We start from the raw sequence: 72,089 nt of genomic DNA, 5'->3' as shown, positions 1-72,089 counted from the left end.
TTATCAGCCAATCAACGAAGACTACGGAACGTCTTCCGCTCATCCGAACCAAGGTTGTTCATCGGATCGACCTCTCTCCGCTCGTGAATTGGCGGAATTATTGATGCATAGCCAAAAAGGTCACCTTCCTGAATGGAAGTTAGCCCAGTTTGACGGCAACCCGTTAAACTTGCACGAATGGTTTGCTCAGTTTAAGTCCACCGTTAGTTCCGCTGTTCTCACCGATGATACGAAACTGACATACTTAAAAACACTCGTCACAGGCAAAGCAAAAACCGCAATTGCGGAATTTAAATGTAGTGGCGTTATATACTAGTTTGCACTGGCCACCTTGCAACGAAAGTTTGGGCAACCACACGCTATTGTTGGTGCGCATCTTGATAAGCTGAATACATTTTCTCCAGTTAAGATGCACAATTCGGAAAATGTCATTAGTTTTTCCTCTGCCATATCTGGCCTCGTAGCAGTTTTCAAATCATTGTCAATTAAAGATGATCTAAAAAGTGTTAACCAAGTTGTTAGTAAATTTCCGCCTAATCTCAAGGAAGCTTAGTCAAAGCATACCGTTAGGCACAATTGGCAGCGCCCAACATTCTTAGATTTTAATAACTGGTTGGAAGAAAAGGCCGAGGGGCATGAAAGATTACGTGTACTCAATTCTAAGGCAAAAAACGAGGAACCAGTTAAACCAAAAACAACCAAAGTTTTTGCAGCCAAAAGCCAGGTAACTAGTAAGGCTCAGGATAAGTCTAAATCTCCGCCGTGCGTTTTGTGTAAGCGTAGTCACGCATTGTGGAACTGTGCTGCTTTCAAGGAAAAGAATGCTACTGAGCGAGCAAAATACGTAGCCGAACAGAAACTTTGCTTCGCTTGCCTCAATGGCAATCATAGTTTCCGGCAAAGTTCTAGAGCTAAAAAGTACCCAAAGCTAGAGTGTGATAGCACACAATGTCTTGCTCCATGGAGCCGAAAATTTTTTTCCTCGTGAAGAAAATTCAAACGTCTCAAATAGGGCTGGAACAAACAAATCCAAGGAGAATACAAAAATTTCCACCCATGCCGCTGTAAGTGATGTACATGACATTTAATTGTCTAAAAGGCTGTTGCCAATTGCAAAACTTGGTGTATCTTCGGATGTAACCAATCTTGTGACGTTGGTTTTTTGTAATAGTGCATTGATTCACTCTTGGGTGTCTTCATCACTCGTTAACCGTCTCGGCGTAACAGGGGAGCCCGTTAACTTGTCAATTAGTAATTTCAATTCAACCACCGTCGTTGAGTTTCAGAGGGTCAAGTTTACAGTTTCTTCCCAGCCAAATAATAGTGATTTCGTATTTTCTCTGTGTGCATATGTTCAGATTGGTTCCGAGTTAAATCAATTTTGCTGATTTGCAGAATAAATATCCACAATTAGCACCTATTAAACCCTTGTCATTATACACATGAGGATGTTGAAGTTAAAACAGGACAAGACTACTACCACGCCGTTAGACCCATTGAGTTCATCTTGGGAGATGATAAAAACTCACCGTGTTCCGTTTGCCTACCGATACGTTTGGTCATAAGTGGTCCGTTGCTGCCGTCCGTTGTTTCTTCTTCTTCGTGTTTCAAGTGCGCTGTTGAAGGTTGTTCTCTGACCGACCAGATAAAATCCTGGTACAAGCTGGAATTTTATGGTGCTTTCAAACAAGTCGATGCCCGTTCCGCCGCGCATAATTATGCTTTATCCCTCCTAAATTCTGAAACCGTTCACAATGGCGAAAGATACATTGTGCCTATGCTTTGGATTGATAGTAATGTCAGTCTACCAAATAACTATTACTCGTCACTCGCTCAATTTAAAACATTGGAGAGAAGGTTAAGTATAGACCCTGAACTGAGCGAAAGATACGCAGACACAAGTCGAGAGGACACTAGGAAAGGCTATGTCGTTACCGTCGAACCGCATGATCCCCGTAAGCGTACCGATCGCGAGTGGTATATTCCGCACCATCCCGTCGTAAATTCGAAGAATCCGGGTAAGATGCGCCCAGTCCTTATTCGGGCTTCTAAATTTCACGACACATCCTTAAATAAGTCCTTATTGGTGGTTCTGGACCTACTCAAAAAATTAATTTTTGTACTTTTACGATTCCGTCAACACAATTACGCCGTCTCCGCGGATCTAGAGGGTATGTTCCTCCAGGTAGGAGTGCTCGCTCGCAATCAATTTTCACTTCGTTTTTTTGTGGCGGTAGGATACCACTTCCGATGTGGTAGTTAATCAGTACACTCGCCATATGATCGGCGCACGGGATTCGCCCACGTGCGCCAGTTTCGCGTTGCGAAAAACAGCAACTGATGGTATGTCCACATACCTTCAGACCACCTCAGTCGTAAATGAAAAATTTAACATGGACGATTACTTGGATTCGTCAAAAACGTTACCCATGCAATTAAAATTAGCCGCAATTTGGTTTCGTTACTAAAGTTGGGCGGTTTTACTTTGACTAAGTTTGTCAGTAATGCTGATGAAATCACTTCAGTAATGAACCCCGAGGATTGCGAAACCTCCACTAGGAAATATATAATGGTGCCGAACAGTCATCACACGTCTTAGGGCTTAAGTGGGACCATGTGAAAGACACATTGGTTGTTAGCAGAGGCGTGGATCGTCCTCTCAATAAGGCAATAACTCAACGAGCCGTCTTGAGTTTTGTCTCTTCTGTGTTTGACCCTGATGGGTTGCTAGTTCCATACACAGTTAGGGCCCGCCTTTTGCTTAAAGATAATAGGAAAATCAGTGGCCAAAGTTGAGAGGACCAATTGCGGGAAGACATAAGAGATAAGTTTGTCGAGTGGCACTCCGGTCGCTTTCTCTTAGGGCAATTAACTATTCCCCGTTGTTACTTCACAGAGCCTGTGGATCAAATTGAGCTCCACATAATCGGTGACAGCTCGCAGGTTGTTTTCTGTGCGGTTGGGATTTTGCGTGCGCAACTCTCGAGTTCGCACAAAACTCAAATATCCTTCATCTTTGGTAAAGCTCGCAATTGCGCCCATGAAAGCGCTATCTATACTGAAGATACAGCTTCAGAATGCTCTGCTCGCCACACGACTGAAAGATGATATACTGACTGCCCTTACTCTCTCTATTAACCATGTGTTCATGTGGACAGATAGTACTACAGTTTTGTAGTGGCTAAACTCCACTGAAAAACTATCTGTATTCGTTGCTAACCGTGTCGGCGAAATCCTCGAATCGACCACTATTGATGAGTGGCACCATGTTTTGAGCGGCGATAACCCAGCTGATATTGGTATGCGGAGGATTTCTTCGGAAGCCCTCAAGGATAGCAGCTGGGTTATTGGTCCGAGCATTCTTAGACTACTGATTGGCCGTTTATACCCGACGAACGTGTAATCAATAAAATTCGTTTGAAGGGTCTTTCTTGTGATGTTGATAATTGCTTGGAGACATCATCTTCGTTCGTCACCGATGTCACATCCATCAAACATCCCGAACACGGGTTCAATTGGTAAAAGGTTCAGTTCCGTTACGAGATATAAACGAGTAGTCGCTTTTATGTTGAGGATGCTGCCTTCACATAAAATTTTTTGTGGTAAGGACTTACGAATCACCGACCGACTGAACTTGATATTGAGGAACGCAAACTGATTCATCTTGCCCAGATGGAATTATTCCCCGTTGAGTTAAAAACACTCACCGCTGGCAAATACTCGCCATTTATCGGTCCCGCTGGTATCATTCGTTCCATCGGACGGATCGTGCGCCTGAGGAATCCCGAGTTTGATACTAGGGACCCAATACTAATCGACTCCCGGCATACCCTAGTTCGTTTGTTGGCCCGCAGCCTCCACCATAAGCATTTTCAACAAGGATTAGATTAGTTGCGTCGACTACTTCGGTCTATCGAAAATCAATGTGTAACAAGCAATGTCTAATCATACGGGTATGGATTACTTTGGACCGCTTTATGTTCCGGTTCGCAGAAGCACTGAAAAAAAGATAGGGATTTCTTTTTACTTGCCTCACCACCTGGGCTGTACACCTTGAGATTATACCATCTCTGGACACTAGTTCTTGTGTCAGGAGCATTGAACGGTTCATTGCGCGTCGTGGTACACCAAGCACGATCTGGTCGGATAAAATAGTAGCTTTTCTTTCTATTGAAGGCAGTTTGAGAATAAAAAAAACAGTTTTTAGAAAAAACTAAAAACTTAGCTTAGAATGAAAAAAATCCAAATGGGACGAAAAATGAAAAAAAAACCTTGCCGATACATTTTATTTTTATAATTCTTGTTTTTATGAAATTATGACCGGAATTTATGAAACTCTGTACTTGAATCCCAATACGGCATATAATCAGCCGGACTTTTTTGTTGTTAAAATTTGTATATGAATTCCAACTACAAAACCACGAACACTTATATACATTGTGTCTGTGGATTTCAGAAGCGAGCGAGCATATTTTTGTGCTCTGTTATAAAACCAAGTTTGACGCTGTCGTATTTAGGATGAAGTCATTTTCAGAAAACGTACTAGCCGTAGTCTTAAGAGGAAAGATATACGAGACAGTTTTCTCTGAAATTTTAAATGTGAGTTTTCCCCACTTTGCTTTCCAAATTTTTAGTTGTTTTGAAATTTTGAAAGTTAATAACTGATAATTGAGTCTATCGAATTGGTCCAAAATGTTTATAACAAGACCTTACAACCAAAACTATTCAAGAGTCTAAAATTTTTTTGAGCAGCCAGAAAATTTAAGGAATTGCTGATTCAAGAGTACGGTTGTTCTCGGAAAAACGAGTAAAAACCAACGCTGAACGAATTGAGAAAAAGGGGCTATTCAAAACATATAAAAAATAAAGAAGTGAAAAATACGCAAGCAGCGCAAAAAAGTTTGCAGCAACAGGAACTAGAAACAGATATCTTAAGTCTAAATTCTTGAGCTTAACTCACACATGATAAAAATTGACACGACGACAAAAAGGAAAATTCGACAATTCAGAAGGTTACATCAGGCAAAATAGAACATGTATTGATGGGTAGAATGCCAATCATAAACATTGCAAGTAAACAGAAAAAAAAAGAAAAAATTCGGACTTGTTGTTTATCAAATCCCAATTATTGATTTCTATCGAAAAAAATCAGATGGCCTCTATAAATACATAAAAATTAATTGTTGATCATTTTCTGATAAAATGATTCAAATTTGATAGAACTGGATCATTAGATAAAATGTTTACAACGCTGGGAAATCTGAAAAGTAAAAACATTTTTTCGAAATCAAAAAAATCTTGTTATCCGTAAGCTTTACTTCTCAAATGTTCGGTAGTGGAGTGTGTCTTCCTTTGAACAATGACAATCTACTTAGCCTAAGATAATCAAAATTCAAACCTCGAAAAATCAAATTTGAGCTGGAAAATTTTTACGATTTTTCTCGATAAAAACGAATAAAAATATATCATCACGAACTATATAAGTCTGGACTATTTTAAAGAATCCCAATGTTAAAGAAAAAATAATCAGATTGCTCAAGAAATACGTGTTACTGAAACCATTTGTAGAAAAACAATTTTACAACAACTTGAGACACCATGAAAAAATAGCAGATCTTGCATAAGAAAATATTTTTTAATAAAAAAATCATTTTTTTTGGGGGTGGGGGGGGGGGGGAGAGAAATAATTGATTTGATGTGGCAATGATTGTACCTGACTTCTTCGTTTTTGCTTCTCAGTAAAATTTTAATAAAAATAGCAAAAATTTTAGCAACAATGGAAAAATCAAACCGCGAGAACTCAAGTATGTGTGTCCACAATTTTTTAAGAATGTTTTGACACTATTTGAGCAAAATTAACCCAATTTCAGAAAACGGGATTGCTAAGTATTTTTTTATTCTGCTGTGAAATCTCAAATTTTAAACCCCTTCGAAACTAGGAGCTGGTCAAGTTTTTCGTGACCGTTAAGTACTATAAAACCAAACCGCAAAATTTCAAACTTCAGTTTGACAAAACATAGGATTTATTCCTGAAAAAAAGCCAAACAGTCTTCACTACATTCATCGACTCATAAAATTCAAAAATTCAATGAGTATACATAACGGCCAGGTGAACTTGATGCTGCTTAGCCATCTCAAAAACTAACCCTTCAATCCAATCTGGAATTTTTCAGACATGTCCTGAATGAACTTCTTCTGCAGCATGTACTGGTTTCTATCAATACTTGAAGAGTCATCCACTACAAACACGACATCTGACGGCTGACTCTTGCATTGCATGCACATTAGACCGACCGGCTGTTTTTCGTAGTTCTTGGCATACACCGTGTATGTTTGCACGAAAGTGTTTCTGAAACATATCTCACGTATTCAAGCCAAATCATGTGTAAAAATAATAAGGTACCTAATTCGCCCGCCCAGACGTCGCCCGCAAGATAAAACTACTCTCTTTTTCTACTCTATCCTATTATTGGGATCGCTGTCATCAGATATGAAGAGATTTCATTAGCCCGTATAAAGGAAAGTGTCCTGATGTACGTCAAGGATACCTCATCAAATTAAACCAAGGTGATCGTGCGATAATGATTTGTTCTTGTTGCTATGTAATCAAAACATAGCCAACAGATAGTTGGAAAAAGTCAATGAGCGAAGAGAAACAAAAAAAAATCTTTTTTTTTTGAAAAAAAAAACACAGTTTTCAAACTTCGAAGAAAAGAAGAGAAGGAATGAATTTCTAGAACAAGTTATGTCTAGTGCTTTTTCATCAAAAGTAGACAAATTTGAGAGAACTGGATAATTTTGTAAATTTTGAAATGTGAAAAAATGTGAACAACGAAAAGTGAAAAATCGATGCGCATAATTCATTTCATTTCTCTACCAAACTTGAAACCTGTTGTCTGTTGAACAACTCATACGAGTGTATAAACACTACCTACAATCAATATATCAATATGGAACACTGATTTATGGATGCACGTCAAAATCAAGTATAGACACACTGCAGAAAAAAAACTTTTATAATAATTTCATAAACTCAAAAGAAATACGAAAGCATCTTTTAATTGATACACGTATCAGAACATTACAAACACAGTCAATAATGAACAAAACTAGCAAAAAAAAGTAAGCGAGTAACCTTACTTTTCAATAAAACTGTGAAACTTGACTTGCGAAAATGTTTTTTTAGGTAAACACTTGTTTTTCTAAATTTTATTTCAAGACGATTAAATGTTAAAAAATCGTTATGAACAATCCAGTAGTAGATGTTGGAGGTTAAGTGGGGGGGGGGAGGTGGCGGACCCTCATGTATTAAGATAGGGAATAGAGCATCCGGTCCGCCAGCTATGTATTAAGATTGGGTATAGAGTCTACAATGTATTAAGATAGGGAATATTATTCAAGTTTGTCTGGTAGAATTTAAAAAGAAGAAATGCTGAATAAATTGCGTAAAATCCACACAAATTATCAGTTTTTTGTAGCTTTCGAGGAACCATTTGCCGATACTTTTTTGTTAGAAAGGAATAAGTTGTTCTTTTCCGACCCAAAGAATCAGCAAAATAGTAAGTTTTATTCAATCGAGCTATCATGATCCAGTGCTCCCCTCTATCATTGTTTGGAGCTGAGTTAACAATTGCAAAAGAGTATTTTGTTAGTTGAGGTACTTTATCAGAGGGGTAAGATCCCATGTACTTGAACCTGAGTTCAGGAATTCTTTCAATAATTTGCAGAAGTGAAAAATTATCCATTTTCGCAAATGTTAGTTGATTTACATCTAAAACAAAAAAATAGAAAGTATGATATTGTAATTTAGGATGGAGAATCCTAAAGTTATTGAATTACTCGCATTTAGGTACTGAATCAACAAAGTCCCATACACAAAACTTGTGAACTGGACAAAATTTGTTGAACACTGATTTACAGTCTAGGTTGAAGAAATGTCTTGGGTTTTCAATTAAACAGCATTCATTAGCTGCTTTTTCTGGAGATTTAGGTCTGAAGAAAAACGAAATATATAGTACAGAGACAATCACAATGAAAAGTCCCAAAAAAGCTACAATATTTTTATAGGAACCTGAAAACTCAAAAAAACTAAACATTTTTAGCGACTGTTCCGAATTTGTCAATTTGAACATTTGATAGTCTTTCTCCCAAGACTATCACTTCCGTTACTTGCTCCAAGGGAAACTGAAAAAACATTTCTAATCTCAAGCTTTCTCCACTAAGTTCTGGATAGTGCAAGTGTTCAGCGGCATCCTGTAGTGAAGTCAAGTCGAAAACTAGAATATAGTGATTTTGAAAATCTTCCATAGGAAGAGCTGGAAAATCTTCGTTAAACTGCATTGCTTTCATTGTTGTAACATAGGGTCGACAAGGAGAAGTTGTATCTAATGAAATAATTGCTCTTCCACCCCGAATAATTCTAAGCTCTCTCAAATGAAATTGTTGATAATTGAAAGTATTTTCATGAAAAGATCCCGCAACAGCCGAATTTGTATTCATTGCAACAGCTATCCTTCTGATTGGGGCATTATTGAAAACATTTTCCTGAATAAACTGGTTTTGACGAGATGGAATGATAAAGGTTCTTGCTATAGTTTCCATGTATGTGACATTCGACCAGAATGGCCAAAATGCAGTCTCTGCAGAATTCAGGATTTTAGCAGTGAACCTTCCGGATTGGCGATTTAGAACGGATAAGGACGTTATTTGAACGATTAGCCAAACGGTGAAGGCTAGAAGATTCTGGAATTCTAATTTTTAAAAATTCGAATTATGACGTCATATTTCTGAGAAACGTCAGAGACGGCCATTTTGGCTAAAATAGCAGAAAGAAACAGAACAACTTTATCTGCGATTACGAACAGTACGAAAATCGAGACTAAAAAACAACAACGAACTACCGAACAGCAGAGGACGTTCCGAGTTGCAACTATTGTGCTGCTACAATAGTTGCAAGGCCGTTGCCAACAACGGTGAAGGGTGAGAACCAGCCTTCCGGATTAGCAAGAAATCAAGAGTAAGGAGCTTGATTCGGCGGATTCAAGAATCCGGAAGGGTCTCGAGACGGAAACTTTTGTTAACTCACATAAACTTTTAGCATCCTGTCATGTCCTGACTTGAATTTAACTGATATTTTGATTAGTTTTGACAAGGATGAGGTGCTAGGAGTTGGGGGAAAGGGTTGATCCATCTTCGATGGAGATGATGATTTTTATCTACTGAACAAAAACAATAGTAATATAATAAGTAGTAGCCCTGTTTTTAGGAGTGACCTCGTGGTCTGGGGATACAGAGACCCAGCCATGAGCTCACTAACTTTGCATGTAATTCAGTTAATTTGAGCGTTCTGGTCGAAGCCGGAGAACAGTAACGTTTTTGTCAGCCTGATGTAAGAAAGACCACCGAAAAGTACTGGCTTGGTAGAGACGGTGAAAAACATGCAAAGCTCTGTTTAGACGCTAGCCAGTCGTCTTAAGACTTAGTTTTGTTATCCGTCGATATGTATCTTCCGGGCGAATGTTACATGTATGTTTTTATGGCGCTCCTGGGTGTTATTCTTTCATAACATCATGACCGGCGGGACCGTTAACGAGCACTCCGCGCCGAGCGGATGCTCACATTAACGCCCTTAATAGGCCTAAACAGCCGGGGAGGAAGGGTAGTTCGGAACGCGGAAGCCTTCCGGATTACCGTGAATAGTTTTTTAACCTAGTTAAGACCGAAAATTCACGAACCAGGAAGGGTGGGGGGAATCATGAACCCCTCATCCCCTGAGTGGTTTGTGACCAAAAACACTTAAAGATATAAGCAAAACCAAACAAAAAGTAGTATAGTACCCAAGAAAAACAAAAAACATAAAAAATAACCGAAAAAACCAAAAACAGTAAGAAAGTAAAAAATCAGTAGAAATCATCCCCCCAGACAAGATGTGATTCAACCCCCCCGTTTGCTGTTGATAGATATATTGTTGTTACAGGCATTTATATCAGTCAGGATCGTTACGATCAATTTTGTAGCCCGTTTGTGAGGCTTGTACTGTAGGGTTATTTGAGCATTTAAGCACGTTAATGATAAATTGCGCTCAATCCGGAAGGGTCAGCTGATTTGCGATCAATTCGGAAGGGTCTTGGGTGAAGACCGACCCGGCAAGCAGTTCAAGGAGCAACAAGAAGGGGCTCAACGACAACAACAATCGACTGTTGGGTATCGTTAACAAGTTTTGTATCCCTTTTGGTACAAAAAGTAAGATAGTAATCTGTGGGGGGCTCGACAGTGCTGCACTGTAGTGACCCTTCACCGAACTGCGAATATCCGAGTTAAGCACCTTAATTCGGACAATAAACAAACCCGGAGGGGTATAGTATTACTAATATTATTATTTATATAGCCTATATTAATAGTCTTATATCGATTTTCAGTGAAAAACAACGAAAACAGACCGGTTTTTAGGGTCAAAATAGCGATATTTTGATCCCCCCAAAGTCGCGATTTTTGAGATATCGATATTTTTTGAAACGGAAAAAAGCGCTAAGTTAGTGTGTTACATCGTACTGCACTACTGTAATAGGTAGAACCGGTTAACTTTAGTTCGGAAGTGGTTGGAACTAGTTTGGTACCAAAAACCAAATTTTCCCAATTTTTGATAGTAAGGAACACTAAAAATTTAGAAAATTTTTTGAAATTTTTGAGGTAGGACAGTAAAAATAGTTGTTCGGACAACGTCCACTAGTGAATCGACAAGTCTTAAAATCCGCTACCCGAAAGCCTTCCGGGTTGCAGAGAAATCGAACATAACGTGTTTGATTTGGTGGATTCATCAATCCGGAGGGGTCCAGGTAGCATAGTTTTTCGCAAATTTTTTCTACAATAGCGTTTTAGATCGGGTCTTTTGCATTGAACTAGAAGAGTATAGGCCTTCTGAGCTCAGATCAATAGTTTTTAGGTCGAAAGGACCAGATTTGCGGAAAAAGTTAGGCGGAACCTATAAGAGAGAAAATTTTTGAGTTTGGAAGAAAGACGTTTTAGTTAATAACTTTGGAACTACTGAGCATATTGAGTTGATCTTGGTACCAATAGATCAGAAATTAGCTGAACTTACTAGTAGGAAAGAGAATTACTCGAAAAAGCGAGCGAGAAAATTTTTTGAGATTGTTTTTAGCAAATTACACAAATCCGGAGGGGTACACCCTTCACGTTTTATAAATTTTTCTGAAAAACCCTTATACCCCTACCAAAAGTTGATAGCGATTGAACTAAGTAACTTAGGACAGTTCTAGACAAAAAGGGAGGGCGGAAGGCACAAGACAACCATAATAGAGTCGAAATTAGGCAAGTGATAAGACCCTTCACCGTTAGTGTGAATTGTCAAATAAGTGCCTTAACTTCAATCCGGAGGGGTCTTATAGTTGCTAATTCGGAGGGGTCCAAATCCGGAGGGGTCTACTATTAACTAACTCGGAGGGGTCCCAATCCGGAGGGGTCTATATTCTGACAGTCCGGAAGGGTCCTATTTGTCCCAATCCGGAGGGGTCTATATTCTGACAGTCCGGAAGGGTCCTATTTGTGCCAATCCGGAGGGGTATTATTTTATAAAGGACTTAGGTAAACGAAAGAAAGACTAAAAAGCGAGAGGTATTAGGTTATTAATACACAGGCTAGGTATCAGTGACTGCACTGGTAACTTGCCTTTCAGAAAGAACCAGACTAATACAAAACAGGTCCGAACTCGGATATTCGCGACACTAAGTCTAAATTAAAAAGAGCGTGACTCATTGGTGTGGATTGAAACATAATACGTTTTTGGGAAAAGTGACTGCCCTGAGGATTTTAGTAGGTCTAGCTCGGGCAGTCCGAAGGCAGATAGGTAACACAGTACTCGGTGGGTGCAATAGACGCCCACTTGAGAAAATTACTGCCTTCAAAGTTTTGTCTGTTTGGTGCAGCACCAAGCAGGGAAAGCTTTTTCTTTAAAAGACAGGTTCGACTATTGTACTGCGACCGACTAAGAGTACAAGACACATACGTTTTTTTTATATATACATTCATATTGTGTCAATATATAATTTTTGTTTTTGATTTTAAATCAACCTAAACTGTGCTTGATTGGGTAGTGACTACACTATCTTTTAAATTGACTGATAACATCATATTGTGCTAGTTTCCAGATCTTTGGACCGATAATCGGCTAGTGTGAATAAATTTTATACAAACTGTACTCTGACAACATACAGGGATTCGTGGTCACTATTTAATAGAATCTGGTGATATTTATTGTGTTGTGTCATTATTATTGTTAATAAAACTATAAGGTCTCTAGCAATTGAGTCAAGAGTAGGCATAGGAAAGTGACAAATAAAGAATGAGTTTAGACAAGTCAAGGATACCAAAACGAGGTAATAGCTCTAGGAAATTCATACCTGAAAAGCAAAGAAAAACGATGACCGATCTTTTTGTGGATTGGATCAAGCGAACCCGGTCCGATAAAGAGGGGACGGTTTCAGGCAGAATGGTTGAAACGAGAAGTCAAAAGACCTCAGAAGAGCGAAGAGAACTGTTAGAAGTGGAGGTGGGAGACTACGTATGGGTATTTCAGAACGTTATACCACCGAAAGGGACGAAAAAGCTTCTGAAGAAGTGGAGGGGACCCTTCATGATTACAGAGGTGCACCAAGAGGGACGCTTTTATAGACTGAGTACTGGCCGAGCCGCCCACTACGAGAACATCAAGCCACACAATCCATCGACAGAAGACTGGTGTATACCTGCAGACATGGAAGAAGGGGATTATCTAATGATGGATCCTGCTTGTGAGGTCAATGAAAAAGGCACCAGGGAGAAGAACGATGGAAACGAAGTCGTAGAGGAAGGTACGGATACACCATTGGACCTGGATCCAAACGAACAGATCGAAGCGGACGATGAAACCTTGCCCTACGCAGAGGAAGATTGGCAGGATTCCGAACAGACAGAGGTTCCCAAGAACATGGAACCAGATCTTCCGTTCACGATGCAGACTCGTCAGAAAGACGGGACGAGACTAAGAAAGAAATACAATCCTTACGGTGACGACTTTGTAGTGGATAGGATAGATCTAAAGAAAATAGTGGAGGAAGTAGTGGGTTTAGAGGAAATAACAGTGTCACAGGACATTGACATAGTCGATGATCACAACGATGAGTGGGTTGACGACTGGTCGAAACCCGAGGTGGAGTTCGACGATGAGCAACAGCAGTCAAATGAACAAGACCTGACGAACCTGCGTGTCTTAGAGTGGCTGAACGAAATGACATCAGACCCTGAAAAGACCAGCGTTACGATTCAAGACGTAGATCGCGAAAGCGCGAAATACATTAAGACCGAACGAGATGATCCTTCCTGGGCTGCCCAGGAAGGACAACTTCTCATTCCAGCTTCTAATCTTGACTTAATACCCGGTATGCGATCGACGGGGACGCCGATGGATATTTTTGTCCGGGGAGTGGGGGTAGGACTTACCCACACTGAAAACTTGATAATAAAAAAATTGAGAATAGCAAGAGAAACAGGAAACTTAGAAGCAGAAACAGGTGAAAAACCTAAGAAACCTGACATAGGCAGGGTAGTTGAGTCATATTTTAATTTACCAAATGAATATTCTAGTAACATAATACTAACAGACAGTGATTTCATACTCACAAACAGAACATGTGCGGTAGCTATCACCGCAGACATGAGTTTTAGGACGGCGCTAGCGGCAGATTTTAAGAGGGAATATAAAAACGTGGAATTCCTTTGGAAGCAAAGACCAGGGATAGGGGGCGTAGCAGCCTTACCCCCGGCGGTGTCGCAGATAACGGGAAAGTACTTGTGCTTCTTGGTAACGAGGGCGACGGAGAAGCAGCACGTGGACCCAGAAAACCTAGTCTTGTCTTTGACGAGGCTGAGGGACTTCCTTGTGGAAATGGACGTGAAGGAGCTCTCGCTTCCAGTGTACGATCCAAATAGAGGAAGACTGCATCCTCGTGAATTGTACGCGCTTGTACACGTGATATTCTCTGATACGAACATACAAGTATATCTACATAAGAAATATTACTTAAGTATAGGCTGAGTGATGTGCGAGAGGGTGTTAGGCCAAAGACTAAGTTGTGTGTAATATGTGAGAGGTGCGTTATGTTATGTTATGTGTTAGGTTATTAAGATCATGGGTAAGTAGGGGTTAGTGACCATGAACAACTAAATGACGATCTTGGGAATAGATCCAAAGTTTGGACTGTCCAATCTTAGGTCGAATTCCAAAATTTTAGAAACCAATTGATTTTAATAAATTTTAGGATAAATATCTTTTTATCTGAACTGTCTTTAAGCAAATTTTAACGATGTATGTTAAGGTGAAATTGACAAGTGTGACATTCGTGATTTCTTTTCTAGATCCTGATTGATCATTTAATTGCTCACTTGAGTCAAAACTTGAAATCGAAATCAAAGCAAACTTGGAAAGAACAGTATGGACAATTTCAACCTGGATGAATTGATGGACCTGGCAGAGGCATATGTAGGACCGATGGTAGATGCGATCTATCGTCGGCTGATCGAACGAGACTTCGCTCTGGAGGACCCAGAGGTGGTCATGTTGCTGACCGCCCTGATTAACATCTTGGGGCACGACAACCGTGGGGACCGCCCCACGGAAGTCCTGTTGATGGCAGCATATGGAGAAAGAGGAGTACTAGACCGCCCGAACATGAGAGTGATGAGGTGGAGAAACGGGGCTCTCTCAGGGAGTGACTTGGCGAATGAGCCTGGGTTGGGAAGTTCTAGGACTTACCAACCAGGTGAGATGCCAATGCCCTCCAAGCCCAAACCTGGGCTGACGAGAATGCATCGGGAGATGAACAGCGAGGCGACCTCGTCTGGTTCACCACTGAGAGCAGCTGTGCCACCAAAAGGGGCGAAAGTAACACAGAAGGTTCAGACGAACCAAACCATACAAGATCTGGACGAGATGAACGATCAGTTGAGAAGTACGAAGAAGGAGTTAGACGATATGACGAAGACCTTGCTGGCGATGGAGGAAGACCGGGACATGTGGAGAAAGTTGTTTGAAGACTGCAACAAAAAGCAGGGTCAAGAGATCGAACGCTTAAGGCAGGAATACAAAGAGCGATCGGAGCAGGTGGCGTTGACGACGTCCATTGAGAAAGTGATACCTGCAAGGGATATTCCTCGTGGGCAGTCCCCGATGGAGCTCTTGACGCCTCGAGAAATGAGTCAAACAACGGAGACACGGCTTCCAGCAGAGACGAACCGAGTAACAATCCCGGATCCTAGTGACACCTTGGGTGATCCCGTCGTAGAACAGACAGTGAGAAAACTGATAGAGACCGCTGGACGATTGGTCGCTAACAAGAATGCACCAGGTTCCGGGGTGACTGCACCCTATGGAACGATTGACGATACGGGCAGGGTACAACTCTCCCAGACAATAATCAGACAAGGGATAAGTGACGTGACGCCACTCAGGGGGAGTTCGAAGATCACAGAGAGAAAAGTAAGGAAGATGCCAGCGAAGAAAGTGTCTCGTGTAATGGACGTGCCGAAGAATAATCAATTAAAGTATAATTTCACGGGAGTTCCGGAGACAGATCCGAGAGCCTGCTTCAATCGAGCTACCTGGAGCCCGGCTAAGAACCTGCAGCAACCACCACTCGGGACATCTCACCTGATATTGGGAGACAGCTTAGTCAGAGTGCTGTCGAATTTGAGGACCTCGTGGGTCACCACGGTGATGGCCTTTGGAGGCGCGACGATTGCCCAATTATATCGCATGGTGGAGCTGATGAATCCAGGGAAGATACCCAATGTGATGATCTTAGTTGGGACGAATGACATCTCCAGAGGATCAGATGAGCAGGAAGCACTGTGGGAAGCAATGATGGTGTGTTTGTTTACTACTCTCTGGCAGAAGTTCAGTTGCGCGGTACTGACCGTTTGCACGGTGCCAATGAACACAAGAAGCCTGACAGCATCAGGAAGAAGGCACAACGAGGGAGTCATGAGATGGAACAACATCTTGAGAAACCTAGCAAATCGAAACGCCGGAAGAATGATCCTCATGGACATTGAACACGAATTGAGAGCCATGGATCAAGCCAGACTGACCACAGATGGCATCCACTTCGACAGTGTCGAAGGACAAGCTTGGTTGAATCGAGTCTTCCAAGAACGGTTGGATGAGCTGGAAGCAGAACTCTTTGACACAGGAGTGCTGAAGGAAGAGGGAACGGTGAGTGATACGGTGATCACCACCTTTGTGCCTCCTAACCTGGAAACACGCTTGGGTACGGTCCCAGCCGCCATAAATTACCGGCAACAAAGCTCCAGTGAACCAGGTCGAAGAACAGATGTACAGGATCGGTTGGGAGAGGCACCGATGAGGAGAACAATTCATCCTAGGAGAAGGATAGGACCTGTCAACCAACCAATCGAAGAAGTAGCCGGCACATCTAGATCGGACACTAGATCGGAGACGACGAGTACCAGTCGAGAGGAAAGACCGAGCAGAGGCTCATTGATGTGGTCGCGATCCATACCGTCTCCTTGGCATATATACAAAGAAGAACTAATGAAGCTGGACCTACAGAGAGTGAGCTTCATCGAAGATGCAAGGAGGATGCTGAATGGAGCGACGCTATCCGTCAGCAGATTGTACTCGATAACCGGCGTAGACTGGTTGATAGCCGCTAGCATAAATTTCAGCTCCACGACGGCCTTGAGATTTGCCGACTTGGAGGGACTGCCCTCCAACAACACAATAGGACCTGTGAATGCAAGACCGTTGCAAGATGTGAGATTGAACCATGATGAGAGGAATCGTGAAGAAAGGCCAGGAAGATTCCTGACGGCGAGAGCGCCGATTGGACAACACGTAAAGATATTTAGGCAATTGACGACACCACCTGGTCATGTGAAGGAGAGAGTGTACCCAAAACTAGTGAACCAAGATGGTGATGCCCAGAGATATGGCGGATTGACAGCGATAAAGAAAGATGAGACCATCTTCGCCGCCTACGACAAAGCAGAGATGAGAAAGGCCAAAATCATGGTAGTAGCGAACTCAGAGTTCGTGTACACCTCTAAGTCTTTGTTTTGGCCGGACGTCATAATGCTGGCCGCAGTTGACCTAGACCTATTGCAATCAGTGTCATTGGCTATAGGGGTACAAAGGCAGACAGAAATGAACCCGATAACGATTGTGTTTGCTGGCATCAATGACCATCTACACAGTAGAGGTTTTCTGAGCAGGCTCAGAGATCCTGCAACAGCAGAAAACGCAGTATGGCCCGCGATAAAAGACATCCTGGAGTCAATGGGTGAAGTGGTAGACGCGACAAAGGAGGGATCATTCAACAAAGTGACATTGAGAGTAGTATTTGCGTTGTCTCCGGGATATGCATATCTCCCGAATGGACTGAAATTTGTGTATGCAATGGTAGCCTTACTTTCGGAGGGAAAATATGATGTGATCATATCAGCCCCGAATCGCATGATAGAAATGGAGAACCTGAGGCCACTTAAGGCTGAACTGCCTGCAGTATGGTCAGATATCTCAAACGCGATGAGAGGGTTCAAGGACCATGCGCTACACATGTTGGTGTTGGACGAAGTGCTGGGGTTGGAACTGTCCAACTTCAGTCGGCAACTCAAACTGAAACCAGGAATAGATGACGACCATCGAGTGATCACGGCGATGTCCAACGACTTGTGGTTCCGAGCAATGGAAGTGGCGAGTGAAGACACGAGAAGAAAGAATTCACTGGAGACGAGAGCTCATCTGGAAGCGATGGTGCTGAGAACCAAGCCGGAAGCAAACCAGTGGCTACACCTGAATCCGAGAGTAGCGGCATTGGGTGCAGATGCTTTTCAGCAAGGCCCAGTAATGATCACTAAGATATACGCCTACTTGTTGAAGGAGGTGAACCTGGCGGAAAATGCCGGAGAAAAGACAGCTGAGTTCGTGAACAGAATGTGTCAGATTACTCTGGAAACCTTCTGGACCCAGGAAGTGAAAGGACAGGAGGGATTTGAAAGGACAGACAGCATGCTAGAAGGGTTGGGAGCCGGATGGACCGCGTCCTTCTTGGCAAAAGTCTACCCGAAAGTCTCGCACTACTTGATAAAGGAATTCCTCCAAGCGGTAGTGAAAGTATCGATAGTGGAATTAATAGCCCTGTTCGTGACATTTGGAGCGGAGAATTTCGTGAAAGGACCGGTGATACTGCTTACGGATGGAATACAGAACCTGCGACTAGATGGACTTCTGACATTGATCGCAATAACCCACGGAAACTTGGGAGGACTGATGAAACTGGCACGTTGTCCAGAGCAGATGAAAGAGAGAGTGAGGAATCTGGATATGAAGAAATCCACAGACTCGTGGAACAAAATAAGAGACCTGAGACACACTCTTATCCAGTATCTCTTGCAGCAAAATCGCTTTGGAACCGGAGAAGACGAGACAATTGAAAGAGAGGAAGATGTTAGACGACATGTTGGAGGCATGCCGCTGTTAACAGATTTGAGCTTAGCTATGAGAATCGATCCCTTGGCGCTGATCAGAGGAGTCACGGAGTTCGTGACAGTGATCTATGGACCAGCAGTCACCTTTGCGTTCCCTGACGTTAAAGTGGAAGCATATAGGAGGTCGGTGTTGCACCTGAACCTCATATCGGCAGTGGACGGTAGTACACTGAACTGGTGTGAGCTGCACGCATTGCGAGAGCTCATGAGTGAAGATCTGTTATTTGCGAAAATATCGGAGCCAGAGATGACAGTCATCAATTTTGACGATCACTTCTGTGACCGCATGGGAGAAGTAGAAAGAGGGCACATCGAGGTGTTTCCAAAGCTTTGGAATCTGAGGCCCTATGACAAAACGAATGGCGAAATGACCAGAGTGCCTCGTCTCACAGCAGCGTATCACAAGGTGAGAGAAGAGACGAAGGATTGGGGCGATTACAAGAAGCTACCCGAAGCAATCCCTGAATTCCCTCTGATAAGAAGGATGTTGCTCGGAGCAGTCTCCGTAGTACAAACTCCTAGGTTGAGAGCATTCGAAACCAATGAAAGGAGAGTAGGGAATTTCTCGGCGACGATGGATCCATACTTCGTGGGGAGAAATGCCGCCGTGTTACAGTACACACGATTTGCGTACACGGATCAAGCGACGAGAAGGCGAATAAGCAACGCCGCTACTCCCAAGCCTGAAGGATTTGATGAGGAATGGAGGGGACTAGGCTTAGCTCCAATGAGGATGAGAGGCAGGACTGAATTGCCTGAAGCCTCAGTAATCCTGACCAGTGTGAGAAAAGAGATGAAAGTTGCGGGAATATTGCAGACGAGAATTTTCCTAGCACCCTTCGGCTGCGAAGAAACCAAAGTGGTCCATGGAGAAGAGGAAGATAAATCAGCCGGTACATTGCTCATACCGAGATTCCAGGAAGAAGCTGATGATGACAAACAAGGACCATCGAACTCGAATGGAGACAAGTCAGAAGGAGATGACGGACAGGGTGGAAACCGTCAGACGGAAGAACCCATGCAACAAGATCAAGCTGGTGGGGAAGACGACAGGGCATCGACAGGAGGAACATCCAGCCTGGATTTCAATATCTTCAGTGATCTTGAGAATAATGCAGACACGTTGGAAACGACTGAGCCAGCGGATGAAGGCATCTCGACACTGGAACCTCCGTCAGCCTTTGAGGAAATGAAACGGAATTTGCCGGAGAGCAGCTCTCCTGGCAATACAAGAAATAACGATCAGAGAATCCTCATGGAATCACCTCGGAGGAGAAGAATGGAGGCCTCAGCCAGAGTACCTTTCTTGGGAACGCTACCCGAAGAAGAATGGGAAGTACATCACCGAGACCACGAGAGTAGGACGGGATGTAAGCTGGACAGAGTGGCGTTCATGGAAGAAGTCTGGACTGTGATTCAGAGCTATGGGACCCAGTCCATTCTCAAAACAGGTCTCAATCAACCCTTGATGAGAGAAGTACTTGGCAAGCTTGATGAGTGTGAAGGGAGACTGAGTGAGTTATTGATCGACTCAGCCACTGATGAGAGTGAAGCGAATTCTCCCATCAAGATGACACCGCAGGACAATGAAGGAGAGGTGGTGTACCTGTCAAGGACCAGGAGAGGAACGATGCGATCGAAAATGGTGATTGATAAAATCAATGCGATGAAAATGAAGTTAGGCAGCAGAGTGATGCCGAGGAGGATTGGAAAGACGAAAGTGGATTCGGAAATATCGATGAAAGCTGGTAACTCAGCGAAAAGAAAACGAGTCGAGGAAGTCATGGATTTGGGGCAAGGTGATTATCAATTGTCTGGCACAGATAGAATATTAACTGATATGGCGATGGTGCCACCCATTCTCATGGCGGGGATAAAGTCAACCGGTTATAAATCCAAAAGGAGTGACCGCACTCTGACTGGAGCGACTTTAGAAATGGAAATACTCAGTCAATGTGGAGAGAGTAAAATGAGGGACTTCAAGCCATCTCCCATGAATCATGGAAAGGGAAGTGTTGCAGGACAACTAACACCAGTGGAATACAACAGAATGACAGTGTCTGAGACAGTGTCGATAGATGAACCCACCGGTGGATACATGGAGATGTTGGAATACCGGAACTCGGCTAGAGGGTATGTAATGGCCCTGGAAGAGGAAAAAGCCATGGAGGGTTATCTGGAAACAATGTTGCAAGGCACCACCCTCAAGCAGAAGGCGTACGGAACTTTGGCGTCGTCTGACGTACAGGCGGAGACGATCGAGCAGTTGGTGAGCCTTCCATGGAAAGCAGTAGTATTGAGGTATTTCGAAGAGGAAATGAGGACTACGCCAAGAATACATGCTCTCGTGGCAGTACCTTACGTAAGGACAGAATTACAACTCAGGCTCGCCTGGTGCATGATGGGACTGACTCGCGAAGAATATGATTCAGAAGAAAGGAAGAGATCAAAGGAGGAAAAAGTTTTCCTTATGACGAATCTGAGGGATCTGATAGTCCAGGAGGGAGCAGCAGTAGCGTGTGCAAAGCGGAGAGACGCTCTCTGTTTCATTCGATTCCTGATAGAGCAGATTTCAGTACCTGCATTAAGCACTTGTGTTAAAATGTTGAAGGAAGGTGATGAGCGAACGAAAGCCATGTTCTTGCTAGCAATGCTGGATATGCAGCAAAGTAAACCGATGAGGGTGAACATGAAAGAACCTGAAGAATTGGAACCCATGAAAAAGATAGACGAGATCAGGAGATTCTCAAACAAGGAGTTGAGGCTCACTAAAGAATCTATGGGAGCATTGCCAAAATCCAGTGAATACTGTGGACCGATCAAGAAGAAGTCATATAGCTATGTGTCCGGGATTATAGGGATAGCATACAATCCTTTCCTGAGTGAAGACATACGTGATTGCTTCTTTGATTATGAGCAGGCGGTGTTACTAAGATTCTGGACGTCCAGAATTGTGACGACTAAGAGCGTTAACAATCCACAGGCCAAATTGGGATTGGTCTTGGAAGAAGAGGTGACTGCACCTTCAGTACCAAAATCCGACAAGAGAGTGGAGTTTGGGTTGGGATTCTCAGATGAAGTACTGAGAACGAGCTTGATGGCAGTGTGGGAATTGATGAGGCCATCATGGTGTCCTAGTCCCAACGCTGACTCAATATTACGGGCGACACAGGACATACAGAGGGAACTGAATGTGGACTGTAAACTGCGTGACCTCAACATCATATATAATGTGATGATAACAGCCTCTAAGAGCAACGGAGAAGATAGAGTGGAGTTGCCTGGCTGGGGACCAGAAGACTGGGTCAAACCTGGTAGCTGTCTGGCGGAAGTCTGTGGACTAGAGGGTCACGTTTGTGGAAGTCTAGACTGTGTGAAAACCCTGGAGAAACAACACAAGCAGTTGACGGTATTGTTTGGAAATGTAGTGATGAAAGCAAGAACGGAAACGGAACTGATAGCAGATTGCCATGGAGGAACCGATGTGAATCTAGTGACAGCACTAGGATTCTACAGCATGTTTGGTTCTTTAGAGTCACTATTGAATCTAGAACAGAAACATGAGATGGTCACAGCCATCAGCGTAGAAGTATTCCCAGGAGTTCTGCAGACTGAGCAGAAGTATATAGGAAAATGGAGGGAAGCAATCGAAACGGAGATGAACATCAGACACAGCGAAACTTATTGTAGACCATCAGGAGCACGATATTTGGTGGGTTCAACGTTGGCTCCAATGTGCAAGAGCAGATACCCTGTACATTTCGTGGCTGTGGACGTGAAGAGTACAAGAACGATCGTGGATCAAGCTTTCTCAGTGCCAAAGTGCGTGAGATTGGCGAGAATGTCTGAAAAGTCTTACGAGTTACTATGTAAGATGTTCTCAGCAGTCCCAGAAAGAACCAAAGAGGAGTTGGAGTCAATACTAGGAAAGAAGTTCATGGGATATGTGAGCGGAAACTTCAGTGACTTTGAAAAACAGAAACAGAGAGGATCAACTGTCACAGATTACAATGCAGTAGATGAGAATGATGAGATCCACCGAGTGATGATGGAAGTGGAGCCATTGCTGGAAGCTTCGGGAAAACGGAATTGGAGGAGCATCATGTTGACACATGACGAGTTTCCTTGCCACTGCTTGCTGCAGACCTGGTGGTATCCCAAGCGTAGTAATCTGGTGTTGATCTGGGACTCTGGAGAGCTGCTCTCCATGGGTTTACCAGATTCATCACAGCCCATAACAATAGTGATAGTGGGAGTTATGATGGCGATACGATGGCTGGAAGCTCATGTGAGAGAAAATAATAGACAGGAGGCACCGACGAGAGAACAATTGCAGAAATTAGATTGTCTAAAAGATTTAGATCTTTTTGAGACAATGTGCAAAGTTCTAAACATTCCGATGGAAGTGAAGAAGATATGGGCAAGAAAACGATTGATGCCATGGTTCAGAGCTAACATGACTGCATGGTTGTACGAGTATGCGAAAAAGCATATGTCGAAGCATGGCAGAGTATACAGTGAATATCAACTGGACATTGGGGCAGGAGCTTTCAAGCGAGCTTTCGTGACCCATCGGAATGCAGTGACCACCGCTGTGAAAAGAATTTCCAGGACGAGCGAGCGTAGTGGAAATGAGAAGGCAGAGATGCTGAAAGAAGATTTGGAGAGAAACGTGACGTTGTGTCTCCACAACAGCTTCTGTAGAAACAGAGAATCAAACGTGGATCCCCTACCTTGCTGTAAACAGAGGGTGGAAGAGCAGAAGTGTTGGAGGACGGCTTCCAACAGCGTCAGGATAGTCAAGGACGTGCTACAAGACACGGAAACCGAGAGTGCGGAGTCAGTGTCACAGGAGGAGGAAATGGAGCATTGACGAATGGTTGAGAAAACAAGAGGCAGCAAGAAAGAAAATTAGAAGAATTTAGAAGTTTTAGAACTTCTAAACGACGAAAAAAGAAGAGAACAAAGGGATGATGAAGAAAAGTTAAAACTCAGAATTGTTTTATGTGTGTGAAAAACTCAAGTGAGAAACCAAGCAACCAAGTTGTAATTGAAAACTGAAACATTTAAGTTGAGTTTGGAAATTGTTGCATTTATAAATTTGCATTTTGGTTTTAGTTGAAGTGGCTTTAGAGACACTCACTTATTATTTATTTAGAAAGGCTTGAGGGAAGAGTATATTTAAATATTCCAGCCTGCATGATTGTTTTTAATCACTTAGGAAGACTGATAACTTTGTGGTGACATGAAAAACTTGAGTAACTTCTTGAGGAGGGAGGTTGTTGCATTGTTCTTTCTAACCACAAAGTTTCTTAGTTTTAATACTCAGGACAATAGGCAAGCAAGATTTCCGAAGGGAAGGAGCATAGTAGGATAATTTTAGCTTGTTGGTTGGCAGGACTGTCCTGCAAGCCAACACCTTTTAAATCTAGGAGAAAAAGTTTCAATCGGGATATAGACACTGGAAGTCAGAAAATATGTTTTATCTTAAGTCATATCCTCAATGTGCAGATTAATGAAAGAATTTGAAGGCTATAGTGATGTAGTATGATGCCATTTATATTCTGCAGTGAGTCGATGTGACGTAGGTAAAAGTAATTTCGTGCATTTTGTAAATTCTGTTCGATGACACTGTAACCATTTAGAACATTGCGCGATTCAATGAGGACATTGACCGGACTGTCCGGGGAGTATGTGACATTCGACCAGAATGGCCAAAATGCAGTCTCTGCAGAATTCAGGATTTTAGCAGTGAACCTTCCGGATTGGCGATTTAGAACGGATAAGGACGTTATTTGAACGATTAGCCAAACGGTGAAGGCTAGAAGATTCTGGAATTCTAATTTTTAAAAATTCGAATTATGACGTCATATTTCTGAGAAACGTCAGAGACGGCCATTTTGGCTAAAATAGCAGAAAGAAACAGAACAACTTTATCTGCGATTACGAACAGTACGAAAATCGAGACTAAAAAACAACAACGAACTACCGAACAGCAGAGGACGTTCCGAGTTGCAACTATTGTGCTGCTACAATAGTTGCAAGGCCGTTGCCAACAACGGTGAAGGGTGAGAACCAGCCTTCCGGATTAGCAAGAAATCAAGAGTAAGGAGCTTGATTCGGCGGATTCAAGAATCCGGAAGGGTCTCGGGACGGAAACTTTTGTTAACTCACATAAACTTTTAGCATCCTGTCGTCCTGACTTGAATTTAACTGATATTTTGATTAGTTTTGACAAGGATGAGGTGCTAGGAGTTGGGGGAAAGGGTTGATCCATCTTCGATGGAGATGATGATTTTTATCTACTGAACAAAAACAATAGTAATATAATAAGTAGTAGCCCTGTTTTTAGGAGTGACCTCGTGGTCTGGGGATACAGAGACCCAGCCATGAGCTCACTAACTTTGCATGTAATTCAGTTAATTTGAGCGTTCTGGTCGAAGCCGGAGAACAGTAACGTTTTTGTCAGCCTGATGTAAGAAAGACCACCGAAAAGTACTGGCTTGGTAGAGACGGTGAAAAACATGCAAAGCTCTGTTTAGACGCTAGCCAGTCGTCTTAAGACTTAGTTTTGTTATCCGTCGATATGTATCTTCCGGGCGAATGTTACAGTAATTGTATTGAGCAGGTTCTCTTTCCAGATTCCATTGCAAGTATTGATGATTGTTTTCAGATTGTTTTCAGGATCCCGCAACAGCCGAATTTGTATTCATTGCAACAGCTATCCTTCTGATTGGGGCATTATTGAAAACATTTTCCTGAATAAAATGGTTTTGACGAGATGGAATGATAAAGGTTCTTGCTATAGTTTCCATGTAATTGTATTGAGCAGGTTCTCTTTCCAGATTCCATTGCAAGTATTGATGATTAGGTTCAGCAACTAAAATTCTTCTAGTAAACAACGAACAATCAACTATTTTCAGACTGACATTTGGATTGTCAGATAACATGTAAAAATTAGGTCTAGCTCGAATAAGTTTAATTCGAACTTTGGTGTTTGGTAGCAACAGTTTTTCGCAAGTAAACAAATCAATGGCGAGCCTCCCATAGAGTGAAAAAGTTATCCCTGTTCCCAAGGAATTTGCTCTATCAGTGAATGGATACATATCAAATGCATCAGGATTTTCTTCAAAACTGTATCTGACAAGCAAGAATTCCTTTATTACTCACTGCTGACGAGTTGAATTCGTTCGATATCTGTGCCTTATGAGGATATAATCCATTGGCATTGTAAACCATTGTATTGTTAAAATAAACTTCACAGTTGGAGAATAGAGAATGTAGTAGATTGTTTACATAAGTCAAGTAAGTTTGTGGTTCCTCATCTGAATCTTCCTCCGATTTTGCTTTATGTTCTGCTTTTTTATTTTTTGAAAGCATCAAACAATCTTCCTTTAAATAGTTGAAGCTTTAAGCTAAGATGGGTATCACGCATATCCAAGTAGAGGTTACGATCCGTTTCAAATTCAAACTCAATACTGCTTTCATCCAGAGAAGTACTGGGGAATACTTCTTGTGTGTAAGATGACATAATTGTTTCCAAAACTGGGACTTTATCAAAAATCTCCAATGAAGAATTTGTAAAAGCCCCGTACCGAAAATGGCTTTGGTTTACACTCATTTTATATTGTCAAAAATGTATTTGCGAGAGCGACTGTTTTTCGATCTGCTTTTTCGAGAAATGGATTTGATTCTACGCTTAGAATTCTTTTTTCCACCTCCCAATTGTTTCCGAACTGTTTTTGTTCCTACATCTTTTGCAAATGTTTTGAGTTTTTTACGTCCACTAACAACTTCCCCAATCTCTGGAGCAGCGATTTCAAACAAATCTGCCCCAATTCTTTTTGCAGCTGGGACTATATATTTTTTAATAAAGGGGATTGCAGTTCTCCCAAGAGTTTGCACAAGAGCTCCAAATCCTCTTCCACGCTTTCTTGCATGTCCTCGAAAAATAGGGAAATCAGCTGATTTTTGAGCAATCATTTCGTATGAAGTTTAAATCAAAAATGATTATTCGAAATCTTGCGGAACAAGAGAACAACTCGAGTGATTCCTACGGACACAAAAGGAATTTTTTCACCTGTACTATCTCTTAGTTCTATCTTGATACTATGGAAAGAATTTTTCAACAGCTTTTTAAACTGTAAATTTGTAAAGGATTGATAATTCATGTACTGTCCTGTAGAAATTATATCTCCACTCTTCACTTTGGAGATAAATGGAATACAACGCAACAAGGGAGTTTTTGTATCAGCAACTATGTTATATTCTATAATATCACTGTATATCATTAGGGAATGTATTCTTATAATGTCGTAAGAATACTGAGGATAATGTGGACCTTTTCCTTTCATTATAACCCCTGTTTGATTTTGTTCCAAATCACAACCAAAAATGTGGCTCAAATCAGCACTCTGAATTATTAACACTGATTGACTCTCAGGTAAATGAACAGCAACTTTTTGTGTAATTTTATCTACTGATACACAGATTCCGTTATATTCAAAAACTTGAGCTCCTAGACGTTCTCGAATTTTGTTGTTCATGGCTACAACTATATCAACAATACTTGGATACAATCCTGGTTCAATGTTCATCGGTACAATTTTTCTTTTCTCCTCAGAACTTTCTCTTCCGTCTACGAATGTAAACTTTCCCTCTGTAACATTTTGGTACAAAGAAGGGTATGATATTTCTGAAATAGCAACCTCCCATTCTCCTTTCAAATGTATTTGTTCAGGTAGAAGATTTGTAAAAGAACTAAGACTATTATTCTGATAACAATTAAAAGAAGCGCTGGAAACCAACTCAATAGTGAAAGAATCCATGACAACTGATCGGTAAAAATTTAGTTTAAAAATGATTTACCTTTAATCAGAACATTTTCTAAACTCTTTTTCATAAAATTTTCCAAGAATTTCCTCTTTGTCGAGATCTTTGATGATGTATGTTGGAGGCTTTTTTGTAGAGACTGCCGAAATTTCAAAAATTTCATCTGTAAATTGTGGTTTATATCCTTTTCGGAACGGAATATCATTCTTTGAAATTCTCACTCTGTCTCCAACTTTGAATTTTAGTTTCTTATACCTTGTTAGAGGTTTATTGTACAAAATTGAGAGGAAATCCGTATTCTTGACATCTCTAGGTGATTTCCCAATAGATCTATTGATGCGACAATTCATTGTAGACACAAATTGCGGCAACTTGTTAATGAATTTTTCACCATGATCTTCTATGTAGCGGTAAATAATGTGTTTTCCAGATTCCATTGCAAGTATTGATGATTAGGTTCAGCAACTAAAATTCTTCTAGTAAACAACGAACAATCAACTATTTTCAGACTGACATTTGGATTGTCAGATAACATGTAAAAATTAGGTCTAGCTCGAATAAGTTTAATTCGAACTTTGGTGTTTGGTAGCAACAGTTTTTCGCAAGTAAACAAATCAATGGCGAGCCTCCCATAGAGTGAAAAAGTTATCCCTGTTCCCAAGGAATTTGCTCTATCAGTGAATGGATACATATCAAATGCATCAGGATTTTCTTCAAAACTGTATCTGACAAGCAAGAATTCCTTTATTACTCACTGCTGACGAGTTGAATTCGTTCGATATCTGTGCCTTATGAGGATATAATCCATTGGCATTGTAAACCATTGTATTGTTAAAATAAACTTCACAGTTGGAGAATAGAGAATGTAGTAGATTGTTTACATAAGTCAAGTAAGTTTGTGGTTCCTCATCTGAATCTTCCTCCGATTTTGCTTTATGTTCTGCTTTTTTATTTTTTGAAAGCATCAAACAATCTTCCTTTAAATAGTTGAAGCTTTAAGCTAAGATGGGTATCACGCATATCCAAGTAGAGGTTACGATCCGTTTCAAATTCAAACTCAATACTGCTTTCATCCAGAGAAGTACTGGGGAATACTTCTTGTGTGTAAGATGACATAATTGTTTCCAAAACTGGGACTTTATCAAAAATCTCCAATGAAGAATTTGTAAAAGCCCCGTACCGAAAATGGCTTTGGTTTACACTCATTTTATATTGTCAAAAATGTATTTGCGAGAGCGACTGTTTTTCGATCTGCTTTTTCGAGAAATGGATTTGATTCTACGCTTAGAATTCTTTTTTCCACCTCCCAATTGTTTCCGAACTGTTTTTGTTCCTACATCTTTTGCAAATGTTTTGAGTTTTTTACGTCCACTAACAACTTCCCCAATCTCTGGAGCAGCGATTTCAAACAAATCTGCCCCAATTCTTTTTGCAGCTGGGACTATATATTTTTTAATAAAGGGGATTGCAGTTCTCCCAAGAGTTTGCACAAGAGCTCCAAATCCTCTTCCACGCTTTCTTGCATGTCCTCGAAAAATAGGGAAATCAGCTGATTTTTGAGCAATCATTTCGTATGAAGTTTAAATCAAAAATGATTATTCGAAATCTTGCGGAACAAGAGAACAACTCGAGTGATTCCTACGGACACAAAAGGAATTTTTTCACCTGTACTATCTCTTAGTTCTATCTTGATACTATGGAAAGAATTTTTCAACAGCTTTTTAAACTGTAAATTTGTAAAGGATTGATAATTCATGTACTGTCCTGTAGAAATTATATCTCCACTCTTCACTTTGGAGATAAATGGAATACAACGCAACAAGGGAGTTTTTGTATCAGCAACTATGTTATATTCTATAATATCACTGTATATCATTAGGGAATGTATTCTTATAATGTCGTAAGAATACTGAGGATAATGTGGACCTTTTCCTTTCATTATAACCCCTGTTTGATTTTGTTCCAAATCACAACCAAAAATGTGGCTCAAATCAGCACTCTGAATTATTAACACTGATTGACTCTCAGGTAAATGAACAGCAACTTTTTGTGTAATTTTATCTACTGATACACAGATTCCGTTATATTCAAAAACTTGAGCTCCTAGACGTTCTCGAATTTTGTTGTTCATGGCTACAACTATATCAACAATACTTGGATACAATCCTGGTTCAATGTTCATCGGTACAATTTTTCTTTTCTCCTCAGAACTTTCTCTTCCGTCTACGAATGTAAACTTTCCCTCTGTAACATTTTGGTACAAAGAAGGGTATGATATTTCTGAAATAGCAACCTCCCATTCTCCTTTCAAATGTATTTGTTCAGGTAGAAGATTTGTAAAAGAACTAAGACTATTATTCTGATAACAATTAAAAGAAGCGCTGGAAACCAACTCAATAGTGAAAGAATCCATGACAACTGATCGGTAAAAATTTAGTTTAAAAATGATTTACCTTTAATCAGAACATTTTCTAAACTCTTTTTCATAAAATTTTCCAAGAATTTCCTCTTTGTCGAGATCTTTGATGATGTATGTTGGAGGCTTTTTTGTAGAGACTGCCGAAATTTCAAAAATTTCATCTGTAAATTGTGGTTTATATCCTTTTCGGAACGGAATATCATTCTTTGAAATTCTCACTCTGTCTCCAACTTTGAATTTTAGTTTCTTATACCTTGTTAGAGGTTTATTGTACAAAATTGAGAGGAAATCCGTATTCTTGACATCTCTAGGTGATTTCCCAATAGATCTATTGATGCGACAATTCATTGTAGACACAAATTGCGGCAACTTGTTAATGAATTTTTCACCATGATCTTCTATGTAGCGGTAAATAATGTGTTTTAATGATTGAATGGCTCTCTCTGCAAATGCAGCTTTTGTTTCACTCATGGTTGAGTAAACTTCAATGCTTTTTTCCTTGCAAAATTTTTTGAAAATTCCTCCATATTCCGTTCCTTTATCAACCCAAAGCTTTTCAGGAGTGTTTTTTCGAGAAATCATTTTTTTGAAAGCTTGCAAAGTGTCTTTAGCATATTTACTTTTTCATTGTTTGAACTCTGACAAATCGCGAAAAAACATCAACAGCAACCAATAAATATTTGACTCCCTTGTTTTGACTCGCTAGTTTGTCCACAAATGCCAAATCCATACACCAAATTTCATTTATATATTTTGAAAATGCTTGAAGCCTTCAAAAACTTCTGATTGGGGGACCAAATTTTGTATACGATGTCTTGGTTTGTAAAAACTGTTCTATTTTCTTTTTTGACAATCCGCTTGCTTTACTCGAGTTTCGCACAGAACCGTACGCAGCTCTACCCCTAGAATATAATCTGTTCAGACTTACCTTTTCAGATTTTGAAAGGGATCCAAGTTCCTCTGTCTTTCGCTTTGGCATTCTTGTTGGCAACAAGTTTAGGTGGAATTTGAGTTGCTTCCAAAATGGTAAAGTAAATATCGGGAAAGTTGGTATTTTTTCGTTTTAGTGTACACACAAAGTCTACAATTGATTCTTTTGTGTCTCGATTATCTAATATGATATTTTCTGACTCACTTAGTCTAATTCTAGGAGAGTTCAAAATTAAATCAATAAGGTGCTTATTGTTACTCGTTTTCAACTTTGCATTTACAGCGGTGTAAATAGAATCAAAATTTTTTGGTACAATCTCCTCTTTTTCTTGCTTTTGTTCCAATTTTGGTTTTCTTGGAAGTGTGCTTTGTGATTGATAAATTGAGTAAGGAATTAGAACAAACTGATCCATACTACGTCAATCGTTTAATGACAAAAGGAGTGATAACAGATATTAATTGTAAGCCTTTTGGTGAGCTCAAAATAGTTCTCCTTTTATGCAGTGAAGTTCTTCTTCGTGTGAGTTCTGATATTTCTCGTCGATATTTTACTACGTCTACTTTTCGAAGATCATTTAGCTCGCCTCGTAGTAAGTTTACTAGACATTCGCTGAGGAATTGAATGAAACTTTTTGGACAATGGAGGATGAATTGTTTTTGAAGTTTTTGGGAAAATGTTTGGAATATTGGGAGTATAGAGACGTATTGTATGCTCATCGTCCAAAAACTTAGTTTCTGTTCCTGCTGGTAGATAAAACTTTGATGGAAATGAACCACTGTTTGTGCAATATCTTAGCGAATCAACTGTTTTTGGAGTTAAATCAATGAGTAAATGACCATAAGGAGTAGATGTTGCATCTTGATACCACTCTTTCAATTGAGATCCTAGACCTAATTGTTGACTTAATGTATTGATTTGTAAAACATCTCTCGGTGACTTGAAAAGGACTATATGTGTATTTTGTAACTCAACATCTCTTCCCAATTTGCTTTGATGAAACAAGTTATGCTTAATATATATTGTATTCAGTCCCCTGTGTCTTCCAGCAGCAGCAACTTTTACAAACTGCTTAGAATTTGAAATTTCTTCACAAGAATCATCAAACATTAACAGGTATTTTGTTCCATTATTGGGAAGGTTTTCAATCAGTTCAAAGTCAACTCCTTGGATAAACTTAAGGTTTTTTTTTGTCCATAAAGAGGTTGATAATGTTGATAAAAATAAAAAATTTTGTCAAACTTTGGTTGAAATGTACCAATTTTTAACCACTCAAAAATAAGATGTGATTTTCCAGATCCACTCGGTCCAACTAGCGAAATAAAAACTCGTTCTTTGGTAGAAATTATTTTGTTCATAGCTTTGGAGAAGGTAAAATATAACCGACTGTACTTGATAAAATTGCTACCCAAACAGTTGTTTCTTCACATGTAGTGGATAACATTATTCGAACGATGGCACATGCTAGTATTAAAACTATGACAAAAAATTGGCACATAAACACTAAAAGAGATCTATTACACGTACGTCCAAAAAACTTCCAAGATTTTCGTTCATGATTCTCCTCATCAAAAACAAAATTTCCTAAATTTAATTGCTTGTCACATTCATCACCCATCTCAACTCTGGAATGAAAAAATTGATAATGACTAACATTTAAATTTCAAAAACACAATAATACAAAATTATTAAGGTAATTTACAATTTATTAAAAAAAACATCGACTCCATGTTCCGTATGCAAATGCTTTTCTTTCTGCACAGTGAAGAGTATTTGCATGACGAAATGGGTAGTTGCTACACCTCCAATCATATTCTTCATCTTTGAAAACCAAATTCTGGACTTTTGGACATGCGTAGTCATCCAAGTTTGTAACCTTTGTTTCCAAAATTTCTGACAGAGTTTTACATTTTTCATAACCTTTTGCAAAAAACTCCGTTTCTGGAGCTTTTAGTTTTTTCAATATTTTTTCAAGCTCAGTATATTTTTCATGGCCACTGTTCCAATTGATTCCATGAAGATGCTTCGTACACCAAGCAGACTGAGATGTAGCTTTGAATTTTTTGGTAGGAAGAAAGGAATATCCCACAGTTTGTCCATTTTGATAAACTCCTAACTCTTTAACTATTTTGTTTTCAATACACTCAATATCCAAAACAACTAGACTCATGATGCTTACTGTTTTCGCTGAAAATTTTTGTTAGAACAACTAACAATCGAACAATGCATATACTGATGAAGCAAAAATTTTAACATATAATCAAAAGATTAATCCAGTCACGTGACCAAGAAAACAAGAACTTGGAAATCTAGGTAAAACATAACAATAACCAGGTCCCTTATAAGTAGTAGAATTCACAGATCCAGCTGCATCATGTAAAATTGCATGAAGTCTGAAAATTTTTGAATTTGCAAAAAAGTAATCCATACAAGAATTTCCGTATCCAATTAGACCCCCAAAAGGAAATTTTTGGTCCATTTCTTTCAAATTTATGTTTGGGTCCAAAACAATACAGGTACAAAGAAAGTAATTTTTTCTTTTTGTATTTGATGAAAAGTCATGCTTTATCAAATCAAAATTTCTGAGAACTTCATTCAATTTCTGAACGTTCATTTTCTACAGTGCATTCGTCAATAATGATACAAGTTTTTTTGAATGTTTCTACATAAGACAAAACTGAGGGGATAAAATCAACCAAATTATCATACTATTTTTTTCCAACTGAAAATTCTGATTGTTCTTCCAAGTGTTTTCTTTTCTACCATACTCTATAAGATCTATTTTTTTAATATCTGAACGATAACTTAGAAAAATTTTTCGTCTTCCATTATGCAAAGTCCACTCAAATTGAGAAATTTGTGATTCTGTATCCAAATTTTGCAATTTTGGTAAATTTTGAGATTCCAAAACTGTTAGTGAAAATTTCTGGGACTTTTCTTGTAGGACGTTATGTAAAAGTCCCAATTTATTTTGAAGCTTTAAAACAAGATTTCTTGAAAAACCAATGTTCCAACTCATACTGCTCAGCTCAAAGAAGTTTTAAAAAATGATTCAAGAAGATGAATATTTGAATTACATTACTATAATAACATCACTCAACAACAAAATTATTAACATTACAGTTCTCAACAAACATAAAATCTCCCAAGACTTGGGCAAGTTCTTTGAATTCGTTCAAAGTATAGTTAACATAGGCAACTTGCTTCAAGACTTCGTTCTCCTTTGCAGTGAAGAGTCGAATCTGAATGTAGGGTGGCTTGTTCACACTGTACTTCTTGATTGTGACACACACCCTTCTTTTCTTGTATGTTGCTACGTCATACACCGCATGACAGTTTGCAAGTTCCTGCTCCATGGTTGAGTCTTTGTCAGAATAGGGTTCCAATACAGGAACGAGTCCAAGGTTTTCAGCATCGTGAATAACAGTATTCCGTATTGCTGATATCTTTTCCCCTTCTTTTTCACCAAGATAGACTTGCTGGGTTTTTCGAACTGTCCAGATTCATTTTTCTTTAGCAATTGGAAGCAAGGTTCACAGTAAATTTTTCCGTTGTAGGGTTTTTGGGACCAAGAAAATCTCCCAATCCTTTTTTGGTTCTTAGCAAATTCAATATAGTTGGGAAGGATATCTTTTCGTGAATACATTTTTGATTTAAGATTCAGAACCAACTGATCAGTAGTAGATATTTCAAAATAATGATATTTGTAAATTTATAGAAATTAGGAAATCTAGATGACTCACTGTACAATCCATATAAAGTATTATTACCTTATATGGAATAATGAGTAGGTGATGATCCAAATATGGACATTGCGTAGGTGATGGAACTACTTTATAAGCAATTCAATATAGATAAAATTCATTTTCAACAAGTAATCGGTGATGGCATCTGCTATGTGTCAAGCATATCCCACTTTTTATTCGGACTACAATGCAAAATCTCTTTTTATCTCTGTCTCAGAAAACTTTTATGAAAAAATTATTGTTACCCAAGACTACTGTGTATCTAACCATTCATCATTCTGCCCAGTGGAAAATTGCAAATTTCACTTAGTATTAATCGGATCATCGCTCGATCAGATTTTGCAAAGATTAGATAAATATCATTTCACTTATCAAATTGTTGACTGTATATATACTTTATATAAATACAGATTTTATTTCAATATTATTTCATCAAGAGGTGAAGTTTTCAATCAATTGAATCGTGCAGTCGAACACAACTTGAAATGTAGAATACCGGAAAAATTACCCAGTGTTGCAAAGAAACGACTACTGCGAAAAAAATTCAAAAGACATTATCTCAGTTCTGCTCAGAAGCTTGCGTCCACCCAGACTCTTGGATCAGCTTTTTCGGAAAGGATTCGAAAAGTTCAAAACTCAAAGTATGAGACTGACTTGTTGAAAATTGTTGATTGTTTTATTGCTGGTTTTGGTACCGTAAAGAGTGAGCGTATAAATTTTTCTATTAATAGTTGAATATTTGTTAATAAAAATCTTGTCAAAATTGTTTTTATTTAAATCAAGAGTTTTTTCGCAAGATGCAAATTTTGGTTTGATTTTTTCAACACGTTTGCAGAAATTTAATTAAACTTTTTTACAAGATGCAAAAATTGTTTTGGTTTTTTCAACAAGTGTGCAAAAATTTTCAACAAAATTTTGTGTTAGATGCAAGTTTTTTCGTAATTTTTTTGAAAACAAATGCTAAAATCTAACTTATTTTTTTCTTTTTCATTTGCAAAAATTGCAAAAATTTTTTGTAAAAAACTTGTTAAATTAATGCTAAGAAATTTTCATAATTGCTGACTTTGAGTACTATTCCCTATCTTAATACATTGTTTTTCCAATATTTTTGATCAATCTACATGCAAAAAAGAGATTTTTTTTATGATCAAAATTAAAACAAAGATTTTCATTTTATTTAATTATTAACAAGGCAAGAAAATCCTCTTTCAGTTTTCTTTAAAATGCGAAAATATTTAATGAAATTTTTCTTAATTTGCGAGATTTTCTTTGATTTTTTTAACAAGTGTGTAAAAAAAATATGAAAAGTTTTGTATGGTGCAAAAATGAATGTAAAGTTTTTAACATGCTTGCAAAAATTGGTTTAATTTTTTTGCCATCTTTCTAACAAAATTCTATAAAAGTATTTACCAGATGCATAATTAGTTTCATTTTTAACAAATTTTTACCATTGAAATTTCTTAATAAACTTTTCTATGATCTCTTTGTTCCTATCTCTTGAAAATAAATTTACTAGATACAAAGAAATTAAATTACAAAGCACAAGACAGTAACCAATTTATTTACAAATCAAAGAGCTGTCGAGCAGCTGAGTTCTCAAAACTTTGCAAGTTCTCAATGGAGCGCAAAGCTGGTCTTGCCTCCATCACTGGTGGTTCGCTGACTGGAGTTCTTGGTTCAGAGAACCCCTCATCCTCTTCGATGGTAATTGGGTTGTCCACAGATCCCTCTTCCCAAGGAAAGAGGAAATCGTCGAATTGTTGGGCCACATATCTAGAGTCAGGAATTTCGGGGTAGTTCATTCCCACATGTTCGGCCACTTCCTCCATCATTTGCATTTCTCCAAGTTGATTCTCTGTAGGAGGTACTTGCGTTATATAGCTGAGAGAGGAGGTAGTTGACGGTAGTTAAGTTGAAAATAAAATGATTTTTAGTTAAGAGAGAGGGGTACCTTCAACTGGAATGTGTGGGTTTAACCAATGAAAATGAATTTTCCTTATTTGGATTGTAGTCGTGTCCAATCAGATTTTAGTTTCCTTTTTTGGAATTCTTATAGAAAACTCGTATCCAATCGGAAACAAAGTTACACATTGTCGTTTCCAATCACAAAAATGTTCATTTTTGTTCAAGTTGTTGTATCCAGTCAGAGGAACCTTTCAAAGACTTAAGTCTTCCAAATAAGTAAAAATATACACAAAAGCAATCGCAAAAATAAATGACCAAAAGTTGTTTGCTGTAAAAATAAGAAAAATTGCCGATATAAGTAACAAAAGAAGAAAAATTAATAAAAGTAGCATCTCTGCAAGTCTTCTCATCAAGTTAACTGAATTTTTTGTATATAATCGATGAGAAATTGCTGATTTTTCAGCAGATAATCAAGTTCTTTAATTTTGATGTAGATGTGAGATGATAACTCAAATTTGATGAATTTTTCAAAGCAAATCTTTGGAAATCTGATACCAAACCTGATCATGCAAGATTTTGAACTTTGAAAGTCCTAAAAAAAATGGAGGAATAAAGCACTTTGCTGGGGAGTTTTAACAAATTTGGGAGTTGGATATGGAAGAAAAAGAGTCTTTGAAATATTATCGTACGATTTTTTTATCAACTTCAAATTTCCTAAAATAAATAAAGTTTCTTTTCTAGTCAAGTGTAACTCAGCTGTAAGTTTATAGCTTTGATAGGCAATATGTGAATCAAAAGTAAACTCTTTGATTGAGTAAGTTTCTCTAAAGAGACCTTTACTTAGTCGGAGAACTCTATTTTGGACAACATAAACGTCCAAAAAATTGTGAAAAAAGTAAGAATCTACATCTATTTCATCAATAAGGAAATCACACGGAATATTTTCTTTTTTCTTGTAGAGTAATTCGAGGAAGTTCAAATGCTTTTTGATTGACATTCTTCAAAAATGAATATTTTGGATCCAAATTTATGACTAGAAACTGCTTAGTTCTGATTGGTTGAAAATTTTTCTGGAAAATTCTAGAACTTTCAAAGGAATGACGTCATTACCATAATAGGACAATTGCGTGGGTGTTGACGTCATTTCTATTTCTAGAATAACGTCATTATCATAAAAGGAACATTGCGTGGGTGGTGACGTCACTTCTAAATATAGAATGACGTCATTACCATAAAAGGAAAATTGCGTAGGCGGTGACGTCACTTCTATTCAAAGAATGACGTCATTACCGTAAAAGGATTATTGCGTAGGTGTCATTGTTAGTATAAATACACTTATTTTATTGGGTTAAATCATTCATTTTGCTTACCAATCAGAAACAGTCAATTGAATTTTACTTCAAATTTTAAATTTCGTTACTTCACGAAAAGTAAGTATTTTCATTCAATTGGTACTTTAAGTTTTTAAATTTGGAACATTCCAAAAGTCTCAATTTTTTTAGATAATGCCTGCCCTTAACCGAAACGAGAAAGTCAAATGTGAGGAATGTGGTCAGGAATACAGGAGAGCTGATAATGCGAGACATCGAAAAAGATGTGCTAAAGGATTTGTTTCTTGTCCTGAATGTAAGTATTCCACTTACAATCAACAAGAAATGAGCTATCATATGGCTAAGAAGCATGCTCAACGAAGTTCGAAGCAGTCGACGGTTTGTTCTTCTTGTGAACAAGAGTTCCCGAGTTACTACTCTCTCCAGCAACATCGGAGAAAGGAACATGGAGCGAAACAACGGAAACCTAGTGCTACGGTAGCCGACTTGAACAAGATTGTGGAGGATGAGGGGGAAGATGGTGAAAAATTGAAGGAGGAACTTGGTGCATGTCAAGATTTTCTAGTGGATACGGAGATGGAAAATGGGAGACACAAGGTATTTAACTTCCAAATGTCCAAGTTAGATACTAAAATCATTAACGAGAAACTTGAAGAAGTCTTCAACAAGCTCGATTCTGCAGCCAAAATCAACATTGCTCTGGGTTTTGTTCTTCGAAATATTGAGACTGGTGAATATCGATATTTCTACGCCCATGAAAACAATACTCTGTTTGAAAAATCCCACTTACTTTGTACGAAAGCGGATTTGATAACAATCCAAGGAAAAGTAGAAAAATTTGATATTGTGGAGCAATGTACCCAAGAACGCCAGAACACAAAGTGGCGATTCAAGTTGATTACTAACGTTACAATTTTTGCTGCTTTGCTGAAAAACATCCCAATGGGATGTCCAGACTCTGTCTTACCCGAACCTGTATTACGACATACGCTTGTGAATTGTCTTTTATCTAACAAAGACAAGGAACCCTACAAAGATCATTTGTGTCTTTTCCGCGCATTGGCCATGTACATGAACGGACACAATGATCTCGACACTCACACCTCCAGATATTTTACAGAATTCATAACAAAATCTGGTTATGATCCTAAAAATTTTCGTGGAGTTTCCGTTGAAGTTTCCGAGGAAATAATTGAACGCAACATCTTTATTTACGATTTTGATATTCATGAGGGAGAATATGTGGGAGAACTAGCACGAAGAAGTATTGGTAGATTTGATAAAACAGTCAAATTACTGCGATTCAACAATCATATCATTCATACAAATGATATAGATAGCTTCTTTAAGTGTTTCCGGTGCCCTAGTTGTGATAGTTTCTTCAAAAGATCCGAGTTTCTCAACAAACATCTTCTGAGATGTAAGGATCGTGTGAAACATATTTACCCAAAGAACGTATATGAGCTTCGCGAAACCTTGTTTGAAAAGCTAGAAGGATTCAATCTTCCAATTTCTGAAGACAACAAGCTTTTCAATAATCTAGCAATTTTCGACTTTGAGTCGATTTGTGTTCCTACAGAGGAACTAAAAGAGACGCAAACTACTACCTGGATTGGGAAACACGTTCCATTTTCAGTCTCTATATCATCGAATCTGATTGATGAACCCATCTTTTTGTACAACAAGGATCCACAGAACTTGATTATTGATTTTATATCCAACCTCGAGCTGTTGGCTGAACAAAGTAAGCTAGAAATGAGAAAAAAATTTCAAGATATTGAAGTAGCTGTCACTGAAAGAATGAAAAAAATCTTTGATCAATTGAATGAGCGAGGCCAGAGTTTTTCAAGTAACAAGTTTGAGTACGAAGATGAATGTATTGAAGATTCGGAAGAAGCAGATATGTCAACCCAATTCTTGCGAATTCAGAAAAATCAACTCATCGATTTGAAACAACATCTGGAGAGATATGTAAATACTCTACCGGTTTTTGGATTTAACAGTGGTAGATATGATTTAAATTTGATCAAGTCCTACCTAATCCCCTATTTGATTCGCGATAAAGAACAAGAAACATCCGTCATCAAAAAAGCAAATGACTTTATATCTTTCAAGTTTGGAGATGTACAATTTCTCGACATAATGAAGTTTCTGGGAGGGGCAACTACTTTGGACTCTTTTCTCAAAGCCTATAAAGCTAGCGAAACGAAAGGATTCTTTCCCTATGAGTGGTTTGATAACCCAGACAAACTTGATTTTCCAGGACTGCCCCCATATGAAGCATTTTTCAGTAAACTTAGAAACAACAATCCTCTAGACAAAGACTTTACTGATTATGAAAAACTGAGGAAGAGTGGACTTGATGAACAGCTAGCACTGAAAAAACTTCAAATCAAGACTGTTCCTTCATCTGGTTTGGATAATTACAATTACTTACAAGAGACTTTGAAGAAAAATGGAATGACAGTGTTCAAAGACTTTTTGAAGTGATACAACAACAAGGATGTAGTTCCAACCCTGGAGGCAATGCAAAAAAAGATTCAGTTTTATCATAACAAGGGGATAGATATGTTGAAACTTGGATGTACACTTCCAAATCTAGCAAACATTTGTCTACACAAATCTACAAATTACAAGTTTTATCCATTTTGCGAAAGTGATAAAGACTTGTGTGAAAAAATACGAGAAGACATTACTGGTGGGCCTTCGATTGTGTTCACTCGAAAAGCTGTTGTAGACGAAACCTTTATCAGAGATTCATCAAATATTTGTAAGTCAATCGTTGGAATTGATGCGAGTCAGCTTTACCCCTATTCAATGTGTCAAGATATGCCAACAAGACTGTATACGAGATGGGAGTTTGACACTGATATGCAGAAATTCAAGGCTAGACATAATCGAACTCGCAACGTTGAGAATATGGTCATGTCTTTCTTTCAAGAATCAAGACCAGAATGTAAAATTGAGAGCTTTTTTACATCTGGAAAACAGAAGAAAATTGACTGTTTTAATGTGGACGGTTATTGTGATCACTGTAAAACAGTATTCGAGGCAATGGGATGCTACTATCACTTTTGTTCTTGTCAAGAAACTCGTCCCTCCTTAACAGAACAGGATATCGAGCGAGGAAATAAGAAGAGAGAGATGGATGAGATGAGACGAGAATACATTCAAGAGAAAGGATACAAAGTTGAAGAAATGTGGGAGTGTGACTGGTGGGAAAGTTTCAAAACCGATGAAAAGATCAAAAATCACGTCACAACCCACTTTCCCTATAAAAGACCTCCCTCTTTCTACACACTCTCTTCTAGCAAAGATAAAAGATGGATCTCTTTTTGGCTACGTTCAGTGCGACTTGGTTGTTCCAGATGAACTGAAATCAAAATTTGCAAATTTTCCTCCAATTTTCAAAAATACTGAGGTCGGAAGAAATGATATTGGAGATTACATGAAAAACTATGCGATCGAGAACGAAATGTTAAAACATCCTCAGAGAATGCTGATATCTAGTTTCAAGCTGGAAAATGGAACGGTTATAACTCCTCTATTCAACTTTTTTATGGAACTTGGATTACAGTGCACCAAAATTTACCGATTTGTTCAATATTCTCCTCGGAAGTGTTTCAATAATTTCGTTCAATCGGTGGTTGATGCAAGAAGAGAAGGAGATGAAAACCCTTTGTCAGGAGTTGTAGCAGAAACAATGAAGCTCTTGGGCAATTCCTGCTATGGATATCAGATCATGGATAGATCCAGGCATACAATCACGAAGTATCTGAACGATGAAAAAACTCACAAGGCAATCAATGAACCACTGTTTAAGAGACTTAACACAGTTGAGAAGGACTTATATGAGGTGGAGTTATTGAAGTCAACCATTGAGCACAGAGAACCCATCATTGTTGGTTTTTTCATACTTCAGTATGCAAAACTGAGAATGTTGGAACTCTACTATAACTTCTTTGACAAGTTCTGTGATGTAAATAAGTTTGAAGAGTTGGAGATGGACACAGACTCACTTTACTTGGCACTTGCAGAAGAAAATTTGTACGATTGCATCCAACCAGATACGAGAGTTGCTTGGGAAAAAATGAGGGAGAGTGATTGCAGAAATTCCTTCAAGGCGGATGCAAAATCTAATTTCTTTCCTCGAACCTGTTGTAGTATCCATAAAAAACATGATAAGTGGGAGCCGGGACTTTTCAAAGAAGAATTTAGGTGCACAGAAATGCTCTGTTTATGTAGTAAGACATATTGCTGCTATGACAACAAGTCAGACAAATTCAAATTTAGCAGCAAAGGATTGAATAAGCGGGTTCTAGAAGACTCTGGAGATGGACCTTTAGCAAAGTATAGGAGAGTGCTTGATGAAGCAATTAATCTTACATCTACTAACAGAGGATTCAGAACTATAAATCATATGGTGGCTACATATGAACAGACAAAGAAAGGACTAAGCTATTTTTATCCAAAAAGACAAGTACAAGATGATGGAATTCATACAAAACCACTGAACTTATAAGAACTGATCTGGTCAAGTAAATTTATTCATGATGTTGTATTATATTGGGTTTATGATGTTAAAATGTAAAATGTTGCGGTAAACTTGTTATACAATGCAGTGATTTATATACTTTCTTTGTAATTTAAACTTTTTTCTCAAAAAACTTGACTTTTTTCGAAGTCTCTGTAGGTTCAGAATAGATTCAGATAGGTAGAAAGTAAAAGTATCTAATAAATTAAACAAAATCTTATCGTGTTTTGAATTTTTTCGAAAAAATTTTTTTGATAAAAATTCCAAGTTTTTGCACAAAAACTCTTACCATTGACTTACCATCCACCAAAAAAAAACTTAATATTTAACCTTAATTCTACACATAATTATCAATCAATTGTTCCAAATTAGGTAACGCGCGCCGAGATTTTTGCGAAAAAATTACACAAAAACCAAAAAATTTTCGTTTTTCTTTCTCTTACCATCACACTGAAACCTTACCATTGGTATTCCTTATCTTAAAACATTGTAGACTCTATACCCAATCTTAATACATAGCTGGCGGACCGGATGCTCTATTCCCTATCTTAGTACATGGGGGTCCGCCACCTCCCCCCACTTAACCTCCAACATCTACTACTCAATCCTTTTTGATCTTTATGATTTTGATCGAATACATCAACAAAAATGGTTTAAATAAAAGTTTAGTTTTCAATCGGATAACAACAAAAATCAAGGCTCTGACTTTCCAAATTGCTCTCAAATGGCACTTGGAAACAGGCTTGTAGCACTACGGTGATCGCTCGAATCGGTGCTACAAAAGTTGTGCATTCATGATAAAGAATTTCTGTGATTAGCTTGATTCGTAAACGAATTTTTAATATGATTTGTTTTCACTCTGAAAATTAAATTCCCACTTTCGAAACTACAGTCCTGATTTAAACTATCCGCACAAAAAGATTTTTCTACAATTAACCCAACTTGAGAAAAATGCGTTTCAAGTTTCAAGTTTTATTGTTTTCCGAGCTTGTTTTCCGAGCAGGGGTCGAATCCCTTTAAATCCGCCCCTGACTGTAGAAGTCGATCACGTCTTTTGTGACCCTTACACTTTCGCTGTTTGATAGTGGAGATTGCCTTCCTTTTCAAAACGGAATTGAACTGAACTTATATAGAATCAAAAGCCAAATCGAAAAGTTATTTTGAGCTGTAACAACTTTTAATAACTTTCCTATAAAAAAAAAGAAAACAATCATACGATCCTTATAAGAGTCTGAACTAATCTTCTTCGAGTAACTCGAGTTCGAAGAAAACATTTTGATTGACATTGTTTTGCAAAAGTTTTCCAGTTTGATAAAGTTTGGCCCATGTGTAATTTTAATCTCACTGGAACTCTAAACAGACTCGGTCGACGTCAGTTGAATTTAAGAAAGCCGAAAAAAATTTTGTTTACTTTTGAGTTTTTGAAACTGTTTCGAAAAACATATAGTTTTTTTTCAAATTCATTCAATAACTTGAATTTCAATATTAGTTCTTACCAAGAACCAGTTTTTCAGTGCTACAAATTAAAACATTAAGTGATATCGTTGAATTGGGAATAATTATTCCTGTGAAGTCAAGTAGGTTTGAGATTGACACATTTATGATAAAAGTAATCCAATTTGATAAAACTTGATCAGTAGGTATTTTGTTTTCGATTTTCTGCAGAGAATGAAAAAATAACATCCGATTTCGCTTCGAATTTCCAGGCACTTCGTAGTGTTGTTTTGTATGTTGTTTCAACTTTGCCGTTTTTAACGGGAATCTTTTTAACAATTTCTCCCACCCTCTTTGCAAAAGGGGGACTCGTTACTAAGTATAAAATCGTTTATATTTAGCCGTTGAAATAGTTTTTTGAAGTGGTGGAAAATCGTGCACAGGTACCAAAGGGGATAGTTACAGAGATCCGAAAAATGTTTTGTCTTCAAAATTCTGACGGAATTGAAGTAATTTTGACAAAAAAAATTCAACAGGACTGCTCATATCAAAGCAAAGCTCTGAAAGGTCCTTATACGTTAATATAATAGTTTTTAAAATATGGATGAAACTCTCAATAAAGATTTTTTTCGGAATTGATGCCCCTCCCAAATGCTAAAAATACAAGTGTTTAGCTTATAGTAATGTAACAATTAGCACAAAATGCTTTCCTCAATTCATATATTAGATCAAGTTAAGCGCTGCATGCAGTAGCGGATTTGAGGAGGAGGCGGGGGCGGACGCCTTCCTCTTCAGGGAATTGACCCCCTGCCGACCCAAAGGGTCCCCCTTTGTACTATTTTGAGATATCAATGTTTGGCTGACTGACCTTAAAGTTTTTCTAAAGGAGCCTTTGGCGCCAATCTATACCAATTTTGAGTGAGGGAGCGCTTGCCAAAAAAAATTTTTGGTCGAAAATTTCCAAAAAGTGCTTTGGTCAAATTAGGGTCCTTATCGTGGTTTGGGAGAGCTCTAAAAAGGTCGACAAAATTTTACTTTTTTCTTATGAAAAGCCCTCCTCGAGACATTCCTAGATCAGCGCCTGGCTGCATGTAAATTGCTTAATTCTGATTGGCTGAAAATTTCGGCTCTTTTCGAGTTTCCCACCACCTCGTAAAGTTACCAAATAAAGCTGTTGAAAAGTTGGTCACACGGCGTTTTGCATGTGAGAAATGTTGTAAAAGATCGTTCACCTTTTTACGCTGACACGTTTTGATGCATTTGTTAACATGTGAAGTCATTTTAAATAGACTTTTAAATATTGAAGTTCAGAAAAAATCAAAGGGGAGGACTGGAAAAGAGGATATTAATTTGATCCAAAATATTTTATTCAATTCAGTTTGTTTTTAATAGGGTTTCTAATAACTGAGCAATTTTCCGAAGAGAAAAAAATTTAATCGCTGTGTTAGAAACTCAGGTACAGCAACTGCATCAGCATCTGAATATGAATTGTCAGTGAAAGATTTTATTATAGGATTCCGTTTTTTCTTGAAAGAAAATACTTTCTAATCTCTTGACCTCTGATAAAATTTTCAACATATCCAGATTCGAGCATTTCCGCATTTAGGAAATGTTAAAAATTGATTCATGTAAGTTATACATGGGAATCGATTTTATCAACATTAATTTCGTCCACTAAAATCCGTTATAATTTATAATGGATTTTCGCGGTCGAAATTATTGTCAATATAAACAATTCCCATGTCAATCTCAAACTGCAAAAGTGGGTTTTAAATGGTTTTTAGTCCAACTTTTTACATAAAAAAATTACAATTTTTTTGAAATCAATTTATATAAGTACTAGAAAATCACTTTAAAATGTTTTTTTTTTCACTTTACTCGTTTCGCTTTGTTTTGGAAATGAGTTAAAAATATTGATTCGATAAAGAAAAATACGTTCTGCAGAAATGAGAAAGAAAAAAACTAGTTCGTAAATTGATAGCGGACATATCCTGCATTGGAGTTCCATGAATAAAAATTAATTATAATTGAGTTTCGTTCTCAGTGTCCACAAAAGTGATAACAAATCGATAAAAATCAATTAAAAATGGATTATATTATGATAATTTTTCGAGGCAACAAAATCTTGTTTCATCCATTCTCATCAATTTTTTTTCACTATGGTGGACCTTAACAACAGAACTGAATTACAATCGATTTTTTTCTTATTTAAGGAGATGCGAATTTCAACGCGCATAAATTCGTTTCTACGTTTTAAAATAAAGTTGGGCTGGTGGCTTGTAAGGAAGCAAAGGGGGGTTGGTTCAGTGGGGGTTGGGTTCAGGTAGGAGAGAGGGTGGGTTCAGGTGGGGGTGTTCAGGTGGGGGGTACAGTGGGGGGTTCAGTGGATGGGAGGGGGGCAAGAGGACAAACGTTAGGGGGTGAGGATTTAATGGAACCTTTTTGCAATTCGATTTTAAAGTCAATATGATTTTAATGTGATTTTCTGCTTATTATAAAATCCATTATAATGGTTTCCAAATGAATTAAAATGCAATTTGTTTTTGCGAGAAAAAAACGGATTTAAATCCATTTTTACTCCAGTTTTGTTGTCTGATCGTAACATGGGACTCGATTATATTCACAACACTTTAGACACCGAAAATCCATTATAATCGATTTGTTTTCACTTTTCTTAAACGCGGGATAGTTCATAACGGTGATGCACTTAGTTCTTAGTGTGTTGGTGATGCTTGACACGCCAATGATGAGACTTGTTCAAAACCGTGAATAACCGTGGTATCAAATCAACATGCACATTGTACGAAGACAAACTATTTGATGGCCTGGGTTGATGTCCATAGAGGGAAAACCCGTATCATACATTTTCATATATGGCGTCATAGGAAAAAATGCTTGTCATACAATTTTCATACAAAATTGAAAAAACTGTTTTAAATTTTTGAATACACATTTTTTTCGATTTGGCCATTTGAAGTTTTCTGGTCATGTAAAAACTAATAGGAAAAATTTTGGGTGAAAAACTGCTCATCATGCAATTTTCAACTATACAGTTTTTAAGTATAAAAATTGCATGAGAAGTATTTTGTTATAGACATTTTTTTCTTCAAACATCTCTCTAAAAACATGTTTCGTTAACTACAAATGGGGTTAATGAAGGTTTTCGATGACATAAAGCAATTTAATTATCAACAACATGATTATATTTTTGTTCGAAAAAATGCTTATGATATAACTTTCATTATGAAATTTTACGATAATATGTCTAGTTTTGAACAAAACTAGATTGAGAAAAATTAGAAAAATCAAGTATCAATTGAAACTTTGTTTGGATATTTTCAAAGGGGTTTAAAAAGGGGTTTTCAGTGATTGAGATGATTTCATTGTCGAAACGATAATTTCAGTTTTCGTCGGAAAAATGCTTATCATATAATTTTTATGTATGAAAATTGTATGATATGCATTTTTTTATAGGGAAAAAAACAAATTTGAGATAAGAAACTTTTAATCTCTTTTTTGGTTGCAAACTTCCTTTTGTGCTCAAATATATATTGTACGGAAAAACATTTTGCAAGCAAAACTTGACTTTTTGTGTTTATAACGTAGTCCAGGATGAGTTTTTTTACCCAAAAGATCCAAAAACGACATTTTTTTTTGTAAACACGTTTATGATTTTTTGTTTCATATGCTGAGCTAAAGATAGATTTGTAAGAAAACAGGCTTTTATTTCTGAAACACCAATATTTTCGAACTAAAAAAATTCTAGCCATATACAAAAAGTTACCTTCTTGGTATATATTTCCAAGTGAAAATGATAAAATTAACTTACATGGCCAAATTCAGCAAATGCAGTTCATCTGCGTGGCAAATACCAGTTACACTCTGGGTTTTCGTGTGACTAAAAACCCTTGGAAAGTGTTTCGGATGAAACATAAAAAAATCAAAACAAAAATTTTTGTATTTTGATTTATGGAAAAAATAATTATCTACAATTTCATAGTATGGAAAAAACGCTCATCACGCAATTTCATAGAACAAAAACTTGTTTTTCATAAAGTTTTTGTGATAAAAAGTATGGCAAAACCATTGTTATTATATTCCAGAAATTGGCAAAAAATGCTTATCATAGTATTTAATAGTATGGAAAACAACGTATCTTGCTATTTTATTAGTATTTTTGATTTATGAAATAGTATGATAAGCATTTTTTGTAGCATAATGTCAAAAACACATTATATTTCATACTTCAATGACCTGTGAAGTGTAAAGTATAATGGATTTCAAGCTAGAATTGTTTTCAGGCTAGAATTGAAAGCTAACAAAATTGAAAAAAAAAATGATTATAGTGGATTAAAAATGATTTGTTGTCTCCTAACAGTAGCATTATGATCAGGGGCGGATTTGGGGGGATTGGGACGCCCCCCGTCAGGGATTCGACCACCTGCCGACCCAAAGGGTCCCCCCATTGGTACTTTTTAAGAAATCCATTGTTGGCCGACCTACCCTAGAAGTTTTCTAAAGGCGCCTTCGGCGCCAATATATACTAATTTTGAGAGGGGAGCGCGCGCCGAAAAAAAGCGATTTTTTGGTCAAAATTTTCCAAAAAGTGCTCAAAAACGCCTTTTTGGGCTGTTTTTTCAAAATTTTGCCTGAGGAGCAGAAAATTTGGCCAAAACAGGGACTAAACTGTGGTTAGGGAGAGCTCGAAAAATCAATTCGGTCGACCCAAAAAAAGATCGACAAAATTTTCGATTTTTTTTGAAAATCCGCCCCTCCCTCGAGAAAATCCTAGATCCGCCCTTGTTATGATTCATTTTTAATTAATTATGGTCGATTATTTTTCACCTTTTTAGACACTGACAAAGAAACTGAAAATAATTGATTTTTAATCATGGAACTCCAATGATCAAACTTTCAAAATAGCAATAAGAGTAGTTTTCGAGTTGAAACCCAAAAAATACTAGTTGCGATTTAGTTGAAAACTTAGGTATGTTCGTTAGAAAAGCTTAGATAAAAACGCACAGATTTTTCAGCGAACCTCTTTCAGCACTGTATTTGAAAAACATTACGTTTGATCGACCAAAATGGGTTGTGGTAAAACAGTACCACAAGAGATTTTTGGAAACCGAGTTAAAAACCAAAACTGATACTTATCACTTGAAAAAGTGGGTTTGATCAAGTACTAACTTATATTGCTGTTGCATTTTGGTTGCTGTAAACCACATCATGGCTTGTTGCTGAAATCAAAATCAGTGATATGAAACAAACTGCAGCTGTAAATACAAACATAGAATAAGTATTACCTTCCAGCTGTAGGGAATAATGCTGCCGCCCTGCAACAAAAAGTGCGTTCAAATTGAATCTCTTGTCTAATTTCAAATTTTGTCTCTTTTCCAGTTCCGCTCCCTTTGCAAAATTGTAAAGTAAAATAGTATTCTAACAATTGCTCATACGGCAGTTTGCGAAAACGCTTGATAAACTTTTCAACAAAACCCACGGGGCGGGCCGGAAGCTTGAAAAGAGCCAAAAAAAGTTAACAAACATTTTCTAAACCAAAAAAGCTGCAAACAGACCGCCGAATAAACTACTACTGTCGATCCCGATAATAGTACCTATCGAGCGTCCGCAAGTCTTATCATTTCAAATTGATCATCACCGAATAGCTCATCATGACATTGTACAAGTTTCTCTAATTCTTATAAGCAAACTTCAGAACACGCAATATACCATTGGATATAATTGACTTTGAACATAAATCATAAATATACCTTGAACTCGTTTTTTTGGACTTATTTTCTTATTTTTTGACTTTCATGGATGATTAAACAGTTAAGAGGTTTAAATTTTGAGATGTGTTTTCAGATGATTAGTGCACTAACCGACTGAATGAGTATCATGGCCGTAATTCCACAATACATGGGCTTGTTCATGTCTTGGATGTCCACTGAGCTCCAGTCGACGCAGAGTATCTTCTCTATCTGGGCCACCAGGCCATTGGTTCTAGCAAACTGGATTGCAATCTGCAGGGATGTCGTAGTGATCTCCCAGATGCCCCACCCCTCCGTCACAATCGTCTTCGTGCCGAACTCAGTCGTGAAAGCGATCACATTCAACATGAAATGGTGACTGCAAACAAACATCTCTGATTAACAAGCAGCCTCCAAATGTAAAATGATGTCTGCTATTTTCCCATCACGTATTAAAATTTCTTGAACTTGTTTGTATTTGAAACCACTTATCCAGAAACATTACATTATTAATGAAATTAACGCAATATGTTCTCTAGAAGGGCTGTTGAAGGAGCATTTCAGCTTATCGCCAACTGCCCTGGAAAGATAAAAAACAAGAAGAAAAGAAGAAAGGTGGGCTCATATAAAAAAGTTTCATAAAAACTCAATATCTATAACCTGATTGTTGCAAAAATTTGTAGAAAAAAATGTCAAATTCGCTTGTTTTCAGGCTTTCAATATCTTTGGGAAATAGATGAGACTCTATCATTTTATTATGGGCTAGAGGTGTTTTTGTAAAGTTTTTTTCATGACTGTGCTGTGAAAGGGCACAGTTTGTAGCACACTTTTGCTGGAACTACGAGTGACACGACGGTGTGTTCTTTTTCTTTTTTCAACAACTCATCCCCTTTTTCGTGTTCTAAAATTTGAAAAGCTCCTTAAACAGCTCATACAAATAAATATCAAACACGTTCAGAAATTTTTTGCTTCAATATCTCCGTGACAGTTTCTAATAAATGGTACTCTTCATCCTTTTCTCAAACTTGTGTATTTCCTCCAAATGAGTTTTATATGTGTTATCAAAAACTCAAATCCCGTAAAATATTACCGATTTAGCATATGATATATAAAAATGAAGCAGTTGTGCTTTTAAAAAATACAACCATTCTTAGTATTCACCGATAAACCATTTTCTAAAAACCAACTGTTTGTGGCAATCAAATCTTCATCAAACTGTAGGCCAGTCAACCAAGTTTCCGCATATACCGTCTCTTCATCAACAAACAGGGTACCTTTTGATTTTTTCAAGCAACTTGGCATATCGTTGATAAAAAATAGAAGCAAAATCGGTCCTAGAACCGAACCCTGAAGTACATCCAAAATTATTTTTTGCTTTTCGGAGAATGTTGTACCATATAATTTATATTGTTGTCTGCCTTCTCGGTAACTTTTCATGAAATTAAGAAAAACACATCAAAAAAACAAAAATATTCAAGCTTTTGCAGCAGCAAGTCATGACTGAGCGTATCAAAAGCTTTTGCGAGGTCAATGAAACATGATAATCAGGTCAGTCGTTTTTCAATTACGTTTCTAAAGAACCCAGTAAATTTAGTCAATGCATCAACGCATGATTTTTCAAGCTGAAAACAAAACAGTTTTCAGAAACAAAGTTTACTTGTGAATTGCATTTGTGAATAAACCTATCAAAAACTTTAGAGATTATACTTAATAAACTGATGGGTTGAAAATTACTATGATTTTTTGAGTGATCACTTTTAAAAAGGGGGAATGATAACTTTTGCTATTTTGAGTTGACTGGGATACTAACCTTTCAGAAATGCACTCATTGAATGTATTTGCTAGAAGTTCAGCAATTACCGCTAGTGAGTATGATTTGTTACCATTATCATCATGCCCAGAGGAACCTTGATTTTTCACCGACTTAAAAGTCTGCAAAATTTCCTAGAAAAGAAAATTGCTGAATAATTTTTTTTATGTTATGGTCTTTTTTCCCTTTTTAGATTTTCTGCAAGCTTGGAGACAATTGTAGGAAAAAATATGTTAAAATAATTACATCACAGATTTTTCTAATCAGTTTTTGGGCACAACCAAACAGCCTATAATCATTAAAAAGATACAAAGAATCAGGGTTTGATCCAATTGTAACAGCGTAGAGTTTTCGCCAGCCATTTCGGGTTACACTGTTTACTTTATTTATCTGTGCTTTGAATAACTTATGATTCGCTTCTGACTGTCTCAAGATCAATTTTTGAAATGGTTGTTTTGCTTTGTATTTTCTTTTTTTCTCATTTCTCGGTTTATATAAGGTTTGTTTCGAATTTTCAATTTTTCCAGCAAATTTAATTATCAGTTTTAACATACTTGTTGTAATTGATTCTGTTTTGTATCAACCTGACTTTCTGGATTAATGAGTAAAATCTGCTGCCCTAATTTGATTAAATTTTTCTCTTTTTTTGGCTTTTCGAATTTTTAGAATTACCTTTTTCAATTAAAAAACCATTATGATTACTTTTAGTTGATTGCAAAATTAACCAATGCTACAAGTAGTTAAATAAAGGAGGTTGTTGCAAGATTAGATAGGGTAGTAATTCATTTGTAGCTTGAGTTTTGAAAAATTGAAGCAATTAGATACTTTCAAAAAATCTTTTGTGTTTTTGTTCATTTTGTTGTATCGATATTGAAATCACCGCAAACGATTGAATTTCCAAAAAGTGACTTAATTCAGCCCAAAAAAGCTCCTATTGCTCAAAAAAAAAAGATTTAAAGAAGAATTTAGCGGCCTATACGTGGTCTGCATAGGCCACTAAATTCTTCTTTAAATCTTTTTTTTTGAGCAATAGGAACTTTTTGGGCTAAATTAAGTCATTTTTTTGGAAATGTTTTTTTTTTCTATTTTGATAACAACTAAACATTCAGTTTCCGACTGTACAGTTTTTTCTCGAAATTGAGATCTTTTTAATGTAAAAAGGAATCCCCATTTTTTCCTTTCAAACTTTTTCTTACAACAAATGGATTATATCCATAGATTTTATAGATTTTCACTCATCCATGTTTCACAGAGAGCAACAACCAGTGGTTTCACTTGAGATATACTTATTGAACAAACCAACTGGTCGTGATTGCTTCAAAAAGAACGTATGTTAAGAAAAAAACCTTCCTGTAAAGAGCCCACTTTAATCTCCTCAATTACTTTTCCATATCAAATCACTGCAAACTGAATGGAAAGTATTGAGTCAAGGTAAATTGAGAATTTCTGTCCACTGCTTTTTTAGCTTCGGTTACCAGCACACTCTGGTGAATTTGTAACTTCAAAATTTTTTTGCTTTGGCTCATTTTTACTCGTCAATTTTTTTTCATGAAGGTATGCTACTTTTTCCAATAATCTTTTTTATCGTTCTTTGCAAAGTTTTCGCTTGCAAGTTCCACGGTTTTAGGTGCCTTCCCGAAAATTTTTATTGGTTTCCGAACTCTTCTTAACGGCTTTTTATCATCTTTGCAAAAAAATTGACCCGACAGTTTTGGGTAGTCCTACCCATATTCAATTCCTCCAAATCGAGTTTTAATTCCCGATCAGTAACACGTTTATTATTATAAACACTTTTCCTTTTTTTGTCGTAATTCCCTTTAAGACAATATCTCTTGGTGTAGATCGCTTCCATGTCCTCAAAATATAAGAATTTAACAAAAATTGAGCACACTCCACCTGCTGAAGAAAGTAATAATGGGTGACAAACTTTAATGCGATCCGTTGAAAAAACGTAGCCATAAAATTAATGATAAATAATGTTGCAGATATCACTAACAAGATGTGGAGTTCTGGAATCAATCGGAAAAATGTTGAAAATTAAGCAGACGTTATTAGTGATCGAGATTTATTTTTTTTCAAATCATCATTGTCTTCTCTAAGAAGAAAAAATTCTTGATCTTTTTGGTCATTACGCTGTTCGAGACTTGTTATCTTACTCAATAATTGTTTCAAACAATTGAACAGACTATCAGAAAACTCATCTTTGTAGTTTAAACTAACTATAGAGTCCATTTCTGTTTTAGTTATTTGAAAAGATATGACGACTAAAGGCATAATGCTACTATGCAGAATTTATGAAGAAAAAGTGCGTTCTTTATACTTTATGCACTATAAATCTTTTGAATAATTTTAATTCAAATTTGGGTGAAAGTAATAAAAGCCAACCTTTAATTTCTTTTTATTTGAATTCTATGCGGTGGTCATGAGCATTAAAATTGTTCAACTATAAATCTCAAAACTTGGTAACTAAAGCAGTACACAATCATCCTTTTGTTCAGCTGATCACACGTCTGCGAAAAGCAGCAAAAATCAAGTTTCAAAAAAATCTATATGAAATTTCCGTCGTTTCAGCCTTCAAAGAGACGATGGAATCAATGTGAAATTGCAAAAAGGGGACAACTATTCGATCTGAATGTGAATATCTTAAAAAAATTGCAGTCTTTACAATTAAAAAGTCTTTTCAATTAAGTGACGAAGAAAAGCCAAAAGTTTTTTTGAATTCCCTTATTCCGCGATGTTTGAACTCCATTATCAGGAAACAAAGGCAACTTGTATATGATTTTCTGTTAAGCAGTAGGGATTTCCTAATATCTGCTATGAAAACAGAAAACATTTAGCGACACTTCAAGATTTTCAAAAACGACTTCGATTTCTCCAATTAATCCCGCAGTCACCAGATGTTCAGCAAAACATACAGAAAAATTAACCCTGAGCAGAAAACTAAATTTAGCGGACAATTGGCAGAGAAATTTTTGCATTTAAACTCAAACTCTACTCAATAACTAGAACATAGCCAACTAACAGTTGGAAAAGAGTAATAAACGCAATGGAACTGAACAAACAACTGATTTGTTTTCTTAAGAGTCTTCAACTTTTGAACTTCGAAAAAATATGAACCTCAAGCTTTTTGAGTTTGACGAGCAATTTATGAAGGACACTTTTTTTTTAATTTACCCAATTTGAAAAAACTGGATCAATACGTAATACTTTTATTTCGCCGGGACGCCCTTCTCAGGGATTCAATCCCCGCCGGGGATTGAAAAAAGATCGACAAAATTTTCAATTCCCCCTCCCACCCCTCGAGAAATTTGTAGATTCGCATCCCCCTTGAGAAATTACTAGGTCCGCGCCTTTTTGATATGTATGGCTAAGTTTAGATATAATCCAAAAAACTTCTGCGAAAGGAGTTAAAAACATTGAGTTAAAAATATTGAACACTTTTCTAACATTTCCCAATTTTTGCCAACAATTTAATACTTTATGAATTAATAAAAATATATATCTTAAAATAGTATGGAACCAAGAAACGTCTGATGAGCGAACGACAAAAAAATAAAGCAGAGGCTGAGGGAAGATGGATGTATCAACACTCATGGATGAACCAGACACAAAGACGAATAGCTTCATATACCTAATATTGAAAAGAAGAACAAATTAGACCAAGGGAATAGTCTCTAACGAAAAAGGGACTAAAGAAGGTATTGATGTTAGATAGTGTTCACGTGTTCTTTTTCGGTTCTTTTCCAGTTCCACCCTTGAACTATAATTTTGAAAAGCTTATTTAACGTTATGATAATGCAATGAAACTTGGCAAGGTGAACAAACTAATTATTGCGAACAGATTTATTCTTCATTTTTCATTTTGTAACATAACGCATTTAGACCCAATAACACTTGAAACAAACTTAAAAATCGATAACTTAAATGTGGGAGTATAGAAAAGCCTTCGTGTCTGTTATATTACTCTTAAAAACAATCACGAACATAGAATCATTTGAAAAAAAAATTGTAAATTGGCTCTCGTCCACTTTCCCCATCCACATTTGAAAATCATTTTTGAAAAATTTTATTCGCGTTGTCATAATGCAGTGAAAAATGACAGGGTGAAAAAACTATTCATTGGTGTACAAACTATTAATTCTTAGTAAATCTGTTCCTCAATTTTTCGATTGTAAAACCACTCATTCAGCCATTGTAACCCAACTGACAGCCACAAAAACTTTTCTGCCACTAGGTTTTGAGAAAGTTTCAATTATCCAAAGCGCTACACCCGAGCGCAAAAAAATGCAAATGCCATCTAGACACCTTGGCTCTGTGAGTATGTACCAACGCTAAACAAACGAGCGAATTGGTTCTCTTCTCCAGAATCACACTTGAAAACTGGATATCTCGTTTGGATGATTGAGGAGAGCAACATGTGCGAGTGGAGAAGAGCCTTCGTGTCTGTTATATTACTCTTAACAACAATCACGAACATAGAATCATTTGAAAAAATTTTTTGTAAATTGGCTCTTGTCCACTTTCCCCATCCACATTTGAAAATCATTTTTGAAAAATTTTATTCGCGTTGTCAAAATGCAGTGAAAAATGACAGGGTGTACAAACGGTTCATTGGTGTACAAACTATCAATTTTTAATAAATCTGTTCCTCAAACTTTCGATTGTAAAATCGCTCATTCAGCCACTGTAACCCAACTAACAGCCACAAAAACTTTTCTGCCACTAGGTTTTGAGAAAATTTCAATTATCCAAAGCGCTACACCCGATCGCAATAATATGCAAATGTCATCTGGACACCTTGGCTCTGTGAGTATGTACCAACGCTAAGCAAACGATCGAAATGGTTCTCTCCTCCAGAATCACACTTGAAAACCGGATATCTCGTTTGGATGATTGAGGACAACAACCCAAAGGTTCATTACCCGTTAGCGCGAGTCAAGCCGTTGAACTACGGTAACAACAGCATAGCGTGGTCCGCAGTATCTAGATCGGCAACCGGCGAGTACGCTCGTTCAATTGTGCAACTCGCTCCCCGTCTCACTCCTTTGGGGGTGAACGATGTTAGCGCGGCTAACTATGCGTACGTTTTCCAATTTTAATGTAGTCATTTCATATAAAATTTTTTGGTTTTAGCTAAAATTTTTTCTGAAAGCAAAGAAAACCTTTTAACCTTAGAATCTAAAACTTGAATTAAACTAAGTCTAGTTTCGGTTTTTGTTCAAATGTTTTTAGTAGCTGAGTTTGTTGAATTATTCGTATGTTCAACTGAGCTTCTGCCGCTATAGCTTTTATATATGAACTTGTTGAGGTTAATGTTCACATATAATTGTTGAATTTAAATAAATTTTTCGAATTTTTCTTGACCATTTAAGCACCAAACGCCGTCCTTATTGTCAGGAATAGAACCATCAAATGTTTTCCAATGAATTAGTACTCACTCCACAAATATTTTAGACTCCTTGATCTTCTCAATCACTGCATAGGTCACCTCACAGCCAGTGTATCCTGGCACAATCGTGTAGTCCTTGGCAGCCCAAACCACGCCACATACGCCAAATACCAACACAAAACACAACTGAAACACAAATTTGAACGGTTTCATAATAAACAGAAGGCGCTGTTTTCTAATGGTTTTTTCACGCAAACACGTCTTTCGTGGAATCACGCATGCCGTCTAGGGCATGGTTTGTACTTCATTGTAACATATGACGGGATTATAGTGATAAACTACGTAAATTGATTTTGAATCTGAAAAACTTAAGTGGGGGGGGGGGGAGAATTAAGACTACAAATGAATCATTCCTCTAGTTATGGGAAACTAATGGGAATAGTTTAAATAAATCCTCTTTGAGCAGAATGACTGAATGACGATGATGAGTTGCTAATCGTTTGGTTACCTGAGTAATTCTGTTCATTTCTTCAGCATCAGTTTCTGTAGGCCTGTCGTTTCTTTTCCAGCTATTGACTGATCTCCGCAAGAGTTGTCTACTTTTAACTTCTGACTTAGCGTGCCGCCAAATTCATGAACTGATTTTGAACCAATTTCCAATTCGCCATGATGCTAACTTTTCAAGTCATTATCGGCTCTTTTCCAATTTCCCCCCACATTTCCAGTTTTATTTTTTTTTCAGTTGTCTTACGTGTTATTATGACTGAATGCGTGATGTTACGATGTGAAATATGAAAAATAAATTTGTTCTCAATAGTTAGTTTGTTCACTAAGCAGAATTTCATTACATTATGATAACTTGAAATTAATTTTTCAAGACTGAAATTCGAGTGTGGGGGAGAGGGAAAGAGCCTCATTATCAATCTATATATCAACTATAAGCAAATGCAACCACCATGCTTAAAATGTCCGTTCTTGTAACGTCCAAAGTTATAAGCATGGTGGTTGCATTTGAATATGTAACTATAAGCATTTGCAACCCCCCGCGTACGTTTTTGGGCTCTTTCCTATGAGAGCAGCTCAGCAAATTATAACCCCCAATGGGTACAACACAATCGGCTCTTTTTCCTTTCCCCCCACCTGCAAAATTTTTCGAGTATTTTTTCTGTTCAACTTGTCGGATTGTTAAAAGAACCAAAATATCGTGGTTTAATTTTGTTCAACATACAGTTTCAGCCTGAAAATTATAATTCACATTACGCAAGAACATAATTAGAATTAAAAGAGCCAAAATATCATGGTTAAATTTTGTTCAACATACAGTTTCAGCCTGAAAATTATAATTCAAATTACGCAAGAACATAATTAGAGTTAAAAGAGCCAAAATATCATGGTTAAATTTTGCTCAACATACAGTTTCAGCCTGAAAATTATATTTCAAATTACGCAAGAACATAATTAGAATTAAAAGAGCCAAAATATAATGGTTTAATTTTGTTCAACATACAGTTTCAGCTTGAAAATTATATTTCAAATTACGCGAGAACATAATTAGAGTTAAAAGAGCCAAAATATAATGGTTAAATTTTGTTCAACATACAGTTTCAGCCTGAAAATTATATTTCAAGTTATGCAAGAACATAATTAGAGTTAAAAGAGCCAAAATATCATAGTTTAATTTTGTTCAACATACAGTTTCAGCCTGAAAATTAAATTTCAAATTACGCAAGAACATAATTAGAGTTAAAAGAGCCAAAATATCATGGTTAAAGTTTGTTCAACGTACAGTTTCAGCCTGAAAATTATATTTCAAATTACGCAAGAACATAATTAGAGTAAAAAGAGCCAAAATATCATGATCAAATTTTGTTCAACATACAGTTTCAGCCTGAAAATTATATTTCAAGTTACGCAAGAACATAATTAGAGTTAAAAGAGCCAAAATATCATGGTTAAATTTTGTTCAACATACAGTTTCAACCTGAAAATTATATTTCAAATTACGCAAGAACATAATTAGAGTTAAGAAAGCCAAAATATCATGGTTTAATTTTGTTCAACATACAGTTTCAGCCTGAAAATTATATTTCAAATTACGCAAGAACATAATTAGAGTTAAAAGAGTCAAAATATCATGGTTTATAGTTGTTCAACATACAGTTACAGCCTGAAAATTATATTTCAAATTACGCAAGAACATAATTAGAGTTAAAAGAGCCAAAATATCATGGTTTAATTTTGTTCAACATACAGTTTCAGCCTGAAAATTATATTTCAAATTACGCAAGAACATAATTAGAGTTAAAAGAGTCAAAATATCATGGTTTATAGTTGTTCAACATACAGTTTCAGCCTAAAAATTATATTTCAAATTACGCAAGAACATAATTAGAGTTAAAAGAGCCAAAATATCATGGTTTAATTTTGTTCAACATACAGTTTCAGCCTGAAAATTATATTTCAAATTACGCAAGAACATAATTAGAGTTAAAAGAGCCAAAATATCATGGTTAAATTTTGTTCAACATACAGTTTCAGCCTGAAAATTATATTTCAAATTACGCAAGAACATAATTAGAGTTAAAAGAGCCAAAATATCATGGTTTAATTTTGTTCAACATACAGTTTCAGCCTGAAAATTATATTTCAAATTACGCAAGAACATAATTGGAGTTAAAAAAGCCAAAATATCATGGTTTAATTTTGTTCAACATACAGTTTCAGCCTAAAAATTATATTTCAAATGACGCAAGAACATAATTAGAGTTAAAAGAGTCAAAATATCATGGTTTAATTTTGTTCAACATACAGTTTCAGCCTGAAAATTATATTTCAAATTACGCAAGAACATAATTAGAGTTAAAAGAGCCAAAATATCATGGTTAAATTTTGTTCAACATACAGTTTCAGCCTGAAATTTATATTTCAAATTACGCAAGAACATAATTAGAGTTAAAAGAGCCAAAATATCATGGTTTAATTTTGTTCAACATACAGTTTCAGCCTGAAAATTATATTTCAAATTACGCAAGAACATAATTAGAGTTAAAAGAGCCAAAATATAATGGTTTAATTTTGTTCAACATACAGTTTCAGCTTGAAAATTATATTTCAAATTACGCGAGAACATAATTAGAGTTAAAAGAGCCAAAATATCATGGTTAAATTTTGTTCAACATACAGTTTCAGCCTGAAAATTATATTTCAAGTTATGCAAGAACATAATTAGAGTTAAAAGAGCCAAAATATCATAGTTTAATTTTGTTCAACATACAGTTTCAGCCTGAAAATTAAATTTCAAATTACGCAAGAATATAATTAGAGTTAAAAGAGCCAAAATATCATGGTTAAATTTTGTTCAACACACAGTTTCAGCCTGAAAATTATATTTCAAATTACGCAAGAACATAATTAGAGTTAAAAGAGCCAAAATATCAGGGTTTAATTTTGTTCAACATACAGTTTCAGCCTGAAAATTATATTTCAAATTACGCAAGAACATAATTGGAGTTAAAAAAGCCAAAATATCATGGTTTAATTTTGTTCAACATACAGTTTCAGCCTAAAAATTATATTTCAAATGACGCAAGAACATAATTAGAGTTAAAAGAGTCAAAATATCATGGTTTAATTTTGTTCAACATACAGTTTCAGCCTGAAAATTATATTTCAAATTACGCAAGAACATAATTAGAGTTAAAAGAGCCAAAATATCATGGTTAAATTTTGTTCAACATACAGTTTCAGCCTGAAAATTATATTTCAAATTACGCAAGAACATAATTAGAGTTAAAAGAGCCAAAATATCATGGTTTAATTTTGTTCAACATACAGTTTCAGCCTGAAAATTATATTTCAAATTACGCAAGAACATAATGAGAGTTAAAAGAGCCAAAATATAATGGTTTAATTTTGTTCAACATACAGTTTCAGCTTGAAAATTATATTTCAAATTACGCGAGAACATAATTAGAGTTAAAAGAGCCAAAATATCATGGTTAAATTTTGTTCAACATACAGATTCAGCCTGAAAATTATATTTCAAGTTATGCAAGAACATAATTAGAGTTAAAAGAGCCAAAATATCATAGTTTAATTTTGTTCAACATACAGTTTCAGCCTGAAAATTAAATTTCAAATTACGCAAGAACATAATTAGAGTTGAAAGAGCCAAAATATCATGGTTAAAGTTTGTTCAACATACAGTTTCAGCCTGAAAATTATATTTCAAATTACGCAAGAACATAATTAGAGTAAAAAGAGCCAAAATATCATGATTAAATTTTGTTCAACATACAGTTTCAGCCTGAAAATTATATTTCAAGTTACGCAAGAACATAATTAGAGTTAAAAGAGCCAAAATATCCTGGTTAAATTTTGTTCAACATACAGTTTCAGCCTGAAAATTATATTTCAAATTACTCAAGAACATAATTAGAGTTAAAAGAGCCAAAATATCGTGGTTTACTTTTGTTCAACATACAGTTTCACCCTGAAATTTATATTTCAAATGACGCAAGAACATAATTGGAGTTAAAAGAGCCAAAATATCATGGACAAATTTTGTTCAACATACAGTTTCAGCCTGAAAATTATATTTCAAATTACGCAAGAACATAATTAGAGTTAAAAGAGCCAAAATATCATGGTTTAATTTTGTTCAACATACAGTTTCAGCCTGAAAATTATATTTCAAATTACGCAAGAACATAATTAGAGTTAAAGGAGCCAAAATATCATGGTTAAATTTTGTTCAACATACAGTTTCAGCCTGAAAATTATATTTCAACTTACGCAAGAACATAATTAGAGTTAAAAGAGCCAAAATATCATGGTTTAATTTTGTTCAACATACAGTTTCAGCCTGAAAATTATATTTCAAATTACTCAAGAACATAATTAGAGTTAAAAGAGCCAAAATATCGTGGTTTACTTTTGTTCAACATACAGTTTCACCCTGAAATTTATATTTCAAATGACGCAAGAACATAATTGGAGTTAAAAGAGCCAAAATATCATGGATAAATTTTGTTCAACATACAGTTTCAGCCTGAAAATTATATTTCAAATTACGCAAGAACATAATTAGAGTTAAAAGAGCCAAAATATCATAGTTTAATTTTGTTCAATATACAGTTTCAGCCTGAAAATTAAATTTCAAATTACGCAAGAACATAATTAGAGTTGAAAGAGCCAAAATATCATGGCTAAAGTTTGTTCAACATACAGTTTCAGCCTGAAAATTATATTTCAAATTACGCAAGAACATAATTAGAGTAAAAAGAGCCAAAATATCATGATTAAATTTTGTTCAACATACAGTTTCAGCCTGAAAATTATATTTCAAGTTACGCAAGAACATAATTAGAGTTAAAAGAGCCAAAATATCCTGGTTAAATTTTGTTCAACATACAGTTTCAGCCTGAAAATTATATTTCAAATTACTCAAGAACATAATTAGAGTTAAAAGAGCCAAAATATCGTGGTTTACTTTTGTTCAACATACAGTTTCACCCTGAAATTTATATTTCAAATGACGCAAGAACATAATTGGAGTTAAAAGAGCCAAAATATCATGGATAAATTTTGTTCAACATACAGTTTCAGCCTGAAAATTATATTTCAAATTACGCAAGAACATAATTAGAGTTAAAAGAGCCAAAATATCATGGTTTAATTTTGTTCAACATACAGTTTCAGCCTGAAAATTATATTTCAAATTACGCAAGAACATAATTAGAGTTAAAGGAGCCAAAATATCATGGTTAAATTTTGTTCAACATACAGTTTCAGCCTGAAAATTATATTTCAACTTACGCAAGAACATAATTAGAGTTAAAAGAGCCAAAATATCATGGTTTAATTTTGTTCAACATACAGTTTCAGCCTGAAAACTAATTAGAGTTAAAAGAGCCAAAATATCATGGTTTAATTTTGTTCAACAAACAGTTTCAGCCTGAAAATTATATTTCAAATTACGCAAGAACATAATTAGAGTTAAAAGAGCCAAAATATCATGGTTTAATTTTGTTCAACATACAGTTTCAGCCTGAAAATTATATTTCAAATTACGCAAGAACATAATAAGAGTTAAAAGAGTCAAAATATCATGGTTTAATTTTGTTCAACAAACAGTTTCAGCCTAAAAATTATATTTCAAATTACGCAAGAACATAATTAGAGTTAAAAGAGCCAAAATATCATGGTTTAATTTTGTTCAACATACAGTTTCAGCCTGAAAATTATATTTCAAATTACGCAAGAACATAATTAGAGTTAAAAGAGCCAAAATATCATGGTTTAATTTTGTTCAACATACAGTTTCAGCCTGAAAATTATATTTCAAATTACGCAAGAACATAATTAGAGTTAAAAGAGCCAAAATATCATGGTTAAATTTTGTTCAACATACAGTTTCAGCCTGAAAATTATATTTCAAATTACGCAAGAACATAATTAGATATAAAAGAGCCAAAATATCATGGTTTAATTTTGTTCAACATACAGTTTCAGCCTGAAAATTATATTTCAAATTACGCAAGATTATAATTGGAGTTAAAAGAGCCAAAATATTATGGTTTATTTTGTTCAACATACAGTTTTAGCCTGAAAGTTACATTTCAAATTACGCAAGAACATAATTAGAGTAAAAAGAGTCAAAATATCATGGTTTAATTTTGTTCAACATACAGTTTCAGCCTGAAAATTATATTTCAAATTACGCAAGAACATAATTAGAGTTAAAAGAGCCAAAATATCATGGTTAAATTTTGTTCAACATACAGTTTCAGCCTGAAAAATATATTTCAAATTACGCAAGAACATAATTAGAGTTAAAAGAGCCAAAATATAATGGTTTAATTTTGTTCAACATACAGTTTCAGCTTGAAAATTATACTTCAAATTACGCGAGAACATAATTAGAGTTAAAAGAGCCAAAATATCATGGTTAAATTTTTTTCAACATACAGTTTCAGCCTGAAAATTATATTTCAAATTACGCAAGAACATAATTAGAGTTAAAAGAGCCAAAATATTATGGTTTAATTTTGTTCAACATACAGTTTCAGCCTGAAAATTATATTTCAAATTACGCAAGAACATAATTAGAGTTAAAAGAGTCAAAACATCATGGTTTAATTTTGTTCAACATACAGTTTCAGCCTGAAAATTATATTTCAAATTACGCAAGAACATAATTAGAGTTAAAAGAGCCAAAATATCATGGTTTAATTTTGTTCAACATACAGTTTCAGCCTGAAAATTATATTTCAAATTACGCAAGAACATAATTAGAGTTAAAAGAGCAAAATATCATGGTTAAATTTTGTTCAACATACAGTTTCAGCCTGAAAACTATATTTCAAATTACGCAAGAACATAATTAGAGTTAAAAGAGCCAAAATATTATGGTTTAATTTTGTTCAACATACAGTTTCAGCCTGAAAATTATATTTCAAATTACGCAAGAACATAATTGGAGTTAAAAGAGCCAAAATATCATGGTTTAATTTTGTTCAACATACAGTTTCAGCCTGAAAATTATATTTCAAATTACGCAAGAACATAATTAGAGTTAAAAGAGTCAAAATATCATGGTTTAATTTTGTTCAACATACAGTTTCAGCCTGAAAATTATATTTCAAATTACGCAAGAACATAATTCGAGTTAAAAGAGCCAAAATATCATGGTTTTGTTCAAAATACAGTTTCAGCCTGAAAATTATATTTCAAATTACGCAAGAACATAATTAGAGTTAAAAGAGCCAAAGTTTCATGGTTTAATTTTGTTCAACATACAGTTTCAGCCTGAAAATTATATTTCAAATTACGCAAGAACATAATTAGAGTTAAAAGAGCCAAAATATAATGGTTTAATTTTGTTCAACATACAGTTTCAGCTTGAAAATTATATTTCAAATTACGCGAGAACATAATTAGAGTTAAAAGAGCCAAAATATCATGGTTAAATTTTGTTCAACATACAGTTTCAGCCTGAAAATTATATTTCAAGTTATGCAAGAACATAATTAGAGTTAAAAGAGCCAAAATATCATAGTTTAATTTTGTTCAACATACAATTTCAGCCTGAAAATTAAATTTCAAATTACGCAAGAACATAATTAGAGTTAAAAGAGCCAAAATATCATGGTTAAAGTTTGTTCAACATACAGTTTCAGCCTGAAAATTATATTTCAAATTACGCAAGAACATAATTAGAATAAAAAGAGCCAAAATATCATGATTAAATTTTGTTCAACATACAGTTTCAGCCTGAAAATTATATTTCAAGTTACGCAAGAACATAATTAGAGTTAAAAGAGCCAAAATATCATGGTTAAATTTTGTTCAACATACAGTTTCAGCCTGAAAATTTTATTTCAAATTACGCAAGAACATAATTAGAGTTAAAAGAGCCAAAATATCATGGTTTAATTTTGTTCAACATACAGTTTCAGCCTGAAATTTATATTTCAAATGACGCAAGAACATAATTGGAGTTAAAAGAGCCAAAATATCATGGATAAATTTTGTTCAACATACAGTTTCAGCCTGAAAATTATATTTCAAATTATGCAAGAACATAATTAGAGTTAAAAGAGCCAAAATATCATGGTTTAATTTTGTTCAACATACAGTTTCAGCCTGAAAATTATATTTCACATTACGCAAGAACATAATTAGAGTTGAAGGAGCCAAAATATCATAGTTAAATTTTGTTCAACATACAGTTTCAGCCTGAAAATTATATTTCAAGTTACGCAAGAACATACTTAGAGTTAAAAGAGCCAAAATATCATGGTTTAATTTTGTTCAACATACAGTTTCAGCCTGAAAATTATATTTCAAATTACGCAAGAACATAATTAGAGTTAAAAGAGCCAAATATCATGGTTTAATTTTGTTCAACATACAGTTTCAGCCTGAAAATAATATTTCAAATTACGCAAGAACATAATTAGAGTTAAAAGAGCCAAAATATCATGGTTAAATTTTGTTCAACATACAGTTTCAGCCTGAAAATTATATTTCAAATTACGCAAGAACATAATTAGATATAAAAGAGCCAAAATATCATGGTTTAATTTTGTTCAACATACAGTTTCAGCCTGAAAATTATATTTCAAATTACGCAAGAACATAATTAGAGTTAAAAGAGCCAAAATATCATGGTTTAATTTTGTTCAACATTCAGTTTCAGCCTGAAAATTATATTTCAAATGACGCAAGAACATAATTGGAGTTCAAAGAGCCAAAATATCATGGTTTAATTTTGTTCAACATACAGTTTCAGCCTAAAAATTATATTTCAAATTACGCAAGAACATAATTAGAGTTGAAAGAGCCAAAATATCATGGTTAAATTTTGTTCAACATACAGTTTCAGCCTGAAAATTATATTTCAAGTTACGCAAGAACATAATTAGAGTTAAAAGAGCCAAAATATCATGGTTTAATTTTGTTCAACATACAGTTTCAGCCTGAAAATTATATTTCAAATTACGCAAGAACATAATTAGAGTTAAAAGAGCCAAAATATCATGGTTTAATTTTGTTCAACATTCAGTTTCAGCCTGAAAATTATATTTCAAATGACGCAAGAACATAATTGGAGTTCAAAGAGCCAAAATATCATGGTTTAATTTTGTTCAACATACAGTTTCAGCCTAAAAATTATATTTCAAATTACGCAAGAACATAATTAGAGTTGAAAGAGCCAAAATATCATGGTTAAATTTTGTTCAACATACAGTTTCAGCCTGAAAATTATATTTCAAGTTACGCAAGAACATAATTAGAGTTAAAAGAGCCAAAATATCATGGTTTAATTTTGTTCAACATACAGTTTCAGCCTGAAAATTATATTTCAAATTACGCAAGAACATAATTAGAGTTAAAAGAGCCAAAATATCATGGTTTAATTTTGTTCAACATTCAGTTTCAGCCTGAAAATTATATTTCAAATGACGCAAGAACATAATTGGAGTTCAAAGAGCCAAAATATCATGGTTTAATTTTGTTCAACATACAGTTTCAGCCTAAAAATTATATTTCAAATTACGCAAGAACATAATTAGAGTTGAAAGAGCCAAAATATCATGGTTAAATTTTGTTCAACATACAGTTTCAGCCTGAAAATTATATTTCAAGTTACGCAAGAACATAATTAGAGTTAAAAGAGCCAAAATATCATGGTTTAATTTTGTTCAACATACAGTTTCAGCCTGAAAATTATATTTCAAATTACGCAAGAACATAATTAGAGTTAAAGGAGCCAAAATATCATGGTTAAATTTTGTTCAACATACAGTTTCAGCCTGAAAATTATATTTCAAATTACGCAAGAACATAATTAGAGTTAAAAGAGCCAAAATATCATGGTTTAATTTTGTTCAACATACAGTTTCAGCCTGAAAATTATATTTCAAATTACGCAAGAACATAATTAGAGTTAAAAGAGCCAAAATATCAAGCTTAAATTTTGTTTAACATACAGTTTCAGCCTGAAAATTATATTTAAATTTACGCAAGAACATAATTAGAGTTAAAAGAGCCAAAATATCATGGTTTAATTTTGTTCAACATACAGTTTCAGCCTGAAAATTTTATTTCAAATTACGCAAGAACATAATTGGAGTTAAAAGAGCCAAAATATCATGGATAAATTTTGTTAAACATACAGTTTCAGCCTAAAAATTATATTTCAAATTACGCAAGAACATAATTAGAGTTGAAAGAGCCAAAATATCATGGTTAAATTTTGTTCAACATACAGTTTCAGCCTGAAAATTATATTTCAAATGACGCAAGAACATAATTGGAGTTCAAAGAGCCAAAATATCATGGTTTAATTTTGTTCAACATACAGTTTCAGCCTAAAAATTATATTTAAATTTACGCAAGAACATAATTAGAGTTAAAAGAGCCAAAATATCATGGTTTAATTTTGTTCAACATTCAGTTTCAGCCTGAAAATTATATTTCAAATGACGCAAGAACATAATTGGAGTTCAAAGAGCCAAAATATCATGGTTTAATTTTGTTCAACATACAGTTTCAGCCTAAAAATTATATTTCAAATTACGCAAGAACATAATTAGAGTTGAAAGAGCCAAAATATCATGGTTAAATTTTGTTCAACATACAGTTTCAGCCTGAAAATTATATTTCAAGTTACGCAAGAACATAATTAGAGTTAAAAGAGCCAAAATATCATGGTTTAATTTTGTTCAACATACAGTTTCAGCCTGAAAATTATATTTCAAATTACGCAAGAACATAATTAGAGTTAAAGGAGCCAAAATATCATGGTTAAATTTTGTTCAACATACAGTTTCAGCCTGAAAATTATATTTCAAATTACGCAAGAACATAATTAGAGTTAAAAGAGCCAAAATATCATGGTTTAATTTTGTTCAACATACAGTTTCAGCCTGAAAATTATATTTCAAATTACGCAAGAACATAATTAGAGTTAAAAGAGCCAAAATATCAAGCTTAAATTTTGTTTAACATACAGTTTCAGCCTGAAAATTATATTTAAATTTACGCAAGAACATAATTAGAGTTAAAAGAGCCAAAATATCATGGTTTAATTTTGTTCAACATACAGTTTCAGCCTGAAAATTTTATTTCAAATTACGCAAGAACATAATTGGAGTTAAAAGAGCCAAAATATCATGGATAAATTTTGTTAAACATACAGTTTCAGCCTGAAAATTATATTTCAAATTACGCAAGAACATAATTAGAGTTAAAAGAGCCAAAATACCATGGTTTAATTTTGTTCAACATACAGTTTCACCCTGAAAATTATATTTCAAATTACGCAAGAACATAATTAGAGTTAAAAGAGCCAAAATATCATTGTTTAATTAAGTTCAATGTACAGTTTCACCCTGAAAATTATATTTCAAATTACGCAAGAACATAATTAGAGTTAAAAGAGCCAAAATATCATGGTTTAATTTTGTTCAACATACAGTTTCAGCCTTAAAATTATATTTCAAAGTACGCAAAAAACCATAATTGGAGTTAAAAGAGCCAAAATATCATCGATAAATTTTGTTCAACATACAGTTTTAGCCTGAAAATTATATTTCAAATTATGCAAGAACATAATTAGAGTTAAAAGAGCCAAAATTTCATGGTTTAATTTTGTTCAACACACAGTTTCAGCCTGAAACTTATATTTCAAATTACGCAAGAACATAATTAGAGTTAAAAGAGCCAAAATATCATGGTTAAATTTTGTTCAACATACAGTTTCAGCCTGAAATTTATATTTCAAGTTACGCAAGAACAGAATTAGAGTTAAAAGAGCCAAAATATCATGGTTTAATTTTGTTCAACATACAGTTTCAGCCTGAAAATTATATTTCAAATTACGCAAGAACATAATTAGAGTTAAAAGAGCCAAAATATCATGATTAAATTTTGTTCAACATACAGTTTCAGCCTGAAAATTATATTTCAAATTACGCAAGAACATAATTAGAGTTAAAAGAGCCAAAATATCATGGTTTAATTTTGTTCAACATACAGTTTCAGCCTGAAAATTATATTTCAAATTACACAAGAACATAATTAGAGTTAAAAGAGCCAAAATATCAAGGTTAAATTTTGTTCAACATACAGTTTCAGCATGAAAATTATATTTTAAATTACGTAAGAACATAATTAGAGTTAAAAGAGCCAAAATATCATGGCTTAATTTTGTTCAACATACAGTTTCAGCCTAAAAATTATATTTCAATTTACGCAAGAACATAATTAGAGTTAAAAGAGCCAAAATATCATGGTTAAATTTTGTTCAACATACAGTTTCAGCCTGAAAATTATATTTCAAATTACGCAAGAACATAATTAGAGTTAAAAGAGCCAAAATATCATTGTTAAATTTTGTTCAACATACAGTTTCAGCCTGAAAATTATATTTCAAATTACGCAAGAACATAATTAGAGTTAAAGGAGCCAAAATATCATGGTTTAATTAAGTTCAACATACAGTTTCACCCTGAAAATTATATTTCAAATTACGCAAGAACATAAATAGAGTTAAAAGAGCCAAAAGATCATGGTTTAATTTTGTTCAACATACAGTTTCAGCCTTAAAATTATATTTCAAATTACGCAAAAAACATAATTGGAGTTAAAAGAGCCAAAATATCATCGATAAATTTTGTTCAACATACAGTTTCAGCCTGAAAATTATATTTCAAATTATGCAAGAACATAATTAGAGTAAAAGAGCCAAAATTTCATGGTTTAATTTTGTTCAACACACAATTTAAGCCTGAAAATTATATTTCAAATTACGCAAGAACATAATTAGAGTTAAAAGAGCCAAAATATCATGGTTAATTTATGTTCAACATACAGTTTCAGCCTGAAATTTATATTTCAAGTTACGCAAGAACATAATTAGAGTTAAAAGAGCCAAAATATCATGGTTTAATTTTGTTCAACGTACAGTTCCAGCCTGAAAATTATATTTCAAATTACGCAAGAACATAATTAGAGTTAAAAGAGCCAAAATATCATGATTAAATTTTGTTCAACATACAGTTTCAACCTGAAAATTATACTTCAAATTACGCAAGAACATAATTAGAGTTAAAAGAGCCAAAATATCATGGTTTAATTTTGTTCAACATACAGTTTCAGCCTGAAAATTATATTTCAAATTACACAAGAACATAATTAGAGTTAAAAGAGCCAAAATATCAAGGTTAAATTTTGTTCAACGTACAGTTTCAGCCTGAAAATTATGTTTCAAATTATGTAAGAATATAATTAGAGTTAAAAGAGCCAAAATATCATGGTTTAATTTTGTTCAACATACAGTTTCAGCCTGAAAATTATATTTCAAATTACGCAAGAACATAATTAGAGTTAAAAGAGCCAAAATATCATGGTTAAATTTTGTTCAACATACAGTTTCAGCCTGAAAATTATATTTCAAATTACGCAAGAACATAATTAGAGTTAAAAGAGCCAAAATATCATTGTTAAATTTTGTTCAACATACAGTTTCAGCCTGAAAATTATATTTCAAATTACGCAAGAACATAATTGGAGTTAAAAGGGCCAAAATATCATGGATAAATTTTGTTCAACATATAGTTTCAGCCTGAAAATTATATTTCAAATTACGCAAGAACATAATTAGAGTTAAAAGAGCCAAAATATCATTGTTTAATTTTGTTCAACATCCAGTTTCAGCCTGCAAATTATATTTCAAATTTCGCAAGAACATAATTAGAGTTAAAAGAGGCAAAATATCATGGTTAAATTTTGTTCAACATACAGTTTCAGCCTGAAAATTATATATCAAGTTACGCAAGAACATAATTAGAGTTAAAAGAGCCAAAATATTATGGTTTAATTTTGTTTTATCATACAGTTTCAGCCTGAAAATTAGATTTCAAATTACGCAAGAACATAATTAGAGTTAGGAGAGCCAAAATATCATGATTAAATTTTGTTCAACATACAGGTTCAGCCTGAAAATTATATTTCAAATTACGCAAGAACATAATTAGAGTTAAAAGAGCCAAAATATCATGGTTAAATATTGTTCAACATACAGTTTCAGCCTGAAAATTATATTTCAAATTACGCAAGAACATAATTAGAGTTAAAAGGGCCAAAATATCATTGTTATATTTTGTTCAACATACAGTTTCAGCCTGAAAATTATATTTCAAATTACGCAAGAACATATGAGTTAGGACTGGAGTGTATAACTCATAGAGTAATTTCGGATAGGGTACACCGTCTGCTCGTCACGCTATCTTATTTTCGGCCGGATAGATTCGTGCAACTTCTTAGTCTAATACCGATCCTAATCTTACTCTTATACTATCTAGTCTCAGGTTGTTTAACTAGTCTCTGCTAGGCTCAATAGATCTAGGGTATACTGGTTTATTGCGGCTGCTGAAGTGCTCGGGAGAGTCCAACTAATTTCTAAGTTAAATTCAAATCTCTCTGGTGCTGAAGTTACAAGTAACTTCAGCACTTACAAATAAGTGGGTTGTTAGTTAGATGGATCATGATTGGTTAATATTAAATACTTTACATTGGTAAAACATTTAATTTATCCAATCATAAAATATAGTTTAGATCAGGTTCCACCCATCCGGGTTTTACAGAGTTTTTTAGAATAGTTCTTCTGCAATTCGAAGGATGGATGATGGAAGTTGGTGTTTGGCGAACATTTTATTTCTTCTGTTTCCTTTTTTGTTAAAGAAGTTCCAGGAAGCTGGAGTTAGAGACATAAGACGTTGTGTCTTCTAGTGACAACGACTAAGTCTTCGCAACAAACTCAAATCTGATTTCAGAATGGTTGGCTATGTCAGGTTTTTCTGTTCTTCGTGGAGAACTTCTTTTGTGTCTGATCTAGCTTGGGAATGGCGTGGAGATTGTGCGTGGAGGGGATGCCTGGTTACTCGG

Source organism: Symsagittifera roscoffensis, chromosome 4 (genome assembly GCF_963678635.1).
Source record: "Symsagittifera roscoffensis chromosome 4, txSymRosc1.1, whole genome shotgun sequence".
Lineage (NCBI taxonomy): Eukaryota > Metazoa > Xenacoelomorpha > Acoela > Convolutidae > Symsagittifera > Symsagittifera roscoffensis.
The sequence above is the reverse complement of the archived record's forward strand: the minus strand, read 5'-3'. Positions refer to the sequence as shown.